The sequence below is a fragment of the Rana temporaria genome, chromosome 9 (genome assembly GCF_905171775.1).
Source record: "Rana temporaria chromosome 9, aRanTem1.1, whole genome shotgun sequence".
Taxonomy (NCBI): domain Eukaryota; kingdom Metazoa; phylum Chordata; class Amphibia; order Anura; family Ranidae; genus Rana; species Rana temporaria.
In genome coordinates this window covers 133,354,268-133,423,175 of record NC_053497.1, presented here as the reverse complement: position 1 = coordinate 133,423,175, position 68,908 = coordinate 133,354,268, and the positions used below count along the sequence as shown (strand labels likewise).

Genomic DNA, 68,908 nt, shown 5'->3' with positions numbered 1-68,908 from the left:
ATCATATCCCCCCTTATTCTCCTCTTCTCCAGAGTGAATAAATTCAGTTCCTCTAATCTTTCCTCATAGCCGAGCTCCTCCATGCCTCTTATCAGTTTGGTTGCCCTTCTCTGCACTTTCTCCAGTTCCCAGACAGGCGAGTGTCTGTTTATTAAAAGTCAGCAACTACACTTTTTGTAGCTACTGACTTTTAATAAAAACACAGAAATAGGTGGAACTCTGCTTTAAGAGAGCAATCTTCTCTTCTATGACCGCATTACATCTGGAGCATTGCAAAGGCATTTTAACAGATAAGGGACAACACATTTGAACAGCGTAGACACTTACCTGGCTTACGCTCCAGCAGCTGCTGAAAGTGAAACATGGCTTGTCCATAGTCTTGCTTCCTGAACATAAGATCTGACATTATCTGCAGGGTGTAAACAGAGAGAAAAAAATAGGATCGTACCTTCACTGTCACCCACATTGGCATGCTGCATGCATTCATGTGCAATGGTCAGTTTTGATAGCAATGTGTGACTACCTGAAAATCTCCAACCTGGCCAATATAAGTTTGGCAACCTAGTTTTTTCAAAGTGCAGTTGTGATGGATCGGTCTCCATCCTAGCTCTTGTGGGATTTTCCCACAAGTAAGACTTTCTAACTAGCCTAATTCCCTGCACACACAATCCAAATATCGTACAACAGATCGTACAACTTTTTCCGCTTAATAGTCGCAAGTAGAAATTAAATAGGTTATTAACCACTTCCCGCCCAAGGACGTCATATGACGTCCTGGACTTTCAGTGGGGATATCTGAAAGATGCCTGCAGCTACAGGCATCATTCAGATATCCATCTCTTCAGCTGGCAATCCTGTGCACCATAAGATATCCCGCAGTTCCGCCGCTTGATCGTTCTTATAGGCGGCGGGAGGGTACACATCCCCCCTCCCGCCGACATCCGATGCTTTTCCGGGCTCTCCCGTGCCATCGGGGGCCTGGAGAGATGATCGCCGTCCGCCGGATGTGAAGCATAGAGATGACCGGTGACCAGATGGTCACCAGTCATCTCTATGACCGTCGGAGGCCCGGGCACAATGTGATGACGTCACGCACGGGTACCCGTAAGTAAGCAATTGCGGCTAGTAAGAATGAGATCTGTGAATTTTTTTTCACAATCTCATTCTTTCCAGCCTGGAGGAGAGATGCGGGGTCTTATTGACCCTGCATCTCTCCTTAAAGAGGACCTGTCACACACTATTCCTATTACAAGGGATGTTTACATTCCTTGTAATAGAAATAAAAGCGATCAAAAAAAAAAAGTAAAAGTAAAATAAAAAAAAAATAAAAAAATTTAAAACGCTACTGTCAGCTCACGCACAGAAGCGAACGCACACGTAAGTCCCGCCCACGTATGTAAACGTCGTTCAAACCACACGTCACCGCGTGCGTTAGAGCGTGTGCAACAATTCTAGCACTAGACCTCCTCTGTAACTCTAAACTGATAACCTGTAAAAGTTTTAAAGCGTCGCCTATGGAGATTTTTAAGTACTGACGTTTGGCGCCATTCCATGAGTGTGCGCAATTTTAAAGCATGACATGTTAGGTATCTATTTACTTGACATAACATCATCTTTCACATTATACAAAAAAATTGGGCTAACTTTGCTGTTTTGTTATTTTTTAATTCATGATTTTTTTTTTTTTACAAAAAAAGGCGTTTGAAAAATGATTGCGCAAATACCGTGCAAGATAAAAAGTTGCAATGACCGCCATTTTATTCCCTAGGGTGTCTGCTAAAAAATAGGATTTTTGAACTCACCGTAAAATCAATTTCTCTGAGTTCATGGACAGACACAGCAGCCTTTGACCTTAGGGTTATATCCGCTTCCTTCAGGAGAGTTTAGGCAGAAAAAAAGCACTTTAAGTGTTAACAACACATTCCTCAGTGCAGCTCCTCCCAGGGGGCGTGGCCCCCTGGGTATAACCCACACCCTGCTCTAGCAGCCTCAGTTTTTTTCTGCCTAACGACAGGAGAGGTCAACCACTCTGGAGTCCTGTACTCTGGAAAAAAATTTCTTGCGATTTTTTTTGCTTTTTATTATTTTGTTCCTGTATTTTTGAATCCTGTGATTCTTCTATCAACAGCCAACTGGGTGACAGGCTGGGTCTTGACTCTTGCATTCCCCCCATGTTCGGCTATCGAGCATGCGCCGGCCCTCAGCTCAGCTCTGGGTCGTCCACGACAAGCCCCTTTGCTCCAGGGGCAGCTGGGGAACATTTTGTTCTAGGGCACACATATGACCGGCCTTTATGGCTTTGTCACAGTGTGTCTGGCCGACAGCCATGCCGTTTTATGCAGACGTTGGTTCTGTCTGGGATACCTCCAGCCGGTGGTCGCAGGACGGGTAAGTGGTGGCCCCTTGCTCAGGTAAGGTGGTATGGCTGGAATTTTCCCCTGGGAGGTCGACTGAGGGTTTGCCCTGCTTTCCTCTCTCCCTTAATTCCTCTCCCTCCTTTCCCATTTGGGTAGCGGCTTTGAGGGGGGGCTTTCAGGGGTCTCTTTATTACACCGGGGCCTGTGTGTAGCGGGGGCTGTGTGTGTTCACTGCAGGGGGCTGTGTGTGTTCACTACAGGGTCTTTTGTGTGTGTGTGTGCTGCGCTGTTAATGCTGTGTCACTGTCTTTTTAAATGCGCAACGGCCGCCATTTTGCCGTAGTCGTGCTTTCTATGGCTCGGTGGCCATTTTCCTGTGGTCCTGTGGCGTTTTTTTTGCTATATGGCGGCCATCTTGGATTTCGTTTGGCCTTGTGTGACCGTTTTGGCGCTCAGGAAGACCGCGAATCTCTCTGACCACCACCAGGCGGGGTGGTGAGTTCCCTGGGGGCCCCCATACTCTGTGTAATGGCCGGGAGGTGACCGTGGGTGGTTTCTGCTTTGCAGTGGGGTGACACAGCGGTGGGGCACTATGGAGCCTGGGCAGGTTCTTCTTCCCCACACATGTTTAACCCTTGATGCCCCTCCCCCTGCCACATCTGTTAGGCTGCCCTGGAGGTTTTTTCTCACCAGGTTTGAAGAAACTGGTGCCCGGATGGGGGGTGAAAAGCGCCCCCTCCCTGAGCTTGCTTCTGGGGATGCCTCTGACACAGAACCATGCCCGGCTGTTGCCCCTGCCTCTGGTTCTGTAGTGTCGGAGGATGAGGGCTTGACCCACGCGGACAGTGAGTATGACTCTGTTTCAGGGTCAACTACTGACAAGGAATTTGTTAGAGCTCTTATTTCTGCGGTGCGTGAAACTCAAAGAGAGGTTTTGGCGGAGGCACCAGATGTGCCGGTCCCTTTTGGGTTCCGCAAACCGCCGCACACTACAAATGTGTTTCCTTGTGTTCCTTATTTGGACAATTTATTGTACAAGGAATGGGATACGCCGCAGAAAGTTTTTGCTTTGAGGAGGACTTTGTGAAAGACTGGGTCTCTCCTCCTTCTGTGGACTTTCCCGTGTCCAGATTGAGCAAAGCCACCACGTTACGTGGAAGGGGCTCCTGCCTTTAAGGACCCTGCTGATAGGAGAGTGGAGGCTGTGGCCCGCTCCCTATTCGCTGTAGTGGGTTTGGCGGTGAGGCCGGTTTTGGCTCTAGTGTCACAGACTCTGACTGAAAGGGCGTAGCTCCTGCTGCAGGAGCTGGAGGCACAGGATGCTTCCGAGACCTGCAAGGACCTGGCTGAACGGTTGGTTCAGGGTCTGATGTTCGTCTGTGAGTCGGTTCTGGATACGCTCCGCTTGCTTTCCAGGGCCTCCGTCTATGCGGTGGTATTGCGCCGCCTTGTGTGGCTGAAGTGCTGGTCTGCAGACCAATCCTCAAAAAAGGCCTTGGTGAATTTACCCTTTAAGGGTGAGTGGCTTTTTGGGTCATCCCTGGATGACATCATTAACGATGCAACGGGTGGTAAGAGCATGCTGCTTCCACAGTCTGGGAAGGGCAAGGAGCCTCGCCGTAAGCAAGGGCCCTCCTTTTCTACCCCCAACCGTTTTTTTCGTGCGCCCAGCACGGCGGGTAAAAATCCGCAAGGCGCTGAGGCCCCACTGCGGGGCAGAGGCGCGCCTGGTACCCCAAGCATAACAAGCCTGCGGACAAACCTGCTTCCGCATATATGTCTGCCCCCGCACGTGTCTCGGGTGGGGGGCCGACTTCGCAAATTCACAGCTCATTGGAGGTCTCTTCTTTCCGACTGTTGGGTTTGCGACGTAATTTCCTCGGGGTACAAGATAGAGTTTCTCTTTTGTCCACCAAACGGATTCTTTCCTTACAACCTCCAGCTTCCTCCAGGAACGCCGACTGGCTCTGGCGGGGGCTGTCCAGGATTCTGGTCAGGGGAGTGATTGTGCCAGTTCCCTCACGGGAACGGTTTCAGGGGTTTTACTCCAATCTGTTTGTGGTCCCCAAGAAGAAAGGGGTCGGTCCAATCCTGGACCTCAAGGCCCTCAATTGTTTTGTCAAGGTACAAAAATTCAGGATGGAGTCGATTCGCTCGGTGATAGCGGCACTCCATCAGGGGGACTTCATGGCGTCCTTGGATATCATGGACGCGTACCTGCATGTTCCCATTTGCACAAAGCACCAGAGTTTCTGCGCTTTGCGGTCAGGGGGGACCACTTTCAATTTGTGGCCCTCCCGTTCGGCCTGGCATCGGCACCACGGGTTTTTACCATGGTGCTCGCCCCGATACTGGCCCTACTAAGACACCGAGGAATCGCTATCGTGGGATATCTGGACGACCTTCTCCTGAGAGCTTCCTCAGGCTCAGGGTTAGAGGAGGATGTGTCTTTCACGTGTCTGACTCTCCAAGAGTTCGGCTGGCTTCTGAATATCCAGAAGTCAGTGTTGGTTCCGTCCCAGAGACTGGAGGTTTTCCTCCCGACGGAGAAACTGAAGTCCCTGCGATCTGCTGTGCAGCAGTTGTCGGCCCAGAAGTGGTCGTCTCTTCGATTCTGCTTGAGAGTTCTGGGTCTGATGGTGGCCTCTTTCGAGGTGGTCCCATATGCCCATTTCCACACCAGGGGGCTACGGAGGGAAATTCTGTCTTGTTGGTACAAGCTCCCGTCATATCTGGATTCCCAGATTCAGTTGACCCATCTGGTCAGGTCTTCCCTGGTGTGGTGGCTGACATCTCCGGTGCTTAGGACCGGGAAGTCATTTCTTCCGTGCCGCTGAACAGGGGTCACGACGGATGCCAGCCTCTCTGGTTGGGGTCAATATTCGGGACCTCCGAGCGATCAAGCTGTGCCTTGCCAGGTGGTCCCTGGATCTGCAGGGCCGACCGGTCAAGATCCAGTCTGACAATGCCACGGCCGTGGCTTACGTCAACCATCAGAGGTGCACGCGGAGTTCAGCTGCGGCGACGGAGGTCGCGCACATCCTTCGGTGGGCCAAAAGTTCAGTTTCTGTCGGCCGTGTACATTTCGGGGGTTTTAGAATTGGCAGGTGGACTACCTGAGTCGCCAAAAGCTGGACCAAGGAGAATGGTCACTTCACCCGGAGGTTTTTCACAGCCTGTGCTAAAAGTGGGGCATTCCAGACCTGGACCTTCTAGCGTCCCGTCTCAACCGGAAGGTGCCACGGTTCGTGGCCAGGTCGAAGGACCCGTGGGCGGACGCGTCAGACGCGTTGGTGGCACCTTGGGGTCACTATCGCCTAATTTACGCCTTCTCTCCTCTGAAGCTTCTTCCTCGCCTGCTGCGCAGAGTGGAAGCCGTAGGGATCCCGACAATCCTGTTCGCTCCAGGCTGGCCGCACTGCTCCTGGTACGCGGACCTGGTGCGTCTGGTGGCAGACGCTCCTGGCATCTACCCCTGAGAGAAGATCTTCTGTCGCAGGGTTCGATCTTCCATCCTGTTTTACAGTCGCTGGCTTTAACGGCGTGGCTGTTCTGAGCCAGGTGTTGTAGGACGGGGCCTGTCGGGTTGGTGGTTTCTACCATACTGTGTGCACGGAAGTCTACTTCACGTAGGATTTACCATCGTACGTGGAAGACCTGCGTCTCTATGTGTGAAGAGATGAAGTGGCACCCCCGTACGTACGGGGTGTCCCGGATTCTGCTGTTTTTACAGCGGGGAGTGGATCAGGCTCTTGCCTTGAGTGCGGTTATGAGTCAGATTTCAGCTCTGGCTGTTTACTTTCAGCCACCATTGCCAGCACACCCCTTGGTGCGCTCGTTTGTGCAGGGGGTCCGGCATGTGGCCCCTCCTGTGCGCCCTCCAGTGCTTCCATGGGACTTGGATTGGGTCCACTCGGTGCTTCAAGATGCTCCCTTTTGAGGACGTTCGGAAGATCCCTTTGTTGACTCTGTCACAGAAGGTGGTTTTTCTGGTTACTATTGCATCGATCAGACGAGTGTCTGAACTGGCGGCCTTGTCCCGCAAGGCTCCCTACTTAGTCATCCATGAGGATGAGGTGGTGCTGCGAACGCAGCCTTCTTTTCTCCCAAAGGTCGTTTCAGCCTTTCAAATTAATGTGGTCATTGTTCTTCCATCCTTATGTCCTCAGCCGAAGAACCCGAAGGAGACCACTTTACATTCCCTGGATGTGGTTCTGGCTCTTCGTGTGTGTTTATCTACTACGGCTCCGTTCCGGAAGTCGGACTCACTGTTTGTGTCAGTGTTGGGTCCTGAAAAGAGTCTGGCGGTCTCGTCGGCCACCATTTCTAGGTGGATCCGTCAGGTTGTGCTTCAGGCCTATGCCCTAAAGGGGCGGGCGCCTCCCTTTCAGGTTACGGCGCATTCGACCAGGGCGATCGGTGCCTCTTGGGCTTTCCGACATCAAGCCTCTGTGTTACAGGTGTGTAGGGCGGCGACCTGGTCGTCGGTCCACGCTTTTTAAAGTTTTACAAGGTGGACGTGAGTGCATCTTCTGATGCCTCCCATGGCCGCAAGGTATTACAGGCGGGAGTTTAAGGTTGGAGTTCCTCCATTGAGTACCTCCGGTTTTTGTTTGGGGTGTAAGCTTGATTGCTGTGTTGTTTTTCCCACCCCTCAAAATTTTTGACACTACTTGGGGACGTCCCTAAGGTCAAAGGCTGCTATGTCCGTCCATGAACGGAAGAGAAAATAGGGTTTTTGTACTTACCGTAAAATCCATTCATCTGAGTTCATGGACAGACACAGCACCCACCCCTCCTTTGTTTGTACTGCTTGTTACGAACTGAGGCTGCTAGAGCAGGGTGTGGGTTATACCAGGGGGGGCACACCCCCTGGGAGGAGCTGCACTGAGGAATGTGTTGTTAACACTTAAAGTGCTTTTTATCTGCCTAAACTCTCCTAAAGGAAGCAGATATAACCCTAAGGTCAAAGGCTGCTGTATCCGTCCATGAACTCAGAGAAATGGATTTTACGGTGAGTACAAAAAATCCTATTTTTTATTCAAATATATTTCCATTATCATATTATTATTGTATATATTACTATTAAACATTTTTTTTTTTGTTCAGGTACACCGGCATAAAGATGCCCCGACCTTCTCGACGCCGGTCAGGTGGAAGGCGACGCCAAGAGGGTGGAGCGGAGCCGATCGCCCACCGGACGAGAGGACGACTTCGGAGGAGACGAGAGGATGCTGCCAGGGATCAGCACCCAGCACCTCCGAGACCACCGGCAATGGAGCAGCCTACCTGTTCCATTTGCCTGTGTGAGTATAGTGAGGAGGAGTCTGCAATTAAGCTGTACTCACAGATTTCATTGTTCTTGTATTTACAGTTGGCTTCAAGAGTCCCTGGGCCTGACTTGTCCCTTGTGCCGGGCGTTTGTTCCAGTTTGGTATGTATGTCAACGTGAAGACGGTGGGCCAGATTCATGAACAATGGTGCAGATTTGCACCGGCGTAGTGCATCATTTTTAGACTACACCGGTCCAGCGCGGAGAGGCAGTTAGGTGATTCAAGAAACTTTTTTTGTCTACGATGCCCCAGCGGGGCGGATTTTAGACGGCGTAAGGCGGGGTAAGGCCAACTGGGAGTCACCCTATGCTAATGAAGTGCCGACCGTGGCGCAGGGGTCACGCCGGGGCGCATCTTAGACCGCACATGCTCAGTGACATCCAGGGGTAAATGCCCCAATCTGCACATGCTCAGAACTGCTCCCCGGCGTGATCCCTGAGTTACGCCGACCCACTACCAAAGCCCAGTCCATGAATCAGCCCAGACTTCCGCCCTGCAGGTGCAAATGTACTGAAGCTTTTTTTTTTCTAAGCTAGGTCGTTTGCATTGTGGTGGGGCAGTTATGGCTGATGAGGAATCCTCAGGTGGGCGGATGACCAATTTCAGCCCAGAGGAGAGGGCTGTAATTATTGAGGGCCTCTCCCAACATGGGGACCGCCTCTATGTGTTGTCCAGCAAGTGTTGTTGCTCAGTTCGTTTGTAACGCTGCTGCTTTAGCTGCTCTCCAGCTGACCTCTACAAGTTTGGTGCAAAGTTACCCCTGCTTTTATGAGGTGTAACTTTGCACCGGAAATTTCAGCTCCGCTCACCGGGAGTAGCCTGCGCCGGTCAAGCTTAAGTTGATGAATCGGCCCAAAAACCTCATTTGCATATTTAAAACACAAAAACCATGGCCGCGCCAGATCCGACCAGCGTAAATCTGCGCCAACGCGCGCCAGCGTGGAAAGGTTACACCGAGGCGATGAAGTCTATTTGGAGGCGTAATCTGGTTCTCTGGGTAAGGCGCAGCGATCCACCGGTGCAAATCTGCACTTACGCCGTGCATCTACCAAAAAAACGGTGTAAGTGCTTCATGAATCTGGCCCGGTGTGTATATTATTTAACGTTCAGACGGTGTGCACATTGATGGGCTCCTGGTGATTGATGCAAATGGATCCCCCATCCCGCTTTCCCAGGTTGTACAATATTCTGTTTCAGATCCCCTGAAAACATCATGGGGTACAAGGGGTCCCCGACTTACGAACGCCCGACTTACGAACAATTCCTACTTACGAATGGGACGCTGCGGGGACTATCTGCCGTTCTGTGCATGTGCGGCTTGACGGAACCTCGGAAAACATCGGAAAATGTCAGAAATGTTTGTAATTGCCATTCTGCGCATGCACAGCCTTTCAAAGGAACATCGGAAAATGTTGGAAATGTTCGTAATTGCCGTTCTGCAAACGCATGGCCTGACTTATGAACATTTCCAACTTAAGAACAAAATGAAAGTCCCTAACGCGTTCATAAGTCGGGCACCCCCTGTAATGTATTATAACAGTGAACCTTGGCATCCCAGATGTTTTGGAACTACATTTGCCATGATGCTCAATTACACTGCAGAGTGCATGAGCATCATGGGAAATGTAGTTCCAAAACATCTGGGGTGCCAAGGTTCTCCATCACTGTATTATACCAATGTGTATATTTATACGTCAGACCATTACTACAAAAAAGGAGTTGCTTCACCCTGATTGAGCTAATACCTCTCAGGTGATCACTCCAGGCAACTAATACAGAAAAGGAGCCACTTCACCTTGATTGAGCTAATACCTCTCAGGTGAATACTACAGAAAAGTAGTCACTTCACCTTGATTGAGCTAATACCTCTCAGGTGAAAACTCCAGGCAACTAATACAGAAAAGGAGCCACTTCACCTCGCTTGAGCTAATACCTCTCAGGTGATCACTCCAGGCTATTATTACATTAACATCTTACAAAAAAGGAGAGTTATTACCCGGATATATGGGGAATTAGAGGAGGCTGGATTTATTTTTACAGAAATGGATCCACCCGCATGTCTCCAGGCAAACTAGGGCCCTGCGAGGGCTCGTGTGACCTCTCCTCAAAGTAATTCGTAAAGCTGAAGCTATTTATCGCTGGGGTCACCCTTTTCATTTAAGTGTGCGGAAGCAGGGCTCTGACTTCTGTCTTTGCTCCCCAGACCAACTACCAGAGCTGTTAAACTTCCTAGACAAGCCTGCTATCAGCATCCCCAATTAACATGACTATCTGCTCACCCATGAGGCACTCGGCCCTTCCATACCCAGACCACAGCGGATCAGGCGACTCTGACACACACTGGTCAACATACAATGACTGGCATACACTGACCTACACTAACAGAGGACGTCCAGATGTACATAAACTGACCGCTCCATACTTTAGAGAGATGCACACAGACAGACAACCACATTAGGAGAGAGTAGATTGCACACACAGATTATAGGATAAGGCCTACTACAAACATACATCCAACATTAGAAAAAGGATGACTAGCATCCAGTAGGGTAGCTTAGTGTAGTTAGTGTAGGTCCTGCCCTAGAAGAGTCTACCTTGTCGTGGTGGGCAGGCTTGGAATCTCTTGGTCAAAAGTGTGACAGCTAATAGGCGAGACGATTAGAGTTGAGCGGACACCTGGATGTTCGGGTTCGGACCCGAACCCGAACTCCAAACCCCATTGAAGTCAATGGGACACGGACTTTTAGTAAAAAAAAAAAAAAATGCGCAGAGGTCCCCCCAAATTCAATAACCAGATCCTTTAGGTCTGGTATGGATATTAAGGGGAACCCCGCCATCAATTTAAAAAAAAATGACGTGGGGTTCCCCCTAAATATCCTTAACCAGACCCTTCAGGTCTGGTGTGGATTTTAAGGGGAACTCCACCCCAAATTTAAAAAAAAATGGCGTGGAGTTCCCCCTAAAATCCACACCAGACCCCTTATCCGAGCACGTTGACCTGGCCGGCCGCAGAAAAAAGGGGGGGGACAGAGTGCGGCCCCCCCTCTCCTGAACCGCACCAGGCCACATGCCCTCAACATTGGGAGGGTGCTTTGGGGTGCCCCCCAAAGCACCTTGTCCCCATGTTGATGGGGACAAGGGTCTCATCCCCACAACCCTTGCCCGGTGGTTGTGGGGGTATGCGGGCAGGGGGATTATCAGAATCTGGAAGACCCCTTTAACAAAGGGGACCCCCAGATCCTGCCCCCCCCTGTGTGAAATGGTAATGGGGTAAAAAAAACACACACACCGTAGAACAAATTACTTTATTAATTAAACCAAATAAAAATCCAGCGGTGAAAATAGACGATCGATGCTGCTCCCTGCTCCAATATTGTCTCTATCCAGCGCCGGGTGATCTCTCCAGCAACGGACGATTGGTCCAGCGATGAGTGTTGCCGATCGTTAGTATGCAAAAGCATTGGTTAAAAACCTGCGCATGCTCAGAATCAAGTCGACGCATGCTTGGAAGCATTGAACTTCGTTTTTTTTAGCACGTCGTTGTGTTTTACGTCACTGCGTTCTGACACGATCTGACCGTTCTCATCGGATGGACTGATCGTGTGTACGCGGCCGTATTTTACTCACTGAACTGCAACTCAATTTATAACATTTGTATCATGTGTTTTTTTTTCTTTTGGATTTGTGGTTGATATTCTGTGTGTATCATTTAATATACACCTATGATAAAAATTATAGACCCTTCATTTCTTTGTAAGTGGGCAAACTTACAAAATCTACAGGGAATCAAATAATTATTTCCCAACTGTATATCTGCTGCCTATTGTCACCTGGTCTGTTTGATTTCTGGTCATCCCATCCTGTGATCTCAATGTCTCTCCTTGTGAATATCTTTCCATTAGAAATATGCAAAGGTCTAACCCCATTTTCATTACAAAATTGATGGAGAAAATAGCTTTCTTTAAAGTTGTTTCTGTATAAAATTTACTAGAAATACTTCTGGGAAACATTAACAAAATATTTTTATGGCCAAGTTAGAAGGGTGAAAGATCTGCAGGAGAGGTGAGCACTATGCACATCTACTAAGGTGCTAGATAATATTGCACAATCAATCTGTTTGGTTTGTTAAAGCACTTTTAGTCCTGAAAATTAAATACATGCTCAAATTTGTTAATGGCTTGAGTTTGGTTGAAGGGCCAGTTCACTTTATAGTGACATTTGGTTGTAAATGGGACCAGGTGAGTCAGCCCCGGGTTCTTTATATGTCTTACATACTCCAACAGTGAGATTCCCTTTCATAATTCCCAACTCTGTTCCTGTCCACCTGGAAGTTTTTTTTTGGGTGTTCCTACTAGGGTGACCACATTTCCAAACTGCCATTCATGGACCCCCCCCCCCTTTCTAAAAAAAATATTATTTTTTATACCTTTTTTTGTGACCCCATAGATTTCACTGGTTCATCCTGGGACCTGTAGTTCTTCACTGGTTGGGGGGTGGGGGGCGGTCACATCTTCAGCTCTGAGGGGTTCATGGTGGGACCTGTAGTCCTTCACTTTTGGGGGTCACATAATATCTAAAGATGTGACCCCCCGAAATTTAAAGGACTACGACACCCAGCATAAACCCCTGAGATCTAAGGGTGTGATCCCATAGATTTCACAGGTTTATGCTGGGACCTGTAGTTCTTCACTATTTTGGGGGTGGGGGGTCTCACACCTTCAGCTCTGGGGGGGGGGGGGTCATGCTGGGACCTGTAGTCCTTAACTTTGGGGAGGTCACCCCCCTAAAGTAAAGGACTACCTGTCCCAGTATGAACCCCTGAGATCTAAGGGTGTGACCCCCCCCAAATTTGAAACTCCCAGCATGAACCTGTGAGATCTAGAGTGTGATTCTATAGACTTCACAGATCCATGCTGTAGTTCTTTACTATTTGGTGGGCGGGGGGTGTCACATCTTAAGCTCTGAGGGGTTCATGCTGGGACCTGTAGTTCATCACTAGTTGGGGGGGTCACATCTTCAGCTCAGAGGGGTTCATGCTGAAATCTGTAGTTCTTCACTATTTGGGGGCAGGGGGGGGTCACATCTTTAGCTCAGAGGGTTTCATGCTGGGACCTGTAGTTCTTCACTATTTGGGGGGCGTGGGGGTCACATCTTAAGCTCTGAGGGGTTCATGCTGGGACCTGTGTCAGTTTCATTCCGGGACACTGTATTGTCCCAGAGTGAAGGTGCCCAGGATAGACCTGCAGAATGCGGGACTGTCCTGGGCAATCCGGGACACGTGGTCACCCTAGTTCCTACCCACCCTAGTGCCTTCCAGCTCCCTGTTACATTCTTAGAATAAAATATTAGGTAAGAGCACCTTATGATAGGCCGGGCAGGTGTGAAGACCTGAGAACCCAGTGCAGAAATCTCACCAATAAGGTCCCCGGGAGACAGATGAAGCCGAAAGTTAGTCACTTGTCAGGAGTTGTAATACAGAAGCCCAAATTGCAATATACAGAAACTGCATGGTTGCCAACTTCTTACTGGCAGGATCTAATAATCCAGCATTTACTTTAATTGTCAAGGCGGGTCACACTACCACTTAAATCTCTCATTAAATCTTGTGTTTTTCAGGGTGGATAAAGTCTCAACTCTAAAAAAAAAGGTACAATGAGTCAAAGCATACCTTTGTATGCTCAAAACCTAAAAATCCAGAGAGCTCGTCACGTAACTGGTGATTGATGGAAGCTTTGCGACAGACACTACTGCCAGCATTTGCATGTATTTTTGATTTTTTTTTAATTTTATTGCGGATATGTGATCAGCTAAATGTGAATCTGTGCTTTCCCCATGCAACCCCCCCCCCCCCTTACTGCTCTTCCAGGGGGCAAATTAGAACTATAGGCAATTTAAATCTTTTGCAGAAATCAGGAGATAGGATCTCCTGCAGCCCCTCCCACTTCACATTCCCCACCAGTCAGCTAACCTCTAGTCTCCGCCCTCCCCCAGCCATGCCGTGAACTGAATGGGTGTCTGCGAAGAGGCTGAGTGGGGGGCCGCGGGCTCCAGGAACAGTCCAGCTGGGCAGCCACAGGCTCCAGGGATGGCCTTGCTGGGCGGCCGCAAAAAGGCTGGGAGAGCGGTGCGGACTCGGTGACCCCTGGCAAATCTTTATTTGACCCCCGGTGGGGTCCCGACTCCAGGTTGAGAACCACTGCCCTAGGGGTATTATAGCTATGAGCTATGAAGAAGCACTAAGGCATAGTGCGAAACGTCAGCTTTTCTTTTGTTGTGCTGTTTTTTGCTGTGGCATGTATTTTGTGATTTTTAATTAAAGGAGGAGTTTTTTTGGAGTGCGGCTGTCCCAGCTTTTTTCCTTCATCCTAACCTGCATTTTGATTGCACTGCCTGCACCCTTGGCTCGGACCACAGGAATCAGATTACCTGGTTCTCTTTGAGCTGTTACCCACTCTCTCCTAGGGGTATTATGTTCACAGATAGAGGCTGTACCTTATTGGGACACATCCTATTGGGAAATGGCTGGAGCTTCTTTGCTGTATCTGCCCAGACAGATTGTATACACGCTGTTACCTTACAGCAGTAAGGCCAGGGCTTTTTTTCTCAGACAATAGGTGCAGGAACTCCCCCTTTCCGAGTCACCCTTTTTCTCCGCCCCCTACCCACCTCCCAGTACTGCCCCTTTTAGACAATATAGAACCAAGTATCATTTTGTGGTGCTAAGTAATTTATATGGAATTTGGTAATGATATCAAGAAAAGCAGTAAGATAGATCTCCTGCAGCCAGCAACAATAGATCCCCCCAACAACAATGGACCAACCACAACAAAATTTCCCCGCCAGCAACAATAGACTCACGGCAGCATCAACAGATCTCCATACAGCCAGCCTTAATAGACTCTCCGGCTGCCATCAACAATAGGCCCCTCCCCCAACAGTAGATCTCTTTCAGCAACAACTGACCCCCCCAGCAACATAAGACCTCACTAGAAACAATAGGTCCCCCACCAGCAACAATAGACCCCCCTGCAAAAATAGATCCTCAGCAGTGAGAATCAATACCCTGCAGCACACCCCAGCATCCCTTGCTATTACATACAGTCAGTTCAGAAGGTGCCGGAACTGCGTTCCCGCTGAAAAAAAGCCCTGAGTAAGGCCCTCATCAATTTCAAAGGAAATCAGAACCCTTTTCTTCAGCACCTTCCACGTTGATGATTTGGCACAAGCGCCAGCATTTTGTGTTTATCAGTATCTGTTTTGCTGTTTATGCATGAACACCTTTATTTTAGTTCACATATGTTTCACATGCATCACTTGTTTATTGTCATGCCATTTTGAGGACTTATGCTAGCAGTGCATGCTTTATTATAGTTGCACCTAGCACTTTGTATTTATAATATTCTTTGATTTGATGTAATTTATATTGTTATTTATTAGCAGAGATATTTATTCTCATTCATTGATGCTTTTATGTTTAACATGTTTATTATACACTTGATTTAGCACTTCCTCCTCACCTTAGATATATCCACTATATTTTATTTTTATAGCGCATTACTTATTCACTTTAGAGTTCTCAGTATACCCCCTTAAATCTGGGTTCCCAGAGCTTCCCTTATGTTAGAGTCCCCAGAGTTCTCCCTTACATCAGAGTCTGTAGAGTCTTCCCTTACAGTGAAAGGGAAGTCTGTGAGTTCAGATGTAAAAGGGGAACTCTGTGGACTCTGATGTAAATGGGGACTCTTGTTATTAACTTTATATGATTAGAAATGTCATTTAATAGCAAAATATATGTATAGTTTATACTATATAAAAAAAAGTGCCACTAAAGTGTTCGGGTTTGACTTAAAGAAAAGATGGCAACCCTAACATAGACCCCAATAAAAACTGACAGGACGTCTAATCCCTCTCCACTCTATCCAAAACGAAGAAAATAAGTTTTGCCTTTAGTTATACTTTAAATGCTCATCAAGTCTTGGGGTAGAGAAAAAGGCAACTTGCATCGTGCATAGCTGCCGAGTGTATGACGCGGCCCCACCCCCCGGCGGCTGCGTCACTGGATTTGATTGACAGCAGCGGGAGCCAATGGCTGCGCTGCTATCAATCTATCCAATGAGAAGCCAATCAGCCATGGAGAGAATGATGCGGGATCGCGCCAGCAGATTCGGGGCTCAGGTAAGTAAAATGGGGGCTCGGGGGAGACGGAGAGTGCAAGGTGTTTTTTCACCTTAATTCACAGGATGCATTAAGGTGAAAAAACACAAAGCTTTACAGCCCCTTTATTTATCTGCTAGTCCAGATCCCTTGCATGTAATCGTTCATGCAGCAATCACCTGTGAGTGTCTGGCCCTGGATTCAGGCTGGGTTTACACTGATACTTGATGGTACCAAGTATGAGAAGGGCAACGCAAGGTCAGGTTATGGGTATATGGGGTGTCTCAGCCAATGGGCTTTTCTTGGATCCCTTGGCCTTCTGGGAGAGCCTATAAATTCGGGTTGAGTCAGGTGATCTATGTTCTGTGCCACCTGGACGGATGTCCGGGTTGCTAGACCAGAGATGGGGCCTATACAGGGCACATCTGGCTGCTAGGCTGTCTGAGGGCCTTTCCAGAAGCAAGAGTTGGGACTGCGGCTTGCAGTCCAACCAGAAGTGACAGTTCTGCCAGCTGGAGAACCTGTTGTGGTCGGAGGTAGAGGGGAAGCTGTTGCTAATAAGGGACTATCCGCCTAATTACCAGGGACCACAGTGAGTAACTGAAGCAAGTACCGGCGCAGCATTCTCACCAACCGGGGATGGTGAAGAATCAGGAAACTTCAGTGGGAATCAAGCCAGGGACCCGGCTAGCGGAGGTGATGCTTGCAGAGCAGCCTTGTGTGTCAAGCCAGGGACTGAGCAGGCCTGCGGCGGTGAAACTTGAGAGGTATCCAGAGTGCCAAGCTAGGGACCCAGCAGAGAAGTGGGGGTGACACTTAGGGAAGATACCACTGTGAAGATTGGAGGAGCTCAAGGGATTCAGTGGCAGTGAATCAGCGGGTCTAGTGAGAGACTGGGAGCTCAGTGGGCTGAAGAACTATGAGGAGCAATTATAGTGAAAGTAAAAGGACTGTTACATTTTGTGTTAGGAACTGTTAAAGACTGTTGCCATAAGAGACAGCATTCCTGCACATGCAGATGGGGCGTCTTGCTTAATGCCTTTCCCTGCATTTCCTCCTATTGAAGTCAATTGATCTTGCAACTACCTAAAGGCTGTCCTGAACCTAATCCTCTCTCCCCCAAAAAAGTTTGTTAAGAGAAACTTTATTTAGCATTCAAGAAGTGTCAGGTGCCCAATAACTTTAACTACTCTGCACCCACCATGCCTCACAACCCACCACATACAGAAGGATATCAGCTCTATCTGGCTCTGAAGATTCCTATTAGACCGATGGAGGCCTGGGACCTTGCTACACAAGATAACTGAAATACATCACAGGTGATATAATTTGCTGCTCAGCGATTGCAGCATCTCCCCAAGGTAATACTTAAAATCTGGCCTGTTACTGGGTCCTGAGTTGAGAACCACTGCAAAAGACGGATCTTGATTTGATCTGTACCTGCTGAACCAGCTAAATTTCAGTCCCTCTATGACCTGCCTAACTCCTTCATTAAAGCATGTTATACAGTACAGTGCTCGTGCTGTGTCATTTGGTCCTCTGTATCACCTGAAAAACCTGGCTGAGCCTGCCAGTTTTTACCCTGCCCTTTGTAAATTTACCATGGTTCATCATGGCTGCTGACCCCCGACACTGTGGTCAGTTTACGTGCCTCCGTCATCCGCTGTCTCCTGTCTGCTCTCCCCTCCCTTCCTGTCAGCTTGTGACAGTGCCCACCCCCACCTCTCCTGCTGCTGAAATATGTACAGTAAAACCTTGGATTGCGAGCATAATTAGTTCCGGAAGCATGCTTGTAATCCAACCCACTTGTATATCAAAGCGAATTTCCCCATAAGAAATAATGGAAATTCAAATGATTCGTTCCACAACCATTTATTCATAGGTCCTTCAGTTTATAGTCCATATAAAAATATTAAAGCAATGTGATTAGTTGTGTAACCATAAAATGTCCATTCACAAATGAAAGGCCCTAAAGGGGATTAGAAGCAAAATCCAGCAGGAGCTACAGACTATAAAAGAGAAGAGAGGGCGCCTCCAAGTGTAGCAATATGGTTACATTTAAGGAAGGTACAACATTTAGCAACTCATATGGATGATAATTAAAAGAGGCACATCTAAGTATGCAAGGATCCAGGGGAAAAGTGATCCACATAGACCATCCTCCTCACCGCTATCAGTCTGCAATCATGACTGGGAAGACTACCCTCCAGTAGAGAGATCTGAAAGTGAGGCTTGAACCACTCCTGGAAGGGACGACATCAATGGCGGTGAGGAAAATAGTCTATGTGGACAGCTTTACCCCGGATGCCTGCATACTTAGATGTGCCTCTTTTAATGTGTGAGTTTCTAAATGTTGTACCTTCATTAAATGTAACGCTATTTCTACACTTAGAGGCACCTCTCCTCTATTTTAAACTTAGTTGTGACATGACGCTACTCTTATATCAAGACATTGCTTGTATATCAAGCCAAAATTTACAGTGGGGATCGAAAGTTTGGGCACCCCAGGTAAAAATTTGTATCAATGTGCATAACGAAGCCAAGGAAAGATGGAAAAATCTCCAAAAGGCATCAAATTACAGATTAGACATTCTTATAATATGTCAAAAAAAGTTAGATTTTATTTCCATCATTTACACTTTCAAAGTTACAGAAAACAAAAAAAATGGCATCTGCAAAAGTTTGGGCACCCTGCAGAATTTATAGCATGCACTGTCCCCTTTGCAAAGCTGAGACCTGCCAGTGTCATGGATTGTTCTCAATCATCGTCTGGGTAGACCAGGTGATGTCAATCTCAAAGGTTTTAAATGCCTAGACTCATCTGACCTTGCCCCAACAATCAGCACCATGGGTTCTTCTAAGCAGTTGTCTAGAAAACTGAAACTGAAAATAGTTGACGCTCACAAAGCTGGAGAAGGCTATAAGAAGATAGCAAAGCGTTTTCAGATGTCAATATCCTCTATTCGGAATGTAATTAAGAAATGGCAGTCATCAGGAACAGTGGAAGTTAAAGCAAGATCTGGAAGACCAAGAAAAATATCAGACAGAACAGCTCGCAGGATTGTGAGAAAAGCAATTCAAAACCCACGTTTGACTGCACAATCCCTCCAGAAAGATCTGGCAGACACTGGAGTTGTGGTACACTATTCCACTATAAAGAGATACTTGTACAAATATGGTCTTAATGGAAGAGTTATCAGAAGAATACCTCTTCTATGTCCTCACCACAAAAATCAGCGTTTGAACTTTGCAAATGAACATATAGACAAGCCTGATGCATTTTGGAAAAAAGTTCTGTGGACCGATGAGGTTAAAATATAACTTTTTGGCCGGAATGAGCAAAGGTACGTTTGGAGAAGAAAGGGCACAGAAGTTAATGAAAATAACCTCTGTCCAACTGTGAAGCATGGGGGTGGATCAATCATGCTTTGGGGTTATATTGCAGCCAGTGGCACAGGGAACATTTCACAAGTAGAAGGAAAAATGGATTCAATAAAATTTCAGCAAATTTTGGATGGTAACTTGATGCCATCTGTGAAAAAGCTGAAGTTAAAGAGAGGATGGCTTCTACAAATGGATAATGATCCTAAACACACCTCAAAATCCACGGGGATTACATCAGGAGGCGTAAACTGAAGGTTTTGCCATGGCCTTCACAATCTCCTGACCTCAACATAATTGAAAATCTATGGATAGACCTTAAAAGAGCAGTGCGTGACAGACAGCCCAGAAATCTCAAAGAACTAGAAGACTTTTGTAAGGAAGAATGGGCAAAGATACCTCAAACAAGAATTGAAAGACTCTTGGCTGGCTACAAAAAGCGTTTACAAGCTGTGATACTTGCCAAAGGGGGCAGTACAAGATATTAACTCTACAGGGTGCCCAAACTTTTGAAGATGCCATTTTTTTGTTTTCTGTAATTTTGAAAGTGTAAATGATGGAAATAAAACCTAACTTTTTTTTGACATATTATGAGAATGTCTAATCTGTAATTTTATGCCTTTTGGAAATTTTTCCATCTTTCCTTGGCTTCGTTATGCACATTAATACACATTTTTACCTGGGGTGCCCAAACTTTCGATCCCCACTGTAAAAAAATTAGCTTGTCTTGTAAAACGCTCTCAAACCAAGTTACTCTCAAACCAAGGTTTTACTGTATATTGTTATACTATCTTTATCTTTTTATTTTGTTTATCAAGGTACATAGTACATGCCATTCAGTATACAATAGAGAAAGGAGTGAAACTGCTGTCATTCCATGACATGTTGTCAAATAGTACAATGCTCCCAGAATTGTATAAAGTTCAATCGTAGATAGTTCCACTGTTCTCCTTTGTCCGCCTTGTCTAGGAGAGATGATTGAAGAAAAGGAGTAGTAAATCAAGACCATGGCCATCTGATAACAATGTGAAGTACAGCGAGCAAAAGGGATAAAAACAAAGAATCCCCTCCCAACCCCTCCATTGAGCAGGGTAATGGTCCATCAGGCAGGTGCAGAAAGTTGCGCCCTGGCAGCTTTAAGTGCTCTGTCTTCGCAGTCTAGCCATTGTGCTGCAGCGATGGGTCGGTCAAAAAAGTAAATCTCTCCCAGTGCAACCACCCTGAGGCGGGCAGGATACAGCATTGCATACTGTAGATTAAGATCTCGGAGCCCTATTTTTCACGTCAATGAACTTTGCACATTGCTTTTGTAGCTCTGCAGAGGAATAGGGACACCTTGGAGTTGTCAATAGCCATAGCCCCGCTCATGGTTCTAGGTTTGGAGAGAATTGATTGCATCCCTCTTTTGTAATTTAATAGTTTTAATAGAAACGGGCGCGGACGATTGCCCGGTGGTAAAGGGTGTTTTGGGTCCCTGTTCTAGAGCAAAAGTGGGAAGAAGGCATCCTTGCCAAAAGTAGAGAGTAGCCATTGCTCAATAAAAATGACTGGGTTTTTGCCCTCGGCCAGCTCAGGGATGCCCAGAGCGCACATATTATTGCGCCTCATGCGATTTTCTAAGTCATCTAAGCAGGTGGCATGTTGTGCTGTGAGGTGACAGTTATCGCTCAGGTCTCTTTGAATTGGGGACATGTCGTCTTCCACTGTGCTCATTCTGCCCTCCAGAGCAGAGGTACACTCTCTCAGTTTCTGCATATCATTCTGCATATCATGATGCACAATGATGATTTTTCTGCTTTCAACCCTTTGAGTTTGTCAGCAAGGGCAGTGATAGACATATTGCAGGATGTCACAGCAGAGAAGATGTCCCTTAGAGTGAGTTCTGTGTCCCCTGTACCCGGGGAGGCTGCCTGTGGCCTAGTAAAAATATCTCTAGGGATACTTACTGTGTTCCACTCAGGTGATAACCTGCCTGCATCCTCCAGCGGGATGGTATAATCTGCTTCAGATTGTCCCCCCAATGTTTCTCCTTGGGCCGATACAGCTGGCTGATTGTCTTTGGGGATCTTTCCGCCGAAGAGAAGTTTCTGGGCAGCCTCCTTGTATTTTTCTTTGGAGGAGCACTATAACCAGGCGCCACCTTGGCTGGGATCATCCACAGAGCCTTTGCTGTCCTTTGACCGTCTGGACATGTCTGCGGCGACATCGGAGGAGCGATTGTATGATTCACAGTTGCAGGGGCACCGGCACTGGGTCGGTGTGTTAGAAGATGTTTGCACAGAGTTTCGGCGGTAAGGGAGACAGATGCGACCGTCTACATCCGCTGCTTAGCCACGCCCCCCATTGTTATACTATCTGCTCTGTGTCCCCCTGTGTGCGTGATTTTTGTTTTTAAAATGATGATTATACCTCATTTCAGTTCAGTGATCACGTGACCGACTGGCTCTCTCCTCCTCCCCTCCCAGCTGATGTCATAGGAAGAATCTTGGCCTGCCCGCTGCAGCTGTCAGACGGGAAGAGAAGAAAGCCAACCGGTCACGTGATTGCCAAGCAGCGCTCTGAAATTAGGTACAATCGGCCGTGTGTGTGATTTATAAAATAAAATGCAGATTAAGGGACAGAGTGGAAAGTATAAAGTTTAACAACCATTTTAAAGTAAAACTATAGGTACATTTTTTTTTTTTCATTTTGGATAGAGTAAGGGGGGGGTTTTAACCCCTGACATTTTTTCCATCTGTTTTCTATTGTGGAGATTTTCCTTTGCTTCATTTCCAATAGCTAAATAGTGAATAGTGCATGGCCAGCTTAAAGGAGCCAGTATAGGCACTATGCAGAGTGTGGTGGAGCATTTACTGTATTAAAAATTGATTGATGTAATATTGCTTTTGTTTCCTGCAGGAAGCATTATAAACCGATCATTATAATCAGGAGTTACTGGCTTTTCTAGCTGGGACTTGGATGTCACTTGCTACCCAGCCACAAACCGTTTTATATAATGGGAGGGACAATGATGCTCAGATACATATATATAGCAGCTGCAGGGCTAAACTTTCTGCATCTTCTGAGTGTCAAAGAGCTCTGTGTGTACTTATTGAGTGATAAAGAGAACATACACCTCCAGCCGCCACCTAGTACCAGGAGGCTTTGTGGGACAATCGCAGGTAAGACAATGTGACTTGTGCCATTTGCAAGGGACATACAATCATTATTTATCAATATGTATGTAATCATATCCACACCTGTACAGAAAATGTTATATTTATTTTTTTTTTTTTTATTTATTTTTTTTAAGTGTATTTTGTGCGTGTACTCGAGAGAGGAGCCGGACTGCAGGAGTTGGGAGTAGGCAGGCCTCCCCCAGAGGCAATCTGCCACCTTTCTCCATGCCCCGGGTGGCAATGGCGGGTGTGTGAGGGGGTCCTCCCACACAGCCCGCCCTACCTGCTCCGCTTTGAAGCCCAACGGGGCAGAGGGACTCCCTATAAGGGAGTGAGAGGATTAGCCCGCTCAACCAGCCCCATTAGTCCTTCGCCTCTCTTTTAGAGACCGCGTGGTCAATGTGCGTGTGTTAACCCAATTTAGAGTGCGTGTGTAGGTGTGGTGGTTTTTTTGTGGGAGGGGGGTGGGCGTACTAAGCACAGGCTTACCCTGCATAGCACACCCACCGGGAGCCGGGCTGAGACCACCAAACTCAATTCACATGAAGCCGAGACCGGGATCCGAACCTCTAGCTGCAGAGGTGAATGGCTTGTCAGCGCAGTGCCAATCGCGTTGAGCCACCGCAGCTCCGGCTGAAAGAAAATGTTATATTTGAGTAAATTACATGGATATCCTTTGCTTGGGCATTGATCTCCATTTTAGGCTCAAAAGAACCAGAAGAGTGACAGTGACCATTATCTGCCATTAGGGTTATGGAGCAGGATGTCAGCTGACATTAGAACATTGGACATTGGAACATACTGATCAACACTATACTATCTGTATTTTAATATAGTTTTATTAAAGCGGATCTCCACCCTAAATAAAACATAATCTCAAACTTAATAATGCTCCTGAACAATGCTGTATCCGATATGTGCATCTAAAAAAAACGTTTACTGTACCTTATAACCAAGATAGGCTTCTGGTCTGCAGACATCGGGTTTCCGTCGGGTTTTCCATTCTTTCCTGTCCCGCGCAGTGTCTTCTGGGAGCTTGTGTCATAGCTCCCTTGTTATCATATTTGGCCCGTGTTAGAGGAAACATCGCGCGACTTCGTCCAGCAGGAAGTGACGCGCGATCTAAACAATGGAAGGAGGGCGGGCATTTGAAATCTCTCCATTAGACAGATCCACCGCAACAAGGAAGTGCCGAGCTGTGGGCTTATGCCCACAGTTAAAATGGAGCAGGAACCGGATGGAGGAATATAAGTTGTTATTTGCCACTGTATAGCAGCGGAGCGGCCGGGGGAGACAGTACATGTGAGTAGCGCTAATTCGGGTCATTATACTTTTAAAGAGCCATTAAAAAAAAAAAACGTTTTTGGGGTGGGAGATCCGCTTTAAGATCTTAAAATGGTTGTTAACCCACAGGATTAAATTTACATTATACTCTCGTATGATTCGTGTTTTATAAAAAAAAATGAAGGTATATACCTGTTTTTAGAGTGACGATTGGCGCACACGTGACCAATTGGCTCTCTCCTCTCTCTGCCTGACAGCTGCAGTGGGCTGGGCCGAGGTTCCTTCCACTGACATCAGTCAGGAGGGGAGGAGGAGAGAGATGGCCCCACCCACTGCAGCTGTCATGCAAGAGAGGAGAGAGGTGGCTGGTTATGTGAGCACAGATGAACAGGAATATAGCTGCATTTTTTTTTTATAAAGCACAGCCACAGGGGGACATTACGAGAATCAACCGAGAGGATTATGTAAATTGAACCCCAATTTGAGCAATTGAACAGTAAAAACCTATTACCCTGTAAAAGTATTAGTAATATCACTGTGCTGTACATGCCTATGCAGAGAGCAAAGATGTGGGAGGGGTCCAGCAGGTCCTCGCACTACAGACTGCCTGCAGAAAATGACAGGAGGGGCGGAGCCTAGACCAGTCACCCTGCACATGAAGAGAGAACAGTGACTGGTCTGTTAAAAAAAAAAAAGATGAAGCACTATCATCCCTTTGACACAACATCAAACATTTTTTGGCCAAATTATAATTTTTCAAAACAAACATACATTAACCACTTAAAGTGGTTGTAAACCCTTTACAACCAGTTTATGCTACAGGTAAGCCTGCACAGTTTAGGAGATATCCCCTGCATGTGCCAATGTCATTGGCACATGTGCACTAAAGCTAACTGTAGCAACGGCACGTAAAACCAGGGCTTTTTTTCAGGGGGAACTTGGGGGAACTTGGGAGCTTGTGTCCCTTTAAATGGAATCTTTTATCATTCTTAATTACTTTTCCACTGCAGGAGGGATCTGGTCCCTTTAAATGCAATCTTTTTACCCCAGTAGGCATTCCTACTTCTCCATTCAAGATATAAAGGGATTATTACAAAAAAGGAGAACTCAGTGTATAGTGGTACACCCATGGGGGCTGCTGTTTGACTCTATACCCCACTGGCATGGGCATCCGCTCCATAGGGCAAGGGGGGAAATTGACCCCCCCTGGAAAATCGAGAAGGTGTCGAAGAGTATAACGGCTGTGGGCTGTCTGAGCAGTATCGGCCCAGATGTCACACAGGCACAGCGAGCAGAGTGAAGCCGGGAACCTGCTGTGCCTGTGCCGCACTGATGGCTGATCTGAGGTACTGAATGGGATGAGGGGAGGGGGGTCCGTCTGTGCTGAATGGAGGGGTCTGGGTGGAATGGGGGGGTCTGTGCTGAATGGGGGGTCCATCTGTGCTGAATGGAGGGGTCTGTGCTGAAGGGGGGTCTGTACATTCTATAGGCTATATTTATATGGGCATGGAGTGAAGCTGAATTATCTCAAGAGCTATTTCACACTGCCAGCTGACCGCGTTATCGGTAAAGCGCCACTAAAAAGCAGCGCTTTACCATAGTTTTAGCTGCGCTATTCAGCCACTAGCGGGGCGCTTTTAACCCCCGTTAGCGTTTTAAGAAAGGGTTAACTGTGACTGTGTATCACCGCTGCCAAAGCGCCCCCCTCTGAAAAAATTTCAGCGGACGCCCATGCCCACTGGCCACACCGACTCTGCAGACCCTCTCTTACCACTGACACCTTAGGTTGGGTTCCATTGTAAAATACCACGTTAGTAATGAGAAACTCAAAGTCACCGAACCACTCAAAGAATGTTTACTATGGTAAAAGATAACACAAGGAAATGGTACGGTTAACAATGAATGAACACATGTTATGATTGGCAGAGGTATTTGTTTAATTCAATAATATCATACACTTGTACCAATAGCAACCTGATGAGGGTATATGTGAACAGGCGAGAGAGAGAGAGATAGATCCTCAATACTTTTAACACATGTATTGAATACCTTCCCACTGAGGCCTCAACACACAGGCCAATGCAATAAGAGAATGCACAACAGTGAATACAGTAATACAATACAAATTCCAACTATATCTCACTAAATGGCTCCCTCTAGGTTGCAGTTTAGAGCAATTCTCCCATGTAGAGCAGTAACGCTTTGTAAAGGATTAAAGCGGTAAATGTTCCTCAAGTTCCGGTTTTGTCTTCAACTAGCTTATTTTATACTGCAGTGTTGAGTTGTGTGATTAATTGTAATCCAAAAGAAACAGAAAAATAGCAATAACTGTAGAATATGATGCTACGGATTCCTTAACTAAAGAACTATTCCCATTTGTGATTCCTTTTATGTGTGAGTAATACAGTACTGACCTTACAGCGCAGGAGAGAAAGACAAAACCCAACAGTCTGGTTGCAAGCTGCTCAGGTGCAGCAGATCCACAGTCGTGGAACTACAGGTCTCAGCAGCAGTCTGTAGGAAAGAAACACACTCAGCAATACTGCAGTCACTACTTGGATAGGCAGGTGCCTTCTCACCACTGTGGATCCTGCAGAGCTGATGCCTCCGTCAGTGAAGATGGCGCCGCCACGCCACGCTGCTCCTCCCGGTATACTGGAAGGCAGATGGCTTCAAATCCTGTGAAGCGCAGGCCGATCCACCTACTCGACTAGAAGGGCCATCCTCCTGGTCACACACACAGACCTCCTACTGGCAGTTGAATGGCGTCCAGAGAGGCCGAAAGCAGGTCACGCCTGTCCTTTTATCTGTCCTCCCAGAAGGCTGTTCTGAGACTTGGCATTGTGGGTCTGTAACTTAGCATTGTGGGTCTTGTAGTCCCCAGACTAATTTAAACAACATGAGTCACTTCCTCATTATACCATATATCCCACAATGCATAACTGTCTGATTCTTAAATGAATGAAAGATCCTAATAGAGTTTCAGCGGTCACTAGAGAGAGCCAAACCCTTACTTAAGAAACAATGAACTACTTAACATAATAACTTTAGTAGCATCCTGGATACAAGTGTTTACCTTCTAAAAAACCGTTAAGCGTCTCTCCTGCACTGGATAACACGTTAGATACGTGATCCAGCACTTTCATGTCCTGGCCAATGACTGACCACCAACACCCACTGATCAGCAAAGAGGATGATAGGACAGACCTCTGTGAATGTAAACAATGCAGAGCTCTGTCCTGTCAGCAGGGATGTGGCAGTTTTTGTTTCCCTGCAAAGCAGGAAGTAAAAACCGGCATATGCCTTAGTAAAAGCACCTCACAGTGAATGTTCCAAGCACTCTTAGGCCTCTTGGACACGGTACGGATGTTCAAGCTTCTGCTTTTTTGTCCAAAATTGTAGGTGTTTGTTTTGCGTGAATTTGTGCGTATTTATGCGTGTATTTGCAGGCATATGTGCATTTGCATATTTACGCGCACCATACCAAATTCCATTCATATGTAGCGGCACCCCCGTAGGGGCTGCTGAAAAGGTATGGTATGCCTCCCCTGTCCTCCCGACTGTGCCTGTCACTCGCCGACCCTCCTGGCGGTACATACACTGGTGGTTCCCTCCTGAAGACTTGCCCGGCAGTACTTGCTCCTGCTGTCCTCTTTGACTCCTTTCTGGTTCTCCTGTTCAGATCCTCCATGCATTTTTCAAAGGATCTGTCCTGCACCCGAGCCCGAAGCCCAAGGTAACCCCCCCAGACTGGGGGGCACCCTCAAAGGCCTTGACCACTTAGCATTTCATCCTCAGTTCTTCCAGCCGATAACTCCTCCCCAGCTGGGCTGACCCCGGGTATATCAAGGAGGCCTTCCCCCCCCGACAATCCTAAATGGGGATTGGTCAGGGCTCCCTGAGACACCTTAGACAGCTCTACCTCTCTTCCCTGCCTCTCTTCTAGAATCCTCTAGAAGCCAGAGGGTGGTAACCAAGGCACTCCCAGCCCACACAGATCAAAACAAACATATAATAGGACACTGCAGTGATTCTGGGCCAAATAATATTCTTTATTTAACCACTTAAGACCCAGACCTTTAGGCAGCTAATGGACCTGGCCAGTTTTTGCGATTTCGGCACTGTGTCGCTTTAACTGACAATTGCACGGTCGTGCGACGTGACTCCCAAACAAAATTGGTGTCCTTTTTTCCCCACAAATAGAGCTTTCTTTTGGTGGTATTTGATCACCTCTGCGGTTTTTATTTTTTGCGCTATAAACAAAAATAGAGTGACAATTTTGAAAAAAATGCAATATTTTTTACTTTTTGCTATAATAAATATCCCCCAAAAATATATTAAAAAATATTTTTTTCCTCAGTTTAGGCCGATACGTATTCTTCTACCTATTTTTGGTAAAAAAAAATCGCAATAAGCGTTTATCGATTGGTTTGCGCAAAATTTATAGCGTTTACAATATAGGGGATAGTTTTATTGCATTTTTATTAATATTTTTTTACTAATGGCGGCGATCAGCAATTTTTTTCGTGACTGCGACATTATGGCGGACACTTCGAACAATTTTGACACATTTTTGGGACCATTGTCATTTTCACAGCAAAAAATGCATTGTTTACTGTGAAAATGACAATTGCAGTTTGGGAGTTAACCACAAGGGGGCGCTGAAGGGGTTAAGTGTGACCTCATCTCTGTTTCTAACTGTAGGGAGGTGTGGCCGTAGGTGTGACGTCATTGATTGCGTTTCCCTATAAAAGGGAACACACGATCAATGACGCCGCCACAGTGAAGAACGGGGAAGCTGTGTTTACACACAGCTCTCCCCGTTCTTCAGCTCCGGGGACCGATCGCGGGACTCCAGCGGCGATCGGGTCCGCGAGTCCCGCGGCGCTTCGGACCGGCGGCACGCGCGCGCATGACCCCGCGGCTGGGCTTAAAGTGCAACGTACAGGTACGTTGATGTGCCCAGCCATGCCATTCTGCCGACGTATATCAGCGTGAAGGGGTCCTTAACCTCCTTAGCGGTGATTCCGAGCGTGACTCGGGGTTGTTTTTCTATGCTATTATCGGTAACCCCGAGTCACGCTCGGGGTAGCTGTGCAGAGCCTGCAGCGGCGCGGCTTACCTTCTCTCAGTGTTTACAGGCAGGGAGTTGCTTACCTTGTCCCTGGATCCTGCAATGCCTCCCCGCTGTGTGAGCGAGTGGGTCCGTGTGCCGCCGATCTCTGTTCCCTGCGACGTTACAACGCACGGGGGCGGAGAACGTTGCAAAATTAAAAAAAGTAAACAAACACAATACATACAGTATACTGTAATCTTATAGATTACAGTACTGTATGTAAAAAATACACACCCCCCTTGTCTCCCTAGTGGTCTGCCCAGTGCCCTGCATGTACTTTTATATAATAAAAACTTTTCTTTCTGTCTGCAAACTGTAGATTGTACATAGCAACCAAAAGTGTCCCTTTATGTCAAAAATGGTTTTAGATCAGCTAGAAAACAGCGACAATAAATTATAATCACTTGCAGAATTGAGCGATAGTGATTTGTGGGGAAATTCGTCATAAAAAAATAAAAAGTAATGACAGCGACAATTCTGCAACTGAGCAAATTTCAGTGATTTTGAGTTGATTACATTATTGAATAATTATTATTATAATTATATTATTATTTGTTATAGTTATTTATAATTATGTATTATATTATAAATAATTTATAATTTTGTTTTTAAAAAAATGTCATACCCGGGATGCCTACTAGACTCTTGTTTGGACAGTTTTAAGTGAATTTTGGTACAGCTTTTGGTACAAAATTCCAGACATAATCATACCGCCAGGAAGGTTAAAGGGGTTGTAAAGGAAAAAAAATGTTTTCATAAGAAGCATCCTTTTACCTGCAGACATTCTTCTTTTCACGTCCTCATTGTTCGTTTTTGCTCAGAAGTTGCTCTATTTCTTCTCTGTTCTGTTCACTTCCTGCTTGTCTGATTTTACTGACCAGCGTGATGGGAGGCTTTACTGCGGTGGTCAGTAACAAGTTCGCCCCCTCCTGGGAACTACATCTGTGTGGCAGGATGCTATCTACGTTTTAGAGACTTCAAGGAGGTGTGAATTACTGGGCGTGCCGCAATTCATACTGGGAAATGTAGTTCTTACATGAACGAGTGATGCAAACCAGGAAGTGAATGAGAGAACAGAAACTAGAATCCCGGAGGTGATATAGACAGGGCCGCTGATAGAAATCATGGGGCCCCGTACAATCTACCTGACGGGGCCCCCTTCAGCTCCACCCCTGGTCCCGCCCCTTGTCCCTCCTTCAGCCCCACCCTGGCTCCGCCCCTGGCCTCTCCCCAGATGCCATATTGTGCTGCAGACAGTGCCACCCATTCCAAGCCGCCTGCCAATTCCGTAATGTGCTGCAGAAAATGCCACCCATGAAGCTAATGCCATAACACATGTGCTGCTTGCTGACAGTGACACCCATGCCGCCAATGCCATATTGTGCTGTAGCCAGTGCTCACTATGCCGCCAATGGCATAATGCCATTGGCAGCATGGGTGGCACTGTCTCTGCAGGCAGCACATGCGTTATGGCATTAGCGTCATGGGTGGCACTGTCTGCAGCACATTACAGCATTGGCGGCATGGGTGGCACTGTCTCTGCAGGCAGCACATGCGTTATGACATTAGCGGCATGGGTGTCACTGTCTGCAGCACATTACGGCATTGGTGGCACTGTCTCCCATGCCGCAATGTGCTGCAGACAGTGCCACCCATGACGCTAATGCCATAATGCATGTGCTACCTGCTGACAGTGCGTATTGTGCTGCAGACACTGCCACCCATGACGCCAATGGTGGCATGGGTGGCACTGTCTCTGCAGGCAGCAAATGCGTTATGGGATTATCATCATGGGTGGGTGGCACTGTCTGCAGCACATTACAGCATAGGCGATTTGGCGGCATGGGTGGCACTGTCTCTGCAGGCAGCATGTGTTATGGGCAGACAAAGCCAGCCATGCCACAATGTATAGGTGCCATTACCAGAAACAAGCAGAGTAGCAGAGTAATGCACTGTTACTAGAGGTGCCATGCTACAAAAAACAGTGGTAGTAGATCTTGAAGCTAACCCCCCCTCCCCGGCCAAGCACACACCTGACCTGTGTAATTGTTGGCTGGGCCCAAGGAGTCACATATTCCTGGTGATCCTGCTGCCTGGACTTGAGGGTCCCCCACAAACTTCAGTTAGATGATCATCATGGCATGCCTCTGCTGATATCCTCTGCCCCCCTTGAGTTGCCTCACAGCTATTTCTTCTCTCAGAGAGAGGTATCAGAATCACTCCGTGGCGCCCAGAGGTGACGGCACTACAGAGGACACGCTGGCCAGGACTAGAGCCAGCATGGCATGAGGAGTGGGCGCGGATGAGGTATTCTTCCGCGCTCGAAATCCAAAAAATAGTCCCCCCCCCCGGCCGCGGCGCAAATGTCACCACTGTTAAGAATCAGCATACCAAAAAAAAAAATCCGGGGGGGAGGGGGGGCGTCGATACTTGGCATCAGGGGTTGTTAGATGTTGGGGATGTTGCGCCGGATCTGGGGGGACTTGCGGTTGGAACCCTGATCGATCATTTTTTTTGTTCAGGTTGCCGGGCCCCCCTGCTGGCCGGGCCCCGTACAACTGGGCCGGTTGTACTGGCCTATCAGCGGCCCTGGATATAGATGAAAGAATTTAATAGGTATTTACTCGTTTTTTAACAGAACCATTACACTATTCTGTCTACCTTGCAGACATGGGTAAGTTAGTAATTCTATCAATCTTTTATTGTTCTCTTTAACATTATTGGGGAGATTTCGTCTCACTTCCTGCCCCAGTGACACCAGGGTAGTAAATTAGAGGGTTCAGGTGTCACTGGGATAGAAAGACACAGAGACAAATAAACAGAGGACTTAACCCTTCCCACTCTAATAAACATACATGCTTTGGTGCTGTCTTTGCCACCAGTAGAAAGCTATCCCATTATTTGCTTACTTGTGACACCCACCAGGCACTGGGGCAGGAAGTGAGAAAAATGCTAGGTGCACACAAGTGTTTTTTTTTGCTAGCTCTACTAGAAATGACCTGTGATTCAAAACTAGTGATCACTACACATGCAGTAGTGATCTCTCACACAAATTAAAATAATTGTGCTGATCATTAGCGATTAAAGTGTTACTACACCCAAGACCCTGCATTCACTATATGCTAAATACCTTTTCTCATCATTTATATATCATATGTATATAGCAGTCTTGTGATTTCAGTCAGTGTCTAGCTGAGCACTGGTTAAAGGTAGTAGGAGGTGTTTTCATTCTTCTCTGATTGTCCTACGAGGCTGCAGGACCCCTGACCCTTTGTCTGCACAGTGCTGATTGGCCCTGTGCCAATCACATGTACTCTCCCATGATCCTGCCATGAAGGTCCTTATCCAGATACATGCAGCCATCGTTAGAGTCCGTGTTGACAGGGAGTAGCTGCAAAGAGCAGCACTGAGATGTAACAAAGGAAAAATAAAATTTGCTTCTGATGCACAGTGCTGTAGCAAACTGAATGTAATGCAGTCATAGTTTTTATGTCAGTTGTTTCAAAAGTTTCTGGTTTTAAAACAATATTCTATCATTACAGTGTAAAGTGATCAGACAGCAAATAGGTCATCATGGCAACCACCCAAGGTATGAAGAATCCTCAAATAAGTGTTTTTCTTTTTTTTTTAAAGGATTGTATGGTATTTTGAATATGTATTTACTGTATTATATGAACATAGGAGGCAGAGGAGGGCTGGCAGCCTTAAGCCTGGGGGGCAAGTCCAATCAATTGGCCCATTGAACCGTCGAATGAGCTCATCATCCAAGACCAACCTGTTTTTTTAATGCGGCCTCGCCAGTGCCCATCAGTACAGCCAACTCCAGTGCCCATCAATGCAGCCTGATCACTGGGGAAGGTTACATGGGATGTATGGGGGGAGATGGGGGTCAGTTAGGGGTGTTAGGGTCTCTCACCTCAGTGATCTCAGCTCAGCAGGTCCTTGCACGCCACGGCCTCCTAGGGGGTAATGCTCCTGGTCCTGGGGTCAAGTTGCAGCCAGCGCCCAGCAGCCCTCCGTCCCGACTCCCTGGCACACACTGCCTCTGCCTGCTTCCAAGAATCCGGTCCCAGGGAGTTGTAGCTACCGCTGCGCTGCTCTGTTTTCCACCCACCGGGAGCTTGAGCGTGGACTAAAACTTCGGAATGCAACAGCACAACTTCCTAGTGCAGAATAAAAAAGAAAAACGGTAGAGGGCAGCAGCTGCGGGCCATTTTGAACATAAGTTAGAATGGCCTGGGAGGCAATTACCACCCTGCCCCCTGGCCCAGCCCTCCCCTGATAGGTGTACAGTGCTTTATAGTGGTTGTGCTTTACTGCTTCTTCCCACATTGCAAGTGCATGAATCAGCTAGACTTATAATAAGATGGACAGATAAATTAGCAGATAGAGAAAGCACTCAAATGTGTTAGAAGAAATTATGTTATCAGGCAAACAATTTTTAGCACAGATAAATTGGGGAAAGGAAGTCTTTTTTTTATACCACATTATTAAAGTATATTCCCAGCTTTGCAGGCAAATTTAAAAAACCCCCTCTATATGTTTGTTATGTGTTCCCATTCTGACAGCATGCCTCAAAATAATTACAAATATATTTCTACATTTCTTCTTTGGAGCAGGGTTAGACATTGAATGCTATAGCGTTCCTTCATCTTAAACTAAAGCAAGCCATATACAAGTCAAGAAAATCTTTTGATTCCCCCATGATGGGGGAATCCCTCCCACAGTGCTATTGTGTTCTGCTGGTGGGGAGCCTTCCCTGCCAGCAGAACACAATGATCTCTGCTGCCAGCTATACCCGATGGCAGTGACTGCATGTAAACAATCCAACAGATTGGTTGTACTAAAGTCGATACATGAATCGACTTCAGAATAACCAATCTTGCCGTTGATTGAATCCCTGCTGAACTGGTTAAGATACGATCAGTCTATGGCCGGCTTTAGTGTCATATGTCCTTTTTTCTTCCCCTCCCAATTGGAAATCATTTTTTTTTTAAGATGTTTTTTTTGTGCTGCAAAGCAGCACTTCTGCTTTTCCCACCTAGGACAGAATGACGTTTCTGTTGCCCCAGCCCACCCTACCTCCCAGATTCTGCATGCATCAGACGTGCCTCAGGGCTTCAGGTTCCTCTGTGCTTAACAACGCACATCTGCTCATGCAGGGGTTCCTCTGGTACATTTGCGCATGCACAGTTTGTTTTGTGCATGCACAAACCTGGCTATAATGGAGTGCTTGAACCATTGCTGTTTTTGGGCCAGCGGCGGCCTGTCCATTAGGAGCACATGGGCGCCGTCCCCCCATCCATGCATCCGGCCCCCTAATCTACACACAGAGCGCTAGACGCATGGATTCCAATGGCAAGGGTGTGTTTTTTTCGAAGCACATGATTAGAGCCAGAGGCTCTAATAGGCTTCAAATAAGAGTGGGCTCTGGGCGCAGGGCACTGCGCCCTGATCTAACCCAGTTGTGTGACAATAGCAAATGAATATTCACTAGTGCCACACTAATCCTCCTCCTGGCCAATCTGGCTGACAGGTTATCCTATTGGATGCCTAGGAGGAGGGAGGAGCTGCACAAAGGAAGCCACCGTGAGGCCCCTTAGGAGCAGGCAGGGATTACATGCGAATGATCAGCCCTGGACAAATACAGTATGGGGTTGATTTACTAAAGACAAATAGACTGTGTACTTTTGCAGGTGTAGTTGCCCCGGAGCTTAGTAATTAAGGGAGAGCTCTGTTGACTTTCATTATCCAATCATGCGCAAGCAAAAATTCAGTTTTTTTATTTTCCTTGCATGTGATTGGATATTCTTTGCAAAGTGAAGCTTTATCTCATTTACTAAGCTGTAGAGCAGTGGCAGCTGGTGCTCAATAGTCACAGCCAGGTGACTAGCATTTTCAGGATGATAGCTATGGAAGCCCTACATTTATCTTTTGAAAGATTCAACTTATTTTCAATTGGCTTTAAATAAACAGAGTCTTCTTGTCCATTAGGAATTAACTTAAGACAGTTTGAAGCAAGTTTCCTGTCGGCCCACAACAAATATCGGAAGCTGCATGGATCACCGCCTCTCCGGCTGAGCCGCAACCTCTGCAGTTCAGCACAGAGGTGGGCTGACTACATACTGTCCATCAGAGTCCTTCAGCACAGCAACTGGCAAGGCCTGGGAGAAAACATATACACCAAGAGCTCCTCCGTCCCCATAGATCTGTCAGGTAAGTCATCAGCGATACACAGCCTTCCACCAAACTGTAGAGGCAATGCCATTGTAGGTAACGGGCCACACGCAACCCATCTCCACAGGATGACACAGTATGGAGCATCACATGCCATGATTACTGGGCAGTATTGAGATTAGAGTATCCCTACACTAGGAACAATGCATTAATGACCTCATTGTCAAAATACTGTCTGCCTGGTTGTCTCGGTGTTCAATATTTGTCTCACAGGCCTGGAACAAGCATGTGGATTAGAATGTCAGAAAGACATCTGAACTGCTAACTTGTTTCAAGTCAAAGTCAAACAGACTGTGCACCTTGCAAGTGCAGTTGCCCTGAGCTTAGTGTAGTGGTACTATTCTGAATCGGCTGCAAAGGCTATGAATGTGGTTTTTCAGTAGCACATGGTTCCTAAATGCTCTGAAGAGATTGTTCATCCCAAATCACCTTTCAGATAGCTTACTCAGTCACAACTCACATGAGAGAAGATCTGGCGATGTTTATTCGTCGTATGATCCGTAGAATGCAAGTTACAACAGGTAAAAGAACGATTCTTCCATGCAGTTATAGAAGATACACACAGGTCAGATGAATTACAGCATTAAAATGACTGATACAGAAAAGAGGGGGAGGAGAGACTGAGCAGCATGGAAACTACGGAATGCCACAAGAGACAAACTAGATAGACATTAAAGAGACAGTACATAATAAAAAATAATATCATGTAACATGACACTCCCCGCCTGAAATCTTTAGATTTCAAAGTCTATTACATATATAAAGATAAGTCCCGATGTCAAGAAGTCCAACTTGAACCTGTAGAGGAAGAAACGTTAAAGGTAAAATTGGTGTGTAAACCATAGATACGAGATACCCGCAAACAAGAAGGTATGCAGTAAATGAACAACGAAACATGACGTCCAAAAAACAGATGGCTTGAGTCCTGTAGTCTATCGTTTATAATCGTGGGACTTCAACAGTAGCACAGTCAATAGTGATAGTGATATTCTCCCCGTCATAGCAGGTATAGCCGGTACTCCTGCCTAAGTCACTCACTTGGGAGAAGAAGCACCAATTCCGTGATTGGTCGTGAGAAAGTCCGAGCAGAACCTCCTTTAGTTATCTTAATCTCAACCTTTCGAACCTTTCCGTCATCGCTGGGCATTCCGCTTGTTACAAGACCCATAGGCCACTCATTGCGACAGACTTCTCTATCTTTCAGAAGAACAAGGTCTCCTACTTTGAGGTTAGGCTTGGGTGTTTGCCATTTGGAATGGCTTTGAAGGGTATGCAGGTACTCTTTTCTCCAGCGGTGCCAAAACACATTGGCTAGGTGTTGCACCCGTTTCCATTGACGCCTATAGATATCCTTCGGGTCAATCTCGGCAGAAGATATCACGGTAGTTCCAACCTTCTGAGTAAGGAGTGTGGCTGGGGTAAGGATCATTGGAGCATCAGGATCGGAAGATACTGGTACTAGAGGCCTTGCATTAATGATGGCGGATACTTCTGAGAGAAAGGTACTCAAAGTCTCATGAGTCAATAGTGAAGACTTGTGGTCCTGCAACATGGAATCGAGAATTCTTCGAGCGATTCCAATCATTCGCTCCCAGGATCCTCCCATATGCGAAGAATGTGGTGAATTAAACAGCCAAGTACATCCATTGTTTGCTAAGAAATTGTCTAGTTGAAGTTCTTTACAGGCTCCAACGAAGTTGGTACCACAGTCGGATCTTAGCTGTTTGACAGGTCCTCGGATGGAGAAGAATCTTCGTAAAGCGTTGATGAAACAAGACGAATCCATTGACTCGATCACCTTGATATGTACAGCTCGTATGCTGAGACAGGTAAACAACACAGCCCACCTTTTGCTCCACCGCGAGTCCTACGAGTTGCCACAGTCCACGGACCAAATACATCAACTCCAACGTAGGTGAAGGGTGGATCTGTACTTAGGCGATCAAATGGCAGGCTTGCCATTTGTTGTAGTTGGTGTCTACCTCTTAACTTGTGACACTTGACATATTTAAAAAGCAGGGAAGAAACACATCTCTTCATTCCAACAATCCACAAGCCAGCTGACCTGATAGCGCCTTCTGTAAATTGTCGGCCTTGGTGTTGTATTAGTTCGTGATGGTGCCGTATTAGAAGAGTGGCAATGTGGTGCTGACCTGGTATGATGACGGGGTTTTGTTCCTTGCTGCACAGGTCAGATTTCTCTATTCGACCTCCAACTCGTAGCAACTGATTGTCATCGACTACAGGGTTCAGATTAAATAGTGAACTACCCTTTGATAGAGGTATTCCACCTTTGAATCTGTGCAACTCTTCCATGTACACTTCTTGTTGTACACAGCGAATGATAACCCTTTCCGCCTGCTCAATTTCCGTTGCAGTAGGGAGGTTGGTACAGATATGCCAGCCATGACATTCTGAAGTTGAGCTTTTTTTAAAACAATGGGCAATGTGTATCAAATAAGCAACAGCCCTAACAGCTGATGACCAGGTTGAGAAACGTTCAAAACGATGCGACTTTAGTTTTTGTTCTGAACTCGCAGAGGTACGCAGTGTGGTGTACATAGACCTGATTTCTTTATCATCGTCAGGATGTACCAGTTCATAGGTAGTGTCCGTGGAAATTGAGTAGGAGTTTTCAGAAAGAAATCTTGGAGGTGACAGCCACAAGCAGTCGAGGAGAGCTACTGAAGATATAGCTCTTGTCCCACAATCGGCAGGATTAAGGTCAGTGGGAATATGATGCCATTGCTTTGGCAAGGAGAACCTTCTGATACGTTCTACTCTATTGCTGACTTACATGTAAAATTGTTTAGTTTGGTTGTAAATGTAACCGAGCACTATCTTGCTGTCTGTGTAAAATGTGAAGGAATCAATTTTAATGTCCATTTCACTCTTTATGACTTCAGCTATTTCCACTGCTAGCACAGCTGCACAAAGTTCAAGTCTGGGTATGGTATGTGCGGGTTTTGGTGTTAGCTTTGTCTTGCCTAGAACAAAGTTGCAGTGTATGTCTCCATTAACTCCTGAGGTCTTCAAATAGGCCACTGCAGCTATAGCTTCAACTGATGCATCTGAGAAAATATGGATTTCCCTCTGGACAGTGGCTGAGATGGAGACTGGGGCATAGCAACGTGGAATTTGGAGCTGTTCAAGTGTCTTCAGAGAACCTCTCCATTTCTCCCATCTTTGTTGTTTCTCAATAGGTAACGGAGTGTCCCAATCTATGTTATCAGTAGCAAGCTGTCTTAATAACATCTTACCTTGGATGGTGACTGGGGATATAAATCCCAGTGGGTCGTAGATGCTGTTCACTACGGACAAGACTCCTCTCTTGGTGAAGGGTTTGTCACAGGTTGACACCTGGAAGGTGAATGTGTCTACTTTGATGTTCCACAGCAGACCTAGACTTCTCTGCATAGGGGGTGTGTCTGACCCAAGGTCAAGTTCTTTCACACTGGCAGCATAGTCCTCAGGGTGAAATGCATTCATTAGCTCTTGGATGTTAGATATAATTTTGTGAAGTCTCAAGTTTGCTACAGCTAGCATCTCCTTTGTTCTGGTAAGAAGATTAATTGCTTCTTTAGCAGTAGGAAAGGGTTTGAGCCCGTCATCTACGTAAAAGTTCCTTTCAACAAATTGACGAGCATCGGATCCATACTCAGCTTCTCCAAGCTGACCTGTCTTTTTTAGTCCATAGATTGCTACAGCTGGGGAAGGGCTGTTCCCAAAGACATGCACCCTCATTCGGTAATCAATTACCTCTTTGTTGATGTCGTTGTCCTTGTGCCATAGAAACCTGAGGTAATTCCTGTTATCTTCCTTGACGATGAAGCAGTGGAACATTTGTTGAATGTCGGCCATCACCGCTACGGGTTCTTGACGAAAGCGAATTAGGACTCCAATGAGGCTGTTGTTCAAGTTGGGCCCTGTGAGGAGCACGTTGTTAAGTGAGAAGCCTTCATGTTGGGCACTGGAGTCAAAGACAACTCTGATTTGGTCTGGCTTTCGTGGGTGATACCGTGAGGTACCAGCATTCTTCTCCTTCTTTCAATGGGGGTGCGGGTTCGGCATGACCCCTATCAAAGATATTCTGTATGAAGTCCACAAAATGTCTTTCCATCTCTGGCTTCCTGCTTAAGGTACGCTTTAAGGAGGAGAATCTTTTGACTGCTTGATGTAGATTGTTTGGTAGCTTCTCTCTCGGGAGGCGAAAGGGTAGGGGTGCTACCCAGCTATTGGAATCTTCCTGAAAGAACTCATTGTCCATTACTTTAAGGAATTCTTTGTCTTCTGCCGAAGGAGCCAACTTGTCGTCTTCACTGCTTACATTGAAAACTGTAGAACCAAAGCTGTCATCGTAGGTGCGGGAAAGATTTGTGTTGCAATGTTGCAACTTGCAGCTAGTTACCTTCTCCTTTACCCAGTAGTGATGTGGGCATGGCTCAAAGTGAGTATTACGACCATTTGGCAATACATTTGTCTTGAGTGAAGAAATGTTAGTAGGCCTTTTCATTTAGCCTATACAGACGTTGCCTATGATGACCCAGCCTAAGTTCAGGTACTGGGCGAATGGGGCCTCATGAGGTCCGCTGACCTGCCTGTGTACCTTGTGGATCCTTAGAATATCTCTTCCCAGCAGAAGAAGGATTTTAGCATCTTTGTCAAGTGGTGGGATTTCACTTGCTATTGACTTTAGATGAGGGTGGTAGAAGGCAACTTCTGGTGTAGGTATTTCTTCTTTGTTGGCTGGTATCTGGTTACACTCTACAAGTGTAGGTAAGGGTAATTGTAGGTTATTTTCTAGGGAGGACACAATAAATCCATGAGCCCTTCTTCCAAAAACCTCTGTAATTCCACTACAAGTGCCTAAGGTGTAAGGGTGAACCTCTCCTTTTGTGCAAAATAGATCGAACAGTTCGGATCGTGCAAGAGATCGATTGCTTTGATCATCTAAGATAGCATACACCCTTAAAGTCTTTTCTGGCTGATCTATGTGATGAATATTCACTAGGCATATTTTAGCGCAAGATTTGTCACAGTGGTCTTCCCCACAGACTTCAGTGCACGAAGAAAATACCATGGTGGAATTAGGTACGTGATCTGTACTCTTCCCGCTGTGGTTTTGCCCAGGAGGAAGGTCTGCATGTTGTGAAGGATTGGACTCAAGGGGATGGAGTGCTTGCATGTGGTCCTCGGAACCGCACTCTATGCACTTGATAGGAGTTTTACATTCCTTGGCAAAGTGATCGGTGGAAGCACAGCATCTATAACATACCCCAAAAGTCTTTAGGAGTTCCTTTCGTTCTTGTAGGGGCTTCTTTCTGAAACCGATACATTTTTTGAGAGGGTGAGGCTTCTTGTGGATGGGACATAATCGGTTTGGGTTTTCGATCTTGACGCTCTTGTTTGAGGCGGGAGCGGGAATAATGTCTGTCTTCCTAACAGACACGGGACCTCTGCGGTTCCTGTAGCTAGTATGTAGGTTGTCGCCTTTAGGTGAGGGAGTATTGAACTCACTGAATGCAAAACTAGGATCGTTCTTGGTGTTAGCAATGTTCCTGACGAAATTGCAGAAGTAGGAGAACGGGGGAAAGGAGACCTTGTTTTCCCGTTTGTACGATGACCCAACTTGGATCCACTTTTCTTGTAGGCCATGCGGAAGCTTGCAAATGATAGGGTTAACTCCTCGAGCAGTGTCCAGGTAACTGAGGCCAGGTAGCTTAGGGTCAGTTTTGGCAAGCTGGACTTCGAGAAGAAGGTCACCGAGTCTCTGGAACTCTTTATTGTCCTTACCAGATATCCTTGGGAAATTTTCCAATCGTTTGAGCAATGCATTCTCTATGGCTTCAGGACTACCGTAAGTCTGTTCTAGACGCTCCCATGCTGCGGTGAGACCTGCAGTTGGATTGTCGATGTAGACTGACCTGAGGCTCTTGACACGTTCTGTAGACTGTGGGCCAAGCAACCCGATCAGCAGATCCAGCTCACGATCGGCAGTAATACCGATACCGCCTATTGTAGTTTTGAAAGCGGCTTTCCAGCTTCTATAATTTTCAGGATGGTCGTCGAAGTTTACTAGGCCTGACTTGGTGAGCTCATGTCGAAGTAAGTACTTTACTAACTCTGTTGTATCGGTTGCCTCTGACTTTACATAGGAGGTTGCTGGTTGATTGTTGTGGATTGCATTGTTTATGGTATTGTTGTAAAGAGACGTGGGAAGATATGGTGCAGCAAGGGCATTCAGCTGAATTGTTGGGTGAAGGTCTGGAACAGTACTGTTAGCAGGAGGTTGGCGACTTGCTTGCGGATTAGTGTGCCGTTTTGTGACATATGCGGGATCAGCATGACAGTCGGGAGCTGCACTGGGGTGGGTTTGCATGTAGGAAGTGGCTGGAACAGCTTTTACCTGATGATGTGGTGAAGTCCTTGGGTTGTCGTAAAACATGGAGGTAATTGAGTGTTCACTGCTGTGGTTTAGAACATAGTTCTTAGTGCGTTCAAAAGGATCTTCTACATCTGCCTTGACGCTGACCCTTTCGCTAGCGTTTTCATCTGCACCGATAGCTTGTTCCAAAACCTTTAGTTTTGCTGCAGCTGCCTCGTAGTTGCTCTGTTCCTTTAAAGCTTCAATTGCTGCCCTTTGACGTGCCGTTTGAGCTTCTATTGCTGCCTTTTGATGCGCTGCCTCGGCTTCCATTACTGCCTTTTGATGCGCTGCCTCGGCTTCCATTACTGCAACTTCGGCCTCCATGTCTGCTCTCTTTTTTGCATATGCGGCCCGTACTTTGATAGCCTCTGCTTCGGCGCGGGCATTTATTAGCTGTTCACTAAGCGTTGAGTGCCTTGAACTTCGGGATCTAGAGGAACCTTTAGAACGTCTGGTGGATACAGATTTGTGAGATACAGTGTCCCGTGGCAGCATTAATTTTGCTTCTGCCTTTGCTTTAGTTCGCTGGATAAAGATTTCTCTTTCCTCATTAAGAAGCTGGGCATTGTTAAGTTGCTCTAAGGACTCCTCAGTGTTGATGCTTTGCAGAATAGTTTTATATTTATTGCTTGTAGTCTGGTACAGTTCATATGAAGCAGAGAGATGCTTTATGGCGCCCTCTAGTTGCAGTACCCCATGGCTGGGACATGAAATCACATCAATGTGGGTGAGGATTTTATCCCAAATCTGCTTCAAACTGGTGGCTAGTTCAGTTCTCATGGATTCATAGTTCTCTTTAACCTTCCAAGTGGGTTTCACAGAGCGTTTGGTCAATGCAGTGGACTCTGGGTCCGCATCCTGGCTTTCTCTGTGTGGTGCATGCTGTGGTGTTTCATCACACACTGAGCCCTTTCCACTCATGATGGCCTGCAGTACACAGGCTTGACTGTAGCAATGAAGAGTGTCTGTATACGGTGAGGAGCTGTAACAAGCTTTGCTGGGGTTGTATGCAGAATTCTCATGCAATACACACAGTTACACTTCACTATGATCTGTCCTGTGACGCAGTTATCTCTGTGCAGGCTGCTGGATACGTTCTTTTACTATTCTGAATCGGCTGCAAAGGCTATGAATGTGGTTTTTCAGTAGCACATGGTTCCTAAATGCTCTGAAGAGATTGTTCATCCCAAATCACCTTTCAGATAGCTTACTCAGTCACAACTCACATGAGAGAAGTTCTGGCGATGTTTATTCGTCGTATGATCCGTAGAATGCAAGTTACAACAGGTAAAAGAACGATTCTTCCATGCAGGTATAGAAGATACACACAGGTCAGATGAATTACAGCATTAAAATGACTGATACAGAAAAGAGGGGGAGGAGAGACTGAGCAGCATGGAAACTACGGAATGCCACAAGAGACAAACTAGATAGACATTAAAGAGACAGTACATAATAAAAAATAATATCATGTAACATGACAGGTACGTTGCTACGTGTTACAACATCCACACATATCACCCTGATGACTGACATCCATTAGACACACTCCTTTAGTCAATGAACAGTCTTGCTTGTTTTTGTTATTTTATTAGGGGATTGAACTTAGTTGGGGAAAAGGGACATGGGATGCCAATATACTTTGAAGAATATAGTAAATGTGTCACACTTCTCAGAAGGACAAGATGGCTGACCCTAACCTTGACAGACTTTTACCTCAGAACACTTCTTCCTCCAGCACACTTCTTTCTGTCACAGTCTTAGTAATCCTGTCACGTCATCAGAACATGACTAGGCCTCACTCAGAATAAGTCCCAGCGAATTTACTTGATGACCCTTTGTAGGTGGGGGCCTGCAGTACCCCTTTATGGCAGCAACCATTTACTTAACTTAACCGTTATACAGGTATCTGCACCCCCCTCCCCCTGAAAGGTGCCAAATGTGACACCGGGGGGGGGGGGCGGTTCCAAAAAGCGGAGGTTTCATTTTTGTGTGGACCTCCGCTTTAGGAATAAAAGGTGATGGAATACTGATCCCAGCAAGTCCGACTTGCAAATCCTGCCCTCCCTCATGGCTGCATCAATTTGACACAAAACTCCAGTGTCTCTCCCTCTGGCTCTACATCCATCTCGAAATACAAAATAGTGGCGCACACTGAAATATAGTATAGGACACTTTTCCACAGAAGTTTATTACTAAAATCACAGTGTACTGTATATATGAACATATCTGTTCTGCAGTGGTTACTGATCTACAGGTACAGAGTAGTGCACCTGTGGGTTACCTGCACTGAGCCATAGACTTCTATTAGACCCCTTTCACACTGAAGCGTTTTTACAGCGTTTTAGCGTTAAAAATAGCGCTCTTAAAATGCTCATAAAACGCTCTCCATGCATCTCAATGGACCCTTTCACACTGAGTCCTGCAAGCAGCATCTTTGGAGCAGCTTTTGGGCGCTAAAAAAAAAAAGGCCCCAAAAACGCCCCTCTCCATTGAGATGGATTGAAAGCACTGTAAAAACGCCTTACCCTTTCACACTGAGGCGTTGCACTGGCGGGGCGTTGAGAGAAGTCCTGCAAGCAGCATCTTTGGAGCAGCTTTTGGGCGCTAAAAAAAAAAAACGCTCCAAAAACGCCCCTCTCCATTGAAATGAATTGAAAAGCGCTGTAAAAACGCTTTACCCTTTCACACTGAGGCACTGCAAAAACGCCCTAAAACTTTAGGGTCTTAGCAGGGCTTTACCAGCACATTGGGATTGCAGATGAGGCTTTGCTCGAATAACGCTCGAATAACGCTGTAATAACGCTCGAAAAACGCCCCAGTGTGAAAGGGGCCTTACCTGCACTGAGCCATAGACTGTTATTACATGTGAGTTTGGTGTGCTGAGAGTAGAGTGGGCTCTATAGAGCCGAGTGGGCTGCCATCAACCCCCTCTGCACCTTGTGGCCCGCGACTGGTTACCAAGTCACTTAAGTGGCCCTTGCTCTTCAAAGGGTTGGGCACCCCTGCTCTCTGGTGAGGTAAAAGTCCTAAGAACTCTGGGCTGCCTTGCAAGGGGAGCTGAAGCTGAACTCCAGTGCATGTAAAGAGAAAAAGACAAAGGCAGGCGCCGCTAGAGTAAAACTGTTATTTTAATAGTACAGTAGCATTAAAATACTCACTCTGTAGTATCTTTAAAACGTCATGTGGGAGTCCAGTGAGATGTACATCTCTGCTTGTGCCAGCAATATCCAGGCGCAGTCTCCGTATGCAGGGGAGCATGTTCTATCCTATGGATGGTTTCCGGATCTCGGGCGGCGGCCAGAACTAGGCCTGGAGTGCAAGCTGCTGGTCTGTGCTGGATACTGGAGCGCGGCGTAGGGCGGGATGACGTCACGGACCAAGATGCAACGTGTTTCGGTGCGTGCGCAGTGAGGAGATTAAAAACACAGCGCGCACCTTTCTCAAGCTCTACATCCATCTCCCCTGATATGCCTTTTCCAGATCTCTCCACTGTGCTCTCCACTCACCGACACCTGCCCTGGATCCTTGTAATCGGCGCCTGGCGCCGTAATGCGTTCCACGCTGGAGCGAGACCTGGCGGCCGCACAATGACGTCATCGCCCGGCGCCGCGTGCGTTACAGCCTGAAACGCGGAAGTGCCGAGCGCCATCAGCGCTCATTACGGCACACATGCCTCTCACCCTTAAATAGGACAGCGTGTTATACACACGCTGTTCTATTATCGTCAGCCATAGCCGGCCACGCTACACTACAGGCCTTGGTGACACCCTGCACTACGGAATACCTTGCTGCTAACATACAACAAGACTCTGCCCTGCAAACGGATACGTAGCAATTGTTTCACTTGTAGTGCTTCAGGATTAACTGCTACATATATCGCATCTAAACAATTGCTGTATTTGACTCTGGCTTGCTAAGTACTAACATACTGCATGGGACTGTCTGTTGTGTCTTTGGCTGTTTGCTGTGGAACATCTTAAAAGGGACATAAACTCTCAAATTATCTGAGCTATATTTGCCTCTCTTACGCAACTAATTGTTGCCTTCACTATTCCTATTTACTACGTGCTTGACATAAGTTGTTACTTGTTTATGGGCCCATGCCCTAAGTTACTGAACATGTTCGCCTTAACTTTCCTATGCTAAGGGTTGAAGGTATTTCATACCTACTTCCTTAGTGGCCTAATGCATTTCTTTATGTTAAAGCGATATGATGTAGAGAACCCCCAAACTCCTGTTTTCTGATTGGAGTGACGCCTGGGGTCCAATACTAAAATCTCACATAGAGAGCTGCATTTAAATCTCTGCTAACAGCAGTTGTGGTTCACTCCGTTCACCATAGTTTGTGACAATCCTTCCTGAAGGATTTACTACGGACGTGTGGACCAACTGTCTCCTCCAGCTCCTGTTCCAGGATACCTCTCCATGACCGTGTAAGGAGAGGCTCACTCCCAGCTCCTGAGCTCCTCCGCCTGAGGTACACCCCCCCCCCCCCCAGAAAGAAGGTTCCCTTAGGCACGACAGCCTAACACTCCATCCTCCAGTTCACCCAACCGACAACTCCTTCCCCAGCAAGCTGACCCTGGGTATATGTAGGAGGCCTGCCCCCTGCCAATCCTAGTTGGGGATTGGTCAGAGCTCCTCACACGTAACCCATGTCACTCCAACACTCATACCTGCCCCTTTTGCAGAACATTTCCCCTGAAAACAGAGAAGGCACCCAATAGCTGAAGTACATGTCAGTTATCTACTGTAACAATAAACCACTCCCCTGCCCCCATACCAAAAACAAACAGGCCTAGTTTGCAGCATAGGCCTGCTTAAATTTACCTGCACTGGCAGCTTACACAAAACCCCTTACACTTAGCACCTACCTAAGGTAGAGGGGGCTGCATTAGTAAAATGAGGGGAAGCTCTGTTGACTTTCATCATCCAATCATGTGCCAGCAAAAATGCTGTTTTTTATTTTCCTTGTGTAGCAGTGCGCAACCGGTGCTCAAAGGGAAAGGAGCAAGGTTTCGGACAGCCACATCTCTGGATCGTGGGACAGGAGAGTGTCTATTTATTAAGAGTGAGCAGCTACACTTTTTGTAGCTGCTGACTTTTAATAAACTTAAAAACTGCTGGAGCCAGAAATCTGTACTTTACAGCATAAGCGGTCTTTTATAGCAACTGAATAAGAACTCACAAGAAGGTGAAGGAATTCTATGGACGATTCTGTCCGGTCTATGCAAGTGTAACCTCTGGTACTTCGTCTCAGGTCTCCATCCTTTCCTTCATGCCTTAAAGCGGAGGTCCACCAGATTTTTTTTTTTTAAAAGTCAGCAGCTTCTAATAGTGCAGCTGCTGACTTTTAAAAAATGGACACTTACCTGTCCAGCGCTTCCGTGATGTCGGCAGCCGAGGCCGAGCAATCACTTGTCCATCGGCTGCCCCCGCCGCCATCCTCGGTGAGGGAATCAGGAAGTGAAGCGCTGCGGCTTCACTGCCCGGTTCCCTACTGCGCATGCGTGAGTAGCACGGCGCTCCCTCACTGGTCCCCACTCTCTCCTGGGAACAGTGTGTTTTCCAGGAGATCGCCGGGGGGGGGGGGTTAAGTGGCGGGAGTCTATGCCCGGAAGTGGGTGCAAATACCTGTCTTAGAAAGGTATCTGCACCCCACTCCCCCTGAAAGGTGCCAAATGTGACACGGGAGGGGGGAGGGTTCCGAAAAGCAGAAGTTCCATTTTTGGGTGGAACTCTGCTTTAAGGCAGTAAGCAGTGTGACAGCTTCTATATTTCTTCATTACAAGTTCCCTTTAATCAGAGTAAGGGTTTTCAAAGCCATCTTTACTTCTCACAGATTCTGGAGATATACAGTTTGATTTACTAAAACTGGAGAGTGTAACATCCGATGCAGCTGTGCATGGTAGCTAGCTTCTAACTTCAGCTTGTTTAATTAAGCTTTGACAATAAAACCTAGAAACTGATTGGTTTTATTCAGAGCTGTACCAGATTTTGTAGTCTCTTGTTAAGCCACTATCTGATCTTTATACATCCCCATTGTTAGCTAACAACACGTGTCCTCGTGCCTGTGCTTTATGATTTATCCTGTTTTCACAGCATCTCCCAGCGCTCATGTGACTCCCGGCTCTCTCCTCTCCCATCTGACAGCTCCAGCGGGTAGGGCCGAGACTCCCCTTTGACTTCAGCCAGGGAGGCAGGGAGGCGGGGAGGAGAGAGCCGAGGAGTCACATAAGCTCCTGGAGACGCTGCAAATACAGGTAAAAATCAGCTCTTTTTTAATAAAACACAGGCACAGAGAGTTTTGTAGCAGTGGGAGGTGAGTGCTAGTGAGAGCTGACAGGCATGGAGGGGGACAAAGGGAGACACAGGAGAGCTTCAAATAGCAGGGGCTGACGGAGGCACGTAAACTGACCATGGTGTCAGGGCTCAGCAGCCATGATATACCGTGGTCAGTTTATGAGGGGGGCATAGCCAGGAAGGATCAGCCAGGTATTTCAGGTGATACAGGGGGCCGAATTACACAGCACAAGCTTTAAGGGAACAGGATAAAAAAAAATTCTAGGTTAACAAACGCTTTAAGTAAATCAGCATTGGACTCTGATTGTTCTGCTTAATTAGGAGAAATATCCGACAAAATGTTGTCCCCTGTACCTTCCAGACACCAAAAGCCACTGCAAACAAAGAAGTCCTTTTGGCAGAGAAGTACCCTAAAGCATAAGAGTACATATACAATAAATATAAAATGTTAACCCCTGTTAAAATGTCAAGTTTCTGTGATGTAAAAAAATGAGAGAGAGAGATAAATCATTTCAGAACTTATTCCACCTTTAATGTGATCTATTAACTGTAGAACTCAATTAAAAAACAAACTGAAATATTTATTTTTGGGGGGGGGGGGGGGAGTAAAAATAAAAACCCTAAAATAATGTGGTTGCATTAGTGTGCACACCCTCTAATAACTTGGTTCAGAATTAAGCAATTACATTCAAACTCATGTTAAATAGGAGTTAGTACGCACCTGCCATCATTTAAAGTGCCTCTGATTAACCCCAAACAAAGTTCAGCTGTTCTAGTAGGTCTTTCCTGATTTTCTTAGGCCCCTTTCACACGGACGGATAGAATGGTGCTTTTAGCTGCGGATTTTCTAGTTTTCTACCGCAGCTAAAAGCACACAATGCTTTCCTATGGCCCCATTAACACACAGCGTTTAGCTGCGATTTCATTACATGCGGATTGGTGCGAATAGAAAAAATAGTATTGAATGCGTCCAGGTGCGATGTAGCGCAGCTATATGCACATAACCACAGGTAATCACAGTCTTTTTTGTCAACTGCGGATAGCAGCGTGAGAAAAAAAAAACAACAGGAAGCACATCATAATAAAAAAATAAAAAGGGTTGCTATGGGAATGACTACCGCAGCTAAACGCGGCCGCATGTAACTGCACATAAACGCATGTAATCGCAATGTACAAATGCAGCTAATCGCAGTGCCTGGAGCCTTGAATTTCACAAAACATTTTACATGCTTTTAACTGCAGCAAAACAGCCGTCCGTGTGAAAGGGGCCTAAGTCGCATCCTACAGCAAAAGTCATGGTCCACAGAGAGCTTCTAAAGCATCAGAGAAATCTTATTATTAAAAGGTATCAGTCAGGAGAAGGGTACAAATAAGTTTCCAAGGTATTAGATATACCATGGAACACAGTAAAGACATTCATCATTAGGTGGAGAAAATGTGTCACAACAGTGGCATTACCAAGAACTGGACGTCCCTCCAAAATTTATGAAAAGATGAGAAGAAAACTTAACAGGGAGGCTGCCAAGAGGCCTACAGCAATGTTAAAGGAGCTGCAGGAAAATCTAGCAAGTACTGGCGCCACAGGCGGTGGTCTCAGCGGGGGAGGCATCGATAGTTTCAAGAAACTAGTAGATAAGCACCTGAATGACCACAACATACAGGGATATACAATGTAATGCTGACATATAATCACACACATAGGTTGGGCTTGATGGACTTGTGTCTTTTTTCAGCCTCACCTACTATGTAATTAGTTGTGTGGTACGTGTGACAACAATCTCCCGTATTCTTCATATGTTTGGGCTTTGGGGTATAGTGGCAAGACGAAAGCCTTTTCTTACGAAGAAAAACATCCAAGCCTGACTAAATTCAGCAAAAATATCTGAAGTCTCCCAAAAACATGTGTGAAAATGTGTTATGGTCTGATGAAACCAAGGTTGAACTTTTTGGCTATAATTTCAAAAGATATGTTTGGAGCAAAAACATCACTACACATCACCAAAATAGCACCATACCCACTGTGAAGCGTGGTGGTGGCAGCATCATGCTTTAGGGCTGTTTTTCTTCAGCTGAAACCTGACATTTTAATGAGACTTTTTATATCCACTGTACATATGCTTGGATATAACTATTTGTTGAGATGCTGTTATAAAATGTAGTAATAATAACAATAATAATAGTGAATACAAAAAATGTTAATGTAGAAATGTAGTCATAAATAGTAGCAAGTCAGCAAAAAAATCATAAATAAATACATAATATATTCTGGATGGATCGATACACCATACAGGAATATTTCCACTTCTACCTGCCTCAGAGACAGGAACGTCCCCAAATGGGTCACAAACAAGAAAAACACCTTTAAGCAGAGTGGGGTAGGGTCTGGAGCCTCATTCGAAAATAATACTGCTATCTACGCTTCTGATGGGGACATTCCCCTCAGTAGTCTTCAAAACAGGAAATCCCCATTTGAGACAAACAAAAAGTTTACATAGAGACAGATATCATACCACTCATAATTTTCCATTGTATTGTATTATATTCAGGTAATGAAGGAGTGGACTGCTGGTATGGAGAGGTCCAGAAATATAACTACAGCAGACCTGGCTTTTCCTTTAGCACAGGTAAGAATGATTCAAAGAATGATTGTCTATATGTGCATTAAAGTGGAAGGAAGAGGGGATGAAAGGAGAGAAGAGAAGAGAAGAAAGATATGAGGAATTAGAGAGAAAAAGAAGAAAGGGAGCAGTGTTAATTTTGGCAGAAAATTTCGATTTAGATTTAGTATTAGGACTAAAATGGCATTTCAGTTTTAGTCCCATTTTAGTATTCTGCAAGTGTTTTCATTTTAGTCATAGTCTTTGCTTAAAATGGCATTTTAGTTTTAGTCCCATTTTAGTTTAGACAATTCAAATCTAATGTATTTAGTTAAATTGTAATGCATTATTTAAGCATTTCTCTAGAATTTCCAAACTCAATATACTACAGTGGGGATCGAAAGTTTGGATACCCCAGGTAAAAATGTGTATTAATGTGCATAATGAAGCCAAGGAAAGATGGAAAAATCTCCAAAAGGCATCAAATTACAGATTAGACATTCTTATAATATGTCAAAAAAAGTTAGATTTTATTTCCATCATTTACACTTTCAAAATTACAGAAAACAAAAAAATGGCGTCTGCAAAAGTTTGGGCACCCTGCAGAATTGATAGCATGCACTGCCTCCTTTGCAAAGCTGAGACCTGCCAGTGTCATGGATTGTTCTCAATCATCGTCTGGGAAGACCGGGTGATGTCAATCTCAAAGCTTTTAAATGCCCAGACTCATCTGACCTTGCCCCAACAATCAGCACCATGGGTTCTTCTAAGCAGTTAATAGAAAACTGAAACTGAAAATAGTTGACGCTCACAAAGCTGGAGAAGGCTATAAGAAGATAGCAAAGCGTTTTCAGATGTCAATATCCTCTGTTTGGAATGTAATTAAGAAATGTCAGTCATCAGGAACAGTGGAAGTTAAATTGGTCCACCCATACTCAGTCAAGAGCGTAGCACAACCCACCGTTGTGTCAGCAATCTGGAAGACACGGATGTCTGCGGGTCACGCCTCGCTATAAGACAGCGCAAATCGCCCACATCCAACACATCGTTGGCTGAACACCGCTATATTTCATGTAGTGGGGACAACACATGACGTTAGCAAAAAAAATATGACGTTACGATGGCGTTAACATATCAACACTATACTGGATAAAGAAAGGTAGTGCTGCGCTATAAAATAGGAGATGGGATAAATGTGTGGAGGAAGTGAATATGTGGAAAGATAGTTTGTCTATTGATATACAATACCAATCCAATCAAAGACATATAACATCAAAAGTAAACGTATTGTAGTACAGCTAAGCTAGCTGACAAGGGTGTATCAATTCAAAACATCAGTGCTATTAGATATATCTTCATAGTAAAGTGAAAATACAATAATAAAATAATGTACTAATACAAAATAAGGTGTACAACGTGCATAACACAACACACAGGTGGCTGAGATAGGCTGAGATAAAAAAACCATGCAGCAAAAGCCTATGGGCATAACATACAAGGAAGATAAACAGGAGTCCAAAAAGTAATAAAAAGTGCTGGTGTAGATGCCAAAATACAACGTGAAGAAAAGATGAGTTTCCAGTGTTCTCTTCAGAGTAAGTGAGGATGTCCCCTTACCTTTCTGCTGTAAGGTAACAGCATATAAACCCAAACGCACTTTCTGATCGTATCCGCATAGGGTGTTATCCAGATGGACTGCAATTAAAGAGACAGGTCCCTCTCGGTAGTCACGTCCAAAGAGTGACAATGACTCGCACCCAGAGAGATAAAGTACCAATAGTGCAGTATCGTTTAAAAAAGGTTTATTCAACAGAAATACTACATAAGGGTACTCACATAGCTGTGATAAAATCAGGCATGTAAAGAGGAAAATGTGTTCGCCAACGTCACCTCCTGTACCTCTTGCAGTAACGAAAAAAATCGCTGATCGCCGCCATAAGAAGTAAAATAGGATACACTCAATTGGTGGTTGTTGACCTAAACACTTTGGTCTTATATCTGCCCCATGTGTTATACTGACAAACGCCACATTTTGCACATGGATATTAGCCTACCATGTTGTTAAAAAAAGGAGGGTCTGATTGGTGGGTTGATGATATTGGAGGCAATTTTACTCTGTAAAGAGGGGGCTCCCCTATACATAACATTAGCCTTGTCTGGCAACAAGGAACCCAAAACCCGATAACTTTTTAATACACTCCAATGTTTATGAATATAGACTTCATTTGTTTATGTTGCACAGAGTATTTTGACATTTACCATTTGAAAGATTTGTTAGCATCCTAATGGGGTTTCTCTACCAACAATGAACATCTGTCCACTTTCAGAGTATTTTGCAACTCCAAATCAACATCGGATCAGTCTTAACCTTTGTCAAGAAATCTCTGTCCTAATCTCTGTGTAGCAATGGGGGCTAGATTTGCCCCCAGCCTCGACAATCTGTTTATGGCCAAATGGGAGGAGGATGTCATCTATGTCCACAGTGGATCTCAATTGGTCCTGTGGGCCAGGTACATTGAAGACATCCTCCTCCTGTGGGATGGTTGTTTAGAATCTTTGGGACAGTTTTTCACCTTGCTGAATAGTAACGACCGAGGTATATCTCTGTCTTATGAATTCAGCAGGGAAAAGATTCATTTTCTAGACCTGAAAATAGAAATTCATGAGCGTCAGTTTCATTTCAAAACATATTTCAAACCCACTGATCTTAATGGCTTTATTCCGTTGGATAACCGTCACCATAGATTGTCCATTCCACGTAGTCAATTTCTGCGACGGCGTAGGAACTGTACCGATATTCAGATCTTTAAATCACAGACCACGGTCTTACAAAGAAGAGATTTCTTGACAAAGGTTATGACCGATCCAACGTTTATTTGGAGTTACAAAATACTCTAAATGTGGACAGACATTCTTCGTTGGTAGAGAAACCCCATTAGGACGAATCTTTCAAATGGTCAATGTTAACAGCATACTCACAGTTAAATTAAGGCCCAGATTCAAAGAGAGCAGGGCGCACATTACGCTGCCATAGGGCAAACACTGTACGCTACGCCAACGCAGCGCAGAGAGGCAAGCATTGCATTCAGCAAGCCAGTGCTCCCAATGCTGCGCCAGCGTGGCGTGGGTTTCGAAGGTACACGTCAGCGTAGGTGGAAGTGGGAGTGAACCCATGCAAATGAGGCGTGACCCCATGCAAATGATGGACCGAGCACCAGACAGGTATGTATCACGAACTGCGCATGCGCCGTGACGTGGATGCACCCCCATGCGCCTGCTCACAACCACGCCGGAAAAACTGCCTAAGCTACGCTGTGAACATAACGTACGCCTAGCCAGACACACGTTCAACGCACAATACGCAGGCTTGTGTTCCCTGGTGCAGACCTAAGCATGTCTGTTGCCGGGTTGCACCTCCTTTATGGGGAATAACTTTACGCTGGACGTACAACTTGCGCGCATCTCGCGTAGCATGCGCCGGGCAAACGCACGTTCGTGAATCGCTGTATTTCCATTTGCATGATTGAATGGCTAATCAATGGGAGTGGCACCATGCTCCCAGCCTAAATGTGCGCCCACTCTATGCCGGCATAAGCAAGATACGTCAGTGGGGTGTAGCCTGTTTTTAGGCGCATATTAGTTTGTGGGTCTGGCGCACAGATACGACGGTGCACATTTGCACTCACGTCGGCGTAACTTGTTATACGTCGGCGTAAGTGCTTTGTGAATCTGCGCCTAAGTCTATATTCAATAAACATTGGAGTGTATTAATAAGTTATCGGGTTTTGGTTTCCTTGTTGCCAGACCAGGCTAAAGTTATGTATAGGGGAGCCCCCTCTTTACAAAGTAAAATTGCCCCCAATATCATCAACCCACTGGTCAGACCCTCCTTTTTTAGGTTTGTGTGCTCAGCCACTCACAATATTTCAATGCAAAATAATAGTTATTATTTTTTTGATAATAAAATAAAATGTATCTTCCTTAAGGGCACTTCACCCAGGTTGTGTGGAAAGACTCAAAGGAGGTTGGCTATGGTGTGGCCACAGATGGCAAGCGGGTCTATTATTTGGTGGCCCAGTACAGCCCAGCGGGGAACGCTTCAAGCTATTTTCAGAGCAACGTTCTGCCTGCTGGAAGCAGATAACCAACAAAGAACTACAGCAACCAGAATCCTATTTCAGACAGCAATACAGGTGAGAGGCTGGAGGATCTGAACAAACAATCAACAATTCTACCAGTTTTGTGTTTAGTGTGCTGTATCAGTGCTGTATTAATGGTCTTGGGTTTATTAGGTGGACATGGCTGAAACCTATTAACCACTTAAGGACCCCTTCACGCCGATATACGTCGGCAGAATGGCACGGCTGAGCACATCCACGTACCTGTACGTTGCCCTATAAGCCCAGCCATGGGGTCGCGCGCGTGGCCGGCGCATGCACGCAACCTGGTCCGAAGCTCTGTGACCGCGGCACCCCCGGACCCGATCACCGCCTGTGTAAACACAGCTTCCCCGTTCTTCACTGTGGCGCTGTCATTGATCGTGTGTTCCCTGTTATAGGGAAACACGATCAATGACGTCACGTGTCCAGTCCCGCCCCCTACAGTTAGAAACACGTATGAGGTCACACTTAACCCCTTCAGGGCCCCCTAGTGGTTAACTCCCAAACTGCAATTTTTTGCTGTGAAAATGACAATGGTCCCAAACAAAATCGCTGATCGCCGCCATTAGTAGTAAAAAAAAAATATTAATAAAAATGCAATAAAACTATCTCCTATTTTGTAAACGCTATAAATTTTGCGCAAACCAATAGATAAACGCTTATTGCGATTTTTTTTTTACCAGAAATAGGTAGAAGAATGCGTATGCGTATTTCTAAACTGAGAAAAAAAAAGTTGTTTTATATCTTTTTTGGGGATATTTATTATAGCAAAAAGTTAAAAATATTCATTTTTTTTTTTAATTGTCGCTCTATTTTTGTTTATAGCGCATAAAATAAAAACCGCAGAGGTGATCAAATACCACCAAAAGAAAGCTCTATTTGTGGGAAAAAAAGGCGCCAATTTTGTTTGGGAGCCACATCGCACGACCGCACAATTGTCAGTTAAAGCGACGCAGTGCCGAATCGCAAAAACTGGCCAGGTCCTTTACCTGCATAAAGGTCCGGGTCTTAAAGCGGATGTGCCACTAAAAAAATATATTAAAAGCCAGCAGCTACAAATACTGCAGCTGCTGACTTTTAATATAAGGACACTTACCTGTCCTGGAGTCCAGCGCCGATCGCAGCAGATGACGAGCGATCGCTCGTCACCCTGCTGCTCCCCCCTCCATCCACGGTGAGGGAACCAGGAAGTGAAGCGCTCCGGCTTCACTGCCCGGTTCCCTACGGCGCATGCGCGAGTCGCGCTGCGCCCGCCGATTGGCTCCCGCTGTGTACTGGGAGCCGAGTGTTCCCAGCATACAACGGGGGACGGACGGGAAGCAGAGAAAAAACCCGTCTTTTGCCCGTATCGTAGGGCCGGAAGTGGGTGCAGATACCTGTCTGTAGACAGGTATCTGCACCCCCCTCCCCCCTGAAAGGTGTCAAATGTGACACCGGAGGGGGGGAGGGTGCCGATCAGCGGGACTCCACTTTAGAGTGGAGATCCGCTTTAAGTGGTTAAGGAATAGTAAACCTTTTAATTGCACATGATGGCGTGTTCACATAATAAGAACTTGTAGACAGTATCCCAAGGATGGTAATTGTTTTCTTCACTTTTCAGAACATTGCTCTTAATCAGTGGCGGCTGGTGCTCAAAGTTTTTGGGGGGCGCAAACGAAAAAAAGAAAAAAATTGCAGCCTCACTGTGCCCATCAAATGCAGCCACTGTGCCATCAATTGTCACCACTGTGCCATGCCATCAAATGCAGTCACTGTGCCATGCCATCAAACGCAGCCACTGTGCCATCAATTGTCACCACTGTTCCATGCCATCAAATGCAGTCCCTATGCCATGCCATCAAACGCAGCCACTGTGCCATCAATTTGCACCGCTGTGCCATGCCATCAAACGCAGCCACTTTGCCATCAATTGTCACCACTGTGCCATGCCATCAAACGCAGCCACTGTGCCCATCAATTGTCGCCACTGTGCCAATTGTCACCACTGTGCCCTTTACTTGTCGACACTGTGCCCATTGTCGCCACTGTGCCCATTGATGTCACTGTGCCCTTTAATTGTTGCCACTGTGCCCATTGTCCCCACTGTGCCAATTGTCCCCACTGTGCCAATTGTCCCCACTGTGCCCATTGTCACCACTGTGCCAATTGTCCCCACTGTGCCCATTGTCACCACTGTGCCCTGTAAAATGCCCCTTCCCCCGCCCGCCACTTACCTTTCTGGAAGTCAGCCATCCTCCTAGTCCCTCCACATACCTCGATGTCTTCTCCCGCCCACGATGATGCTTCAGCCAATCAGGTTACCGATAAACAGAACTGGTGAACCTGATTGGCGGAGACGCCTGTCAGTCCTATCCAAGGAACGCACCCCCCGTACGTTCCCTGGAGAAGCATCCGGAAGGCTGAGGGCTGTACTTGGAAAGCCTATCAGAGCCGCTGGCTCTGATAGGCGCTTCCGCACAGCTAACCAGCTACCGTTATTCAGGTGGCCTGCACTCAAAATTATACATCAACTTATGTACAACCAGGCTGCCCATACATGGATTGAAATTCATCCGGTTCCTGTTGAACTGGATGAATTTAAATCCATGTATGGCTGCCCCTTTGGCTGAAAGGGGGTGAGGAAGCAAATGATTCCATTTGCTGATGCAGTGGTGACCCCTGGCAGAACATAACAGCTCAGCGGGGGGGAGATTGCTGGACTAACCTCACATGGTTAGTACAGCAGTTCTGACCGGAGCTGACAGGTTTTTTCGTACACAAAAAACTGTAGCGTCTACCCGATTATACTGCCCATAATCCATCTAATTGGCTTATATACATATGGGTGTACCTTATGGGCCAGTTTTTGGTGTCTATCATTTACCATTACAGGTGTGATCAATGTATAAATCATGGTTTACTAAAACACTTTTTTTTTGTCTTTGCTTAAGTGAAACACCCTATCAAAATGTTGCTGATATATAAATGCAAATGTTATCTTGAGAGATATATATATATATATATATAAATTTATATTACACTTACATTTTATCTGATTTATTTATTTTTGTTATATATTTTTAGTTTGAACTATATCTAGTATACGATTTATTTGGTCCCGAAGAAGCGGGGGATCCGGTGAAATGTGTGACCAGAGTACTATCAAATTACTCAGCAACTGAATTCAAACTTTATATCGGCTTCATCTTCTCACTTTGTACTATATACACAATGATGTTTTAATGTATTTTTTAACATGTAATCCAATAAAATTTGTAAAGCTTTTCCCAGCAATTCCAGTGCTTCTGTTGTGCTTTCATTAATGGGGGCTGCACAGGGTCTTAGGCTAGGAGGAGGGGGGGTCCGGGGGCTCTACTGGGCTCTTAAGCTGGGTTGAGGGGGGAGGAGGAGGTTGTTCTGGTGCTTAGGCTTGGAGGGGGCTGTACTAGGAAGAGGGGCCTGTACCAAAGGTCAGGCTGGGGGGAGTCTGTACTAGGGGAGGGTGGTCTGTACTTAAGGTAGGCTGGGGTAAGTCATATTTAAAAGGTGTTAGGCTGGGAGTAAGGCTCTACTGGGGTCAAGCATATGTAAGGGGGGGTTAGCCTGAGAGGGGGTCTGTACAGGGAGGGAATCTATTCTAGGGGTTTAGCTGGTAGGAGGACTGTACTGGGAAGAGGGGATTGTACTAAAGGTCAGGCTAGGAGGGGGGTCTATAATAGGAGGTGGGCCATAAGCTTCAATATTAGTCAACTTTTGGCTTTAGGGTAAAAGTGATCCACCAGATGCTTGATTAGCTGCACTGGAGAACAGAGGCGATATTGGGGTCCAATTTACTCCGAAAGATTGCCTCCCACAAACATTTTCCAGAAAGCTGGATAATCAACAACAAAAATGTCTGATGATCAAAAATGTTTATCACACCCCTAGGTAGTCCTACCTCTGAGTGTCAGAACGGGGTGGTATTGGCCCATTATGACCATGCTAACCTTGACAGAGCCCCTCCAATTATTAAAAACTTAGTTTATGAAGGCTAGATCCACAAAATTTATTTTCACTCCTTATAGTTTACCACTCTGCTTAACTGAAGTATATCTAAAGCCAATTTTCCTTTTTTTATTTTTTTTACAGAGTAGGGGAGGATTAAAACCTCTCTGATAGCTGGTTCACACTGGGGCGACTCGTCAGGTGACTCAGCCGCCTGACAAGTCGCGTCCCATTGTAGTCAATAGAACCGTTCTAATAGGAGCGACGCAAGTCGCTCCGACTTAGAAAAAGGTTCTTGTACGACTTCGGGGGCGACTTGCATTGACTTCTATACAGAAGTAATTTTGCAAGTCGCCTCTGAAGTCGTCTTCAGGTCGCCTTGCCGAGTTGCCCCCGAAGTCGTGCCGCCCCAGTGTGAACCAGCTCTTAGGGTTTGGGGAGTGCCGCGTATAGACACTCCCCCTTGCTCGGGATTGGACGGGTGACCTGTCTATCAAAGTGCAGATCACCCGGCCGTCCAACCCCGAGCAAGGGGGAGTGTCTATACGCGGCGGGGAACAGACAGCTATTCAAATTCAAGCTGTAATGTTCCCCGCACGGTGATCAAAGAGGGGGTTCACCCCATAAAAAAAATAAAAAATTTCTAGCATTAAATTAAGCATAGTAGCGCGAGCTACAGTATGCCTTTATTTTATTTTTTTGCCCCGTACTCACTGTTTAATCCTCTAGTGAAGATTCTGACTCCCCGCGGGGAATGGGCGTTCCTATCCAGAGGGAAGATGATTGATGGCTGGCTCTGGCGCGTCACGCTTCTCCGGAAATAGCCGAAATAGGACTTGACTCTTCACGGCGCCTGCACATAGACTGTGCGCAGGCGCCGTATAGCGCCGTGAAGAGCCGAGACCTACTCCGGCTATCTTCGGGGAGCGTGACGTGCCATAGCCGGCCGTCAATCATCTTCCCTCTGGATAGGAACGCCCATTCCCCGCGGGGAGTCGGAATCTTCACTATAGGATTAAACAGTGAGTACAGGGCAAAAAAAATAAATAAAGGCATACTGTAGCTCTCGTTACTATGCTTAATTTAATGCTATAATGTTGTTACTGAGGGTGAACCACCGCTTTAATTAGGCGGCAACGGACGGCATCTAGGTATGGGGAGACACATGGCAGCATACTGTATGTGGGGGGTAGAAGACACATGGCTCATGGCTGCATACTGTATGTGGGGGGTAGAAGACACATGGCTCATGGCTGCATACTGTATGTGGGGGGTAGAAGACACATGGCTCATGGCTGCATACTGTATGTGGGGGGTAGAAGACACATGGCTCATGGCTGCATACTGTATGTGGGGGGTAGAAGACACATGGCTCATGGCTGCATACTGTATGTGGGGGGTAGAAGACACATGGCTCATGGCTGCATACTGTATGTGGGGGGTAGAAGACACATGGCTCATGGCTGCATACTGTATGTGGGGGGGGGGGGGGAGAAGACACATGGCTGCATTCTGTATGTGGGGGGACATGGCTGCATTCTGTATGTGGGGGGACATGGCTGCATTCTGTATGTGGGGGGGGGGAGAAGACACATGGCTGCATTCTGTATGTGGGGGGACATGGCTGCATTCTGTATGTGGGGGGACATGGCTGCATTCTGTATGTGGGGGGCAGGCCCAGCAAATGCAATACTGTGTACAATTATTAATATCATCATCACACTCCACCTGCCCAGCAATACTGTACAATATAGATTCAGTGTGCAGTGTGAGTGACACTGCTGCAGTCAGGCCCGGACTGGGACAAAAAATAGGCCCGGGCATTTAAGACTGAGCAGCCCATTTTTCCCGGGAACAGGGGGGGGGGGTTTGATTTCGGTAGGCATTCCCGGGGGGTTTCTGGTGTTCTCCACACTGTAATGTGCGGGGAAACTGTGATATAATGGGGACAGCACTGTAAAGTGGCACTGTAATGATTACAGGTAGGCCCCTTTATATTACAATGCCCCTGCAATTATTCCCCCTTTTCTCTGTAATCACAGTGCCCCCTTTTACTCTCTGCTCACTGTGCACTTCTCCAGCTCCTCCTGCCCCCGTACATCAGAGTCCGCACAGACCCACCCTTACATCAGAGCCTGCACAGAGCCCCCTTACATCAGAGTCCCTATTGACCCCCCCTTACATCAGAGCCTGCACAGACCCCCCTTTACATCAGAGTCCACACACCACCCCCCTTACATCAGAGTCCGCACAGACAACCCTTAGAGTCTGCAGAATTTCCACTTACTGTAAGCTGCTAATCCACTGCGGGTTTCCGCATCGCACCCGACTTGCGCGGCAGTTCACACTGCCATATGTGAACTGCTGGGGAGTGTCATACTACATTAACGGCGCCTCCATTTCAGCTCGCATATCATACTGCGAACTGACAGTTCGGACATGAACCGGATCACATAGGTGTGAACACCCATGCGATCCGATTCTGGTGCGGACCAAAAAAGTGTCCTGTGCGTGTTTGGTCTGAATGCGGTGCGATTTCAGCCATACTATCTGTATGGCTGAAATCGCAATGCATGGACATTGCATGTGATTTGCATTGCGAATCACATGCGATATTGCACAGCACACTAGTATGAACCGTGCCTTAAGGGGGGATCTCATGTAAAGTGGTGTTGTGAGAACCCTGATTTGGGCCAGGTTCACACTAGTGCGCTATCGCATGTGATTCGCACTGCAGTGCAAATCACATGCAATGTCTTTGCAATGCAATTTCAGCCATACAGATACTATGGCTGATATTGGATCGAATTTGGACCAAACACGCACATGACACTTTTTTTGGTCCGCACCGGAATCGGCTCGCATGGGTGTTCACACCTATGTGATCCGGTTCATGTCCGAACTGTCAGTTTGCAGTGCGATATGCGGGCTTCGTTAATGTAGTATGACACTCCGCAATCAAGCAATAATATAAAACAGTCAATAAGTTCCTAGAGAAAGTAAATAGCTCTATGCCTCTCAATGTTTTCCCACAATAAGCCCCATGACTTCCTAGCAGCTACTGAAAGCCTCCCTCCTATTTGTGAGCTCTGCTGTCTTTAATAGTCTGGTTTAGGGGGAAGTACCTGCCCTCCCAAATTAACCCCTTATTAGCCATGTTCCAGGCTGACTCTACAACTGCTATAAGCATCTAATTATTTTTGTGACAGTGCCCCACAGAGACCTATTATGAATGTCATTAATATCAGAATATCAGAATGTGAAAGTAAACAGACCCCAATCTAACATGTTGGGAGACATGTCTCATTATCTAACCACTGAACAATTTTTGTGAGCACTAGAGATAAGGATTCACTTTGAGCCAGGTGGGAACTCAGAACCCTGAGCTTAGTGCCAAACCCCAGTGAAGTCTAAAGGGAGAGAAAATACCTGTTCTTCTGGCCTGTTTCAGGATTTTGTTGGAAAAAAACATGGGTAGCTGGGCACTGAACTGAAGCAGATGTACCAATGGAAAGCTAACAAAAAAAATTCTCTCAGCAGAGAGCAGTTTTTTTTCACGTGTCACAAATGGCAACATTACAAAATACACACATTTAAACATGCCTTGGAGGTGTATTAAATTACTAGGAGGCAGGATAGAGGGTGATCTTACTTACCCCAGGAAAGGAGGCACATGCTGTCTGCTTCTCTCACTTCTCCCCGAGTGGGTGGGCGTGGCAGACACAGAAGCAGAGGGGCGGGAGGAGGAGGAGCAGGCCATCTGAGTGGAGACTGGAGAGCAGAGAACGGAACTGTTCCTGTCGGCTCTGAGGCTGATCTGTGTGTGAGAGAGACACACAGCTCAGCCCATTCGCCGGAGAAGATACAGGCATCGCCGCCGCACAGCAGGAGGTGAGCAGCGGCCGCAGGCCTGTGTTAGCCCTGTCCAGGCCGCGGTCGCCGCTTACCTCCTGCTGTGCGGCATGGACATCAACAAGCCACAGAGCGGGAGGCCCCGGCCCAAGCCATAGCAGCCCACCGGGCATATGCCCGGTCTGCCCTATGGCCAGTCCGGGCCTGGCTGCAGTGCACACTGAATCTATATTGTACAGTATTGCTGGGCAGGTGGAGTGTGATGATGATATTAATAATTGTACACAGTACAAAATGTTCTAAAATACTGTATATAGTGTTTTTATTCTTCACTCAGTTAATATAAACATCTTTGATACTAAAGATGTTATAGAACGTAATTGCATTGTAGAATATAAAAAAAAAATCTCAGTTACTTTTCCGAGTAACTAGTTACTTTGCTAATAAAGTAATTGAGTCACTAACTCACTTACTTTTTTGGGCAAGTAACTTGTAATTGTAACTAGTTACTTTTTTAAAGGAAGATGAACAACACTGTTCACATGAGGTGCAGTAAGCTTGTGCGACCATGTGTTTTCACAAGATGGCGGATGGCACTGAGCTTGATTGCAGATCAGGCACACACAGATACACAACAGGCTGTAGGAATTCTATACATTTTTGATATCACCAGTGGAAATAGAAAAAGTGTATCCCCCTAATGGGGACACAGAAGTAACAGATGACAGGTGTACCAACCTTTTCTACACTAAAACTAAAATAAAAGTTTTGACATTAGATACGCTTTAACGCAGGCAGCAACCAACAAGACTAAAGGGAAAATCAAAGTTATTCTGACACCGATTGTTGTGAAGCGATATATATCCCATGTGAGACCTCTATGCCTGGCCTGTTTAAGCAGATATAATCACTGAGGACAATCCTCATCAGATAGCTGAACTCACCAAATACCGTTTCCATCCACAAAGGTGCTTTATTCTGAACATCAGATTACAACAGATGAATAGGTTGTGGTATTTATGCGGTCAAAAGATGATATTGTCTTTAGCTTACTATGCAGAATACATGTGGCCTGTTAGCTGCATCCATGACACAGTAAGTATAATCTCAGGAAGAAAGGGTGGAGCATTACATACAAAGCAAGTGTGTCATAAAATCAGAGAAAGGAAACAAACAAGTGCATTACCACAAAAGGACACTAGGTGGCAGCATGTAAACTAAATACAAAACGTCCATAAAAATGGTTTAGGGAAACATTGGCCCGGATTCACAAAGCACTTACGCCAACGTATCTCGAGATAAGCCGCGTAAGTGTAACTATGCGCCGTCGTATCTGTGCCCCGTGCCCAAAATATGAGATACGCCTAAAAATAGGCTTCCTACGACCGACGTAACTTGCCTACGCCGTCGTATCGTGGGCGCATATTTACGATGGGCGCATTTGCCGCTCCCATTGATTTTCTATGCACATATGCAAATGAGGGAGATACGCCGATTCACGAACGTACTTGCGCCTGGCGCATAATATACGCGGTTTACGTAAGTCGTACACCCGACGTAAAGTTATTCCCCATATATGAGGCGCAACTCATGCAAACGTATGGACCTGGGAACACAGCCGTCATATTTTACGTTAGTACGTGAATAGGGCTGGGCGTAGGTTACGTTCACGTCACAGGCAGTGATCCGTCGTATCTTAGGGAGTAGTTTCGACGTGATTCTGAGCATGCGCACTCTGATACATCCACGGGACGGCGCATGCGCCGTTCGTTTTAAGTACTTCGATGACGCTTGGCCCATCATTTGCATGGGGTCACGCCTCATTAGCATGGCTCACGCCCACTACCACCTACGCTGGCTTACGCCGAGGAAACCCAGCGTAACTTTAACAGCGAGTGGGAGCGAGTGCTTTGTGAATCCAGTGCTTGCTTCTGTGCGCTGCGCCGGCGTAGCTTAAAAGAAATATGCTACACCGGCATAAATATGTGCCAATGTATGTGAATCCGGGCCAATGTATATAAAAACTATGCCCCATTGCGGCACAAAAGTCAAGGCAAACTGCCAACAGAAGAAACAAGGACACAAATCCAGGTCATAACACTCAGACTCCAGCAAGAATTTACTTTTTTCATTTTAACAACAAAAAAAAACGCTTCGAGACGCAAACGCTGCATGTAAACGAGGCTAAACGGATGTTTTTAGTCACCAGTATCTAGCTGTCAAGTTATATCGTTCAAAAGAGGTTAACCACTTAAGGACCGCCACACTTAAGGACCGCCACACCCCCCTACAGTTGTAAACACACACTAGGTGAAACATAACCCCTTCAGCAACCCCTGTGGTTAACTCCCAAACGGCAACTGTAATTTTCACAATAAACAATGCAATTTAAATGCATTTTTTGCTTTAAAAATGACAATGGTCCCAAAAATGTGTCAAAATTGTCTGAAGTGTCTGCCATAATGTCGCAGTCACGAAAAAAATTGCTGATTGCGATTTTTTTTTACCAAAAATAGGTAGAAGAATATGTATCAGCCTAAACTGAGGAAAAAAACGTTTTTTTAAATATTTTTGGGGGATATTTATTATAGAAAAAAGTAAAAAATATTGCATTTTTTTCAAAACTGTCGCTCTATTTTTGTTTATAGCGCAAAAAATAAAAACCGCAGAGGTGATCAAATACCACCAAAAGAAAGCTCTATTTGTAGGAAAAAAAGGACGTTAATTTTGTTCGGGAGCCACGTCGCACGACCGCACAATTGTCTGTTAAAGCGACGCAGTGCCGAATCGCAAAACCTGGCCTGGGACTTTAGCTGCATTTTGGTCTGGGGCTTAAGTGGTTAAACAACGTCCTGTGTACATGATGCCTAAAGGGGAAATCAAGGTCAGGGTAAGCAGGAAACATTATGAACCAGAATACAAGTCCAGGTCAAGACAGGCAGATGCCAGCAAGGAGTAGAAAAAACTCCAAGAATAGGGAGGCAGCAAACTGCAGGAAGCAGGTGGCAAGCCAAGAATAAAGCAGACAACAAGCAATCATCTGAAAAAAAGGCTAAAGTCGAACCTGAGAAACTCCAGCACTGATTGGAAACCCAAGGTCAGAGCAGGAATTAAACACCAGCAAACCAAAGAGACAAGTCGAAGTTAAGAAAGGCAGACACCAGAAATAAAAAAAAAAACCTGAGCGCAGATAGCAAGTAGGGATGAGCTTTGTGTTCGATTCGAACATATGTTCGACCCCAACATTGTCTGTTCGTACGTTCGACGAATTTCAAACAAAATGGGTCGTTCGCGCCAAATTCGAGTGACGCGCAATGGCCCATAATTCACTGCGGCAATTCGCGCTGATGATTGGTCAAGCATGCACAATGACCCTGCATGCTTGGCCAATCACAGTGCGCAAAAAACGGAGAACAATAATTGGCCAAAGCCAGGGTGGCTTTGGCCAATTATGGCTCAGAGGGTTTAGTACACGCCCCACACTATATATGGCCGCCTCCAAGCGGCCGCGTGTAGTGTGTTCCGGCGTTGTTACAGATTAGACAGTGAGTCAGTTGGAGAGAGATAGAGAGAGACACAATGGGCCAGATCCACGTACAGCGGCACATCTCTCCGCCGCGCGCAGCGTATCTATACACTACGCCGCCGTAACTTATTTTGTTTTCGAATCCTCAAAGAATTTGCGCCGTAAGTTACGGCGGCGTAGTGTATCTTTGGCGGCGTAATGGCGCGGCATTCAAATATCTGTGATGGGGGCGTGTTTTATGTAAATACGTCGTGACCCGACGTAAATGATGTTTTTTTTTAACTGCGCATGCGCCGTCTGTGGGGGTATCCTAGTGCGCATGCTCGGAACAAGCCAATGCTCACAACGGTGACATCATTCTACGCAAATCCCTATTCGCGAACGACTTACGCAAACGACATAAAAAAATTCAAAATGCGAGGCGGGAACAACGGCCATACTTAACATTGAGTATGCCACCATATAGCAGATTTAACTATACGCCGGAAAAAGCCGAACGCAAACAATGTAAAAAATGCGCCGGACGTACGTTCGTGGATCGCCGTAACTAGCTAATTTGCATACTCAACACGGAATTCGACGGAAACGCCACATAGCGGCCGCCGAAAAATTGCATCTAAGATCCGACGGCGTACTAAGACGTACGCCTGTCGGATCGATCCAAGATGCCATCGTATCTTGTTTTGTAGATACAACGCGCAAAATTTGAAATTACGCGGCGTATCAAGAGATACGCCGGCATAATTCTTTTGTGGATCTGCCCCAGTGTCTTTTCTACCAGATAGATAGATAGGAGCAGGCAGGCTAGTCAGTTTAGTTAAATTGACAGTGTGTAGAGGATATATATACATCCTAGGAGTTGTACATATATTTATAGACTGTATAGCTTAGCTAGATAAGCTATTCCTATTTGTCAGGCAGTAGATTGTGCTAGCTGCAGTGCTCCAACGTGTTGTATTGCCTGTATGCTGTTTAGTTTACACCTAAACGTACTCAGTGTTAGTGCACGTGTGCTGTTTGATTGCACATGAACGCAGTTGCTGTTAGTGCATGTGTGCTATTTAATTGCACATAAACACAGTTGCTGTTAATGCACGTGTGCTATTTAATTGCACATAAACACAGTTGCTGTTAGTGCACGTGTGCTATTTAATTGCACATAAACGCATTAACGGTTACTGCACGTGTGCTATTTATTTGCACATAAATGAAGTTGCTGTAAGTGCATGTGTGCTATTTAATTGCACATAAACACAGTTGCTGTTAATGCACGTGTGCTATTTAATTGCACATAAACACAGTTGCTGTTAGTGCACGTGTGCTATTTAATTGCACATAAACGCATTAACGGTTACTGCACGTGTGCTATTTATTTGCACATAAATGAAGTTGCTGTAAGTGCACGTGTGCTATTTAATTGCACATAAACGCAGTTGCTGTTAGTGCACGTGTCCTATTTATTTGCACATAAACGCAGTTGCTGTTACTGCATGTGTGCTATTTAATTGCACATAAACGCAGTTTCTGTTACTGCACGTGTGCTATTTATTTGCACATAAACGCAGTTGCTGTTACTGCACATGTTCTATTTAATTGCACATAAACACAGTCGTTGTTACTGCACGTGTGCTATTTATTTGCACATAAATGCAGTCGCTCTTACTGCACGTGTGCTATTTATTTGCCCAATATACGCAGTCGCTCTTACTGCACGTGTGATGTTTATTTGCCCATAAACGCAGTTGCTCATACTGCACGTGTACTGTTTATTTGCCCATAAATGCAGTTGCTCTTACTGCACGTGTGCTATTTATTTGCCCATAAACACAGTCGCTCTTACTGCATGTGTGCTGTTTATTTCTGATTTTGTCCTGTGCAGGCCATTAAAATGTCTGGAAGGACAACAAAGAGAGGCAGAGAGTCACGAGGGCAAGCAGGCTCTGCATCTAGAGGCAACGCTGGTGGTGGACACGGTGAATCCTCTTCAGCACGTGCCCGTCTGACACACTCATCCTTCTTTTCGGGAGCCTCAACATGCAGAGAAATTTGTAGAGTGGATGACCAAGCCGTCCTCATCCTCCTCATCCTCTCTCACCCAGGCTGAGCTTAGTTTGTCTGGCAAAGCAGCTGCCAAGGCGTCCTCTTCCCTCTGCACAATGGCATCACACAATCCTTTCCTAGTCCCACCATGTCCTCCTGAGGAGTCCCCCGAACTGTTTCAACACAGTGTTGGGTACATGCTGCATGAAGATGCGCAGCGTTTTGAAGGCTCCGATGACGGAACACAGATAGAGGAAGGCATTGATGTGAGCCCAGAGAGAGCGGGTGCCCAAGAGGGACAGCAACCTGGCAGTCATGTTCCCCCAGCTGCAGCATACTGCCAGGTTTTTGACAGTGATGAGGAGGGAGGGGATGATGGGGTCACTGACTCTACGTGGGTGCCTGATAGGAGAGAGGAGGAGGAGGAGGAGGAGGAAGAGGCACAGGCACATCTCCAAAGAGGCAGGATGCCCTCCAGGGGCCAGATTAAGGGCAGCACACCAACTGCATTACATCGAAGAGCTACGCCTGTGCAGGACGCTGCTGCGTCTCAACGGTACTGCAAAAGTTCTTTGGTGTGGGCCTTTTTTGAGACATGTGCATCAGATAGCACCTTTGCTATTTGCAACATATGTCTCAAGCGTATCTCGCGTGGCCAAAACATCACCCGCTTGGGCACCACATGCTTGACCAGACAAATGTCGACCTGCCATGCAGTTCGTTGGCAAGCATACCAGAAAGACCCACACCAAAGAACAAAGCGGACCTCCCCTTGCCCCTCATCAGCTGGGAGCTCCAACCCCACTAGACCCTCTTCCTGTGTTGATGTTTCCTCTGAACCAGCCATGCTCCATAGGCGTACGAGGGGTTATGCAGGAATGCAGGCCAAGAGATGCCATGCGGTGCTAGAGCTGGTGTGCTTGGGAGACAAGAGCCATACTGGGGCAGAGGTTCTGGCAGCTCTACAGGGACAGGCTCAGAGGTGGTTGACGCCACGCCAGCTTAAGCCAGGACAAC

General features: G+C 46.2%; 1 protein-coding gene across 1 annotated transcript; it reads left to right on the top strand.

The window, feature by feature from the left end:
* Positions 1-22,255: 22,255 nt before the first annotated feature.
* Positions 22,256-57,783, top strand: LOC120914095 (Golgi-associated plant pathogenesis-related protein 1-like). Its single transcript, XM_040324574.1, has 6 exons — positions 22,256-22,386; positions 32,326-32,372; positions 34,778-34,999; positions 50,300-50,377; positions 54,337-54,543; positions 57,574-57,783. Exons 2-5 carry the CDS (start codon positions 32,357-32,359, stop codon positions 54,492-54,494), a joined length of 474 nt encoding a protein of 157 aa, XP_040180508.1. The 5' UTR covers positions 22,256-22,386; positions 32,326-32,356; the 3' UTR covers positions 54,495-54,543; positions 57,574-57,783.
* The last annotated feature ends 11,125 nt before the right edge of the window (positions 57,784-68,908 follow it).

Excerpts from the sequence above, each read along its gene's own strand:
- LOC120914095 (XM_040324574.1), top strand. Across the intron at positions 35,000-50,299 it reads CGTCCCCATAGATCTGTCAG|GTAATGAAGGAGTGGACTGC; the intron begins GTAAGTCATCAG and ends TATTATATTCAG. Across the intron at positions 50,378-54,336 it reads TGGCTTTTCCTTTAGCACAG|GGCACTTCACCCAGGTTGTG; the intron begins GTAAGAATGATT and ends ATCTTCCTTAAG.